General features: G+C 35.3%; 9 protein-coding genes across 14 annotated transcripts; 4 read left to right on the forward strand and 5 right to left on the reverse strand.

Moving 5' to 3' along the window:
* Positions 1-539: 539 nt before the first annotated feature.
* On the forward strand, positions 540-7,549 carry LOC18047201 (probable inactive leucine-rich repeat receptor-like protein kinase At3g03770). Its single transcript, XM_006443423.2, has 9 exons — positions 540-1,317; positions 1,402-2,877; positions 3,278-3,411; positions 3,582-3,822; positions 4,229-4,434; positions 4,530-4,582; positions 5,746-5,857; positions 6,192-6,477; positions 6,634-7,549. The coding sequence occupies exons 2-8, from the start codon at positions 1,536-1,538 to the stop codon at positions 6,462-6,464; spliced, it is 2,361 nt and encodes a 786-aa protein (XP_006443486.1). The 5' UTR covers positions 540-1,317; positions 1,402-1,535; the 3' UTR covers positions 6,465-6,477; positions 6,634-7,549.
* A 96-nt stretch (positions 7,550-7,645) lies between these two features.
* LOC18047202 (ubiquitin-conjugating enzyme E2 2) lies at positions 7,646-11,338 on the reverse strand. 3 transcript variants are annotated; one of them, XR_002906560.1, is made up of 6 exons: positions 11,010-11,338; positions 10,895-10,920; positions 10,102-10,191; positions 9,847-9,935; positions 7,860-8,128; positions 7,646-7,776 (listed from the first exon to the last, which is right to left on the reverse strand). XR_002906560.1 is itself a non-coding variant. In XM_006443426.2 (5 exons), the coding sequence occupies exons 1-5, from the start codon at positions 11,132-11,134 to the stop codon at positions 8,000-8,002; spliced, it is 459 nt and encodes a 152-aa protein (XP_006443489.1). In that variant the 5' UTR covers positions 11,135-11,338; the 3' UTR covers positions 7,649-7,999. The 3 variants fall into 3 exon arrangements, 1 of the variants encoding a protein (XP_006443489.1); XR_002906561.1 differs by having other exon boundaries at positions 7,649-7,776; positions 7,914-8,128; XM_006443426.2 differs by having other exon boundaries at positions 7,649-8,128.
* Positions 11,339-13,453: 2,115 nt separating this feature from the next.
* Positions 13,454-16,095, reverse strand: LOC18050182 (ubiquitin-conjugating enzyme E2 2). Its single transcript, XM_006443428.2, has 5 exons — positions 15,772-16,095; positions 15,651-15,676; positions 15,180-15,269; positions 14,918-15,006; positions 13,454-13,997 (listed from the first exon to the last, which is right to left on the reverse strand). Exons 1-5 carry the CDS (start codon positions 15,894-15,896, stop codon positions 13,869-13,871), a joined length of 459 nt encoding a protein of 152 aa, XP_006443491.1. The 5' UTR covers positions 15,897-16,095; the 3' UTR covers positions 13,454-13,868.
* Positions 16,096-18,056: 1,961 nt separating this feature from the next.
* LOC18050183 (LOB domain-containing protein 20) lies at positions 18,057-19,422 on the reverse strand. Its single transcript, XM_006443429.2, has 2 exons — positions 18,940-19,422; positions 18,057-18,588 (listed from the first exon to the last, which is right to left on the reverse strand). Exons 1-2 carry the CDS (start codon positions 19,315-19,317, stop codon positions 18,214-18,216), a joined length of 753 nt encoding a protein of 250 aa, XP_006443492.1. The 5' UTR covers positions 19,318-19,422; the 3' UTR covers positions 18,057-18,213.
* A 745-nt stretch (positions 19,423-20,167) lies between these two features.
* Positions 20,168-22,425, reverse strand: LOC18050184 (histone-lysine N-methyltransferase SUVR3). The gene is made up of 2 exons (XM_006443430.2): positions 21,686-22,425; positions 20,168-20,884 (listed from the first exon to the last, which is right to left on the reverse strand). Exons 1-2 carry the CDS (start codon positions 22,386-22,388, stop codon positions 20,496-20,498), a joined length of 1,092 nt encoding a protein of 363 aa, XP_006443493.1. The 5' UTR covers positions 22,389-22,425; the 3' UTR covers positions 20,168-20,495.
* Positions 22,426-23,927: 1,502 nt separating this feature from the next.
* Positions 23,928-29,253, reverse strand: LOC18050185 (probable zinc metalloprotease EGY1, chloroplastic). Its single transcript, XM_006443432.2, has 10 exons — positions 28,620-29,253; positions 26,959-27,423; positions 26,653-26,793; positions 25,642-25,743; positions 25,182-25,393; positions 24,936-24,986; positions 24,787-24,856; positions 24,601-24,669; positions 24,368-24,418; positions 23,928-24,272 (listed from the first exon to the last, which is right to left on the reverse strand). The coding sequence occupies exons 1-10, from the start codon at positions 29,028-29,030 to the stop codon at positions 24,114-24,116; spliced, it is 1,731 nt and encodes a 576-aa protein (XP_006443495.1). The 5' UTR covers positions 29,031-29,253; the 3' UTR covers positions 23,928-24,113.
* Positions 29,254-30,532: 1,279 nt separating this feature from the next.
* On the forward strand, positions 30,533-35,892 carry LOC18050186. The gene is made up of 9 exons (XM_006443433.2): positions 30,533-30,698; positions 31,090-31,312; positions 31,438-31,598; positions 31,703-31,848; positions 32,224-32,286; positions 32,371-32,463; positions 33,194-33,355; positions 34,476-34,713; positions 35,349-35,892. The coding sequence occupies exons 1-9, from the start codon at positions 30,617-30,619 to the stop codon at positions 35,654-35,656; spliced, it is 1,476 nt and encodes a 491-aa protein (XP_006443496.1). The 5' UTR covers positions 30,533-30,616; the 3' UTR covers positions 35,657-35,892.
* Positions 35,893-35,958: 66 nt separating this feature from the next.
* LOC18050187 (BTB/POZ and MATH domain-containing protein 4) lies at positions 35,959-51,281 on the forward strand. Of its 3 annotated transcripts, none has more exons than XM_024189850.1 (5): positions 35,959-36,562; positions 36,979-37,324; positions 37,466-37,745; positions 40,652-40,795; positions 50,821-51,281. In XM_024189850.1, the coding sequence occupies exons 1-5, from the start codon at positions 36,156-36,158 to the stop codon at positions 50,946-50,948; spliced, it is 1,305 nt and encodes a 434-aa protein (XP_024045618.1). In that variant the 5' UTR covers positions 35,959-36,155; the 3' UTR covers positions 50,949-51,281. The 3 variants fall into 3 exon arrangements, with proteins under 3 accessions (XP_024045618.1, XP_024045619.1, XP_006443499.1); XM_024189851.1 differs by lacking the exon at positions 50,821-51,281 and adding an exon at positions 40,521-40,568 and having other exon boundaries at positions 35,960-36,562; positions 40,652-40,732; XM_006443436.2 differs by lacking the exon at positions 50,821-51,281 and having other exon boundaries at positions 36,037-36,562; positions 40,652-41,212.
* On the forward strand, positions 41,777-50,888 carry LOC18050188 (anaphase-promoting complex subunit 6). 2 transcript variants are annotated; one of them, XR_002906756.1, is made up of 17 exons: positions 41,777-42,278; positions 42,651-42,785; positions 42,887-42,960; positions 44,149-44,188; positions 44,594-44,639; positions 44,909-44,988; positions 45,130-45,311; positions 45,409-45,534; positions 45,705-45,779; positions 47,051-47,176; positions 47,928-47,997; positions 48,404-48,486; positions 48,973-49,086; positions 49,722-49,821; positions 50,068-50,103; positions 50,248-50,477; positions 50,811-50,888. XR_002906756.1 is itself a non-coding variant. In XM_006443437.2 (16 exons), exons 1-16 carry the CDS (start codon positions 42,033-42,035, stop codon positions 50,350-50,352), a joined length of 1,638 nt encoding a protein of 545 aa, XP_006443500.1. In that variant the 5' UTR covers positions 41,777-42,032; the 3' UTR covers positions 50,353-50,592. The 2 variants fall into 2 exon arrangements, 1 of the variants encoding a protein (XP_006443500.1); XM_006443437.2 differs by lacking the exon at positions 50,811-50,888 and having other exon boundaries at positions 50,248-50,592.
* Positions 51,282-55,388: the final 4,107 nt, after the last annotated feature.

Below are 55,388 nucleotides of genomic sequence, written 5' to 3' on the forward strand. Positions count from 1 at the left end.
CATTCTTTTTTTCTTTTGTAATTTTTCATCTGTGAGGATTATTTGTCAATATAGAAATTTGATACTGTAATCAATATTAAAAAAAAAAAAAAAAGTACCCACACATACACACATATATCTAAGAAAATAAATGATGAATACTATGTAAGAGAAAATTTGGTAGTTACAGGGTGAACACTTTCTTATCAAAATAATAATAATATAATAAATTAGAGACCCTCCTGAATATTTCCAACATGCTTCTCAAATTGCATGAGTGTTGGATTCATCAACTTATTATTATTATTATTATTATTATTATTATTATTTTATCATCAATTGATGTGCAAAAGGGTGATGTTATCAGTTATCACGGCCTCCTGAGAAAAAAAAAAACTTTAAATTCAACGTGAAATGAAAAATGTAAGGAATCAAATCGAATTGTCAAAATGAAATGAGAGGCGAACAATTTAACTGTTCAGAAAAGAAGCAAAGGCGCCAAAAGCAACGGACGGAACATAAAAGTGGGTCCCACGTTTCAAAGGGACAAAACCAGAGAAAGCCAAAGCCCACCCCGCAACGAAAGTGATGCCAAAGCTTACAATTTGTATTACCTTAAAAATTCTGTTCGGTTCATTTAAATTTTATTATAAAATCATTTTCAAAATTCCAAATTTTATAACCAAAAAATTCGCTGCATGCAGCGAGAAAGCAGCAAGTGAAGAATAAAGGGTTCCCCCCGTCAGCAAGAATCTTTTCTTTTTTTTTTTCGCTTTTTTTTTTCCCTTTGTTTTTTAAGAAAGCAAAAATTAAGAGAGCATTAGTTTTGCTGTCATGATAAGTATGGTGTTCAAGAGAGTGTCGGCTAGTGGGAAGTGTTTTGTCATTCAGTCATTGTGTTTGCAATTTTCTTATGAACCCGTGTCAATAAAATGTCTTGGCTTGTGAACAGAAACTGAAATTGAGCTTCTTTGTGTGTCAGTGAGATTTACAGTGTCTGTGCATTGAATGTATGGTTGCTAAATTTTTGCTTTTTTCTTCTTCTTCTTTTCTTTTTTCCCCCCGAAGTGGATAGTCAAGAAATATGAAGAGATTATGACTTGAGATTTTTTTTTATTTTATTTGAAGTGATGATCTGAATTAACTGGGCTTTGGTTTCTATGGTAGAAGTTTTGTTCTATTTTGTGAGGGGATTTCTTCATGAGTTAGGCAAGGAATTAATTCGTTTTGAAGTTAGAATTTATGTGTTCAAAGTTAGTTTCAAGTGACCTTTCTAAAGTCTTTAAGGTATATTGTTGGAAATTAGCTGGCTTTTTTGTTCAATCAGTCTCTCAAGAGGTAAGCTCCTTATGATCCTTTAGAAGTTTTTAGTTATGATAATGTCGATTGATAAATTATCTGTAATTTGTATAATATTTGCAGAGTTTCTGTTGATCTTGGGAGCTGGCGCTTCTGTAATTGAGAAGCTAGAGGCATCACTCTGTTATCCCAGCGGATTTTTAAAAGCTCTAGAATCCCTTTGTGATTTTCTCTAGTGTTCCTTTTTGTATGCATTGATGGCAAGAGCATCCAGATTCAGTCAGTGTGCACTTCTGGTGCTTGCTTACATTTTGCTTCAGGTCAATCATTCGGAGCAACTGCAGTCTTCTCAGGCTCAGACCCTTTTGAGGATTCAAGGGCTTTTAAACAATCCAACTGTTTTAAGCAGCTGGAATATCACCACTGAGTTCTGCAATACAGAACCAACCTCGTCTTTAACTGTAGTATGCTACGAAGAGAGCATAACCCAGCTGCATATAGTCGGCAACAAGAGAGCTCCTACGTTGCCTCTAAGCTTTTCCATGGATTCCTTTGTGACGACTCTTGTTAAGCTTCCGGACTTGAAAGTCCTCAGGCTGGTTTCTCTAGGTCTATGGGGTCCCTTGTCTGGTAAAATTTCACGTTTATCGTCACTGGAAATACTTAATATGAGCTCAAATTTCCTGAATGGTTCTGTACCTCAGGAGCTTTCAATTTTAACTAGCCTTCAAACACTCATACTTGATGAAAACATGCTTGCTGGTCGGGTTCCAGATTGGTTGGGTTCATTACCGATTTTGGCTGTTTTGAGCTTGAGGAATAATATGTTCAATGGGACTTTGCCTGATTCGTTTAGTTACTTGGAGAATCTTAGAGTTCTTGCGCTTTCAAACAATCACTTTTACGGAGAAGTTCCTGACTTCAGTGGTTTGACTTACCTTCAAGTACTTGACTTGGAAAATAATGCTTTGGGACCTCAGTTTCCTAAAGTTGGCAAAAAGTTGGTTACAATGATACTGAGCAAAAACAAGTTCAGGTCTGCCATTCCTGCTGAAGTGAGTTCCTATTATCAGCTTCAGCGGCTAGATCTCTCATCTAATAGATTTGTTGGACCATTCCCTCAAGCACTTTTATCCTTACCTTCTATTACTTATTTGAATATTGCTGATAACAAACTCACGGGGAAGCTTTTCGATGATCTTTCTTGCAATCCCGAACTTGGATTTGTGGACTTGTCATCAAATCTGCTGACTGGACAGTTGCCGGATTGTCTACTTGCAGGTTCTAAAAACAGGGTTGTCCTGTATGCTAGAAATTGTCTAGCAGCTGGAAATGAAAATCAACACCCGCTTTCCTTTTGTCAGAATGAGGCTTTGGCAGTGGGAATTTTACCTCTGCAAAAGAAGCAGAAACAAGTTTCCAAAGCAGTTCTTGCGTTGAGTATAATAGGAGGAATTATTGGGGGAATCTCACTTTTTGTGATTGCTTTCTTGCTTGTTAGGAGAACTAAGTCCAAGCAAACAATGAAGAAGACTCCAACAAGAGTAATTCAAGAAAATGCTTCAACTGGGTACACCTCGAAGTTCCTCTCAGATGCAAGTAAGGCTTCATCTCCCCTTAATCCCCCTGCCAAGTAATTCCCATTCTGTGTTTCTGTTGAAATCAAGCATGAATCTGGGCACACCTCAAAGCTGCTACTGGAGTCATGCATTGTGCAAGCTTTAATGTATTTATGCATGTGTCCACACACAATGTAGTGTTGCATTTTTAGGACATAGGACCGTAAGTTTTAATTGAAAGGTTGTCTTTGAATACTCTATTTTGATCATCCAACTTGAAGCCCTCACATAGAAATTATTGACCAGTCAGTTGCAAGAAATCGAGTGATGATTGTGTTCTTGTCTTAAAGCCAGTTAATAATATTCTTGAACTGTTAAATTGTTGTCCAAGTTTTAAGCTATATTAAAATTGACCATATGATCGTTTGTGCCCCCTGAAGGGTATATTTCTCAAACAATGAAGTTGGGAGCACTTGGTCTTCCAGCTTATCGAACCTTTTCCTTGGAAGAGCTTGAGGAAGCTACAAACAACTTCGACACCTCTGCTTTCATGGGTGAAGGTTCTAAAGGGCAGGTATGCTACTCTGGTACAATATATATATGATGCCTACTTTCATGTCGCAATGATGCACAGTATGACAGTTCTGACAATTTGTATTTTCCCTTTGCGTGATCCGTTCAAAGAACGGAAAAGGAAAAGTTGGTCCAGCATTTCTCTACACCTCACATATTTCATGCTTGCAGATGTACAGGGGTCGCCTGAAGAATGGTACCTTCATTGCCATTAGGTGCCTTAAAATGAAAAAAAGCCACAGCACTCGAAACTTCATGCACCATATAGAGCTGATATCAAAACTCAGACATTGTCATTTAGTCAGTGCTCTTGGACACTGCTTTGAATGCTACTTTGATGATTCAAGTGTTAGCAGAATATTTCTCATCTTCGAATACGTTCCAAACGGCACACTAAGGAGCTGGATATCTGGTAATTCATGAAAATCTTTAATTCGTTTCTCAGGGTGGAGGATATAAAGTAATTAAAGCCACTCTTTTGTACTCCTCTGCTCTATAAGCCGGCTTTATGGGGTCTTCAAAAGTAGCTGTGAATTTTTTAACCTTGATCCTGCGTGTAGTCATTGAATAAAGTAATCAATCAGTCTAGATAGTTCAGTTTCCTGCAAGTAATTAATTTACTTAAAGAGAATAATTCGTGGTTTTTAAAATATATTGTTCAAAGTCATCAAGAAAAGACCGAATCGGAATCATGTTCCATAGTAATCACAAGAAATTACTATTTTATGTCCTCCATCCTGACTTGTTGTTATATCCAGTTAATCAAATTATGCCTTTATGTTCTGGCTGGTTTCAAAGTCTTAGATACTTTTATGCAGAAGGGCATGCCTGGCAATCACTTACTTGGACACAACGTATATCAGCTGCAATAGGGGTGGCAAGGGGCATACAATTTTTACATACAGGGATTGTGCCTGGTGTATTTTCAAATAATTTGAAAATAACAGACATTCTACTAGATCAGAACCTTGTTGCAAAAATTAGCAGTTATAACCTGCCTTTATTAGCAGAAAATGCCGAGAAGGTAAAAAGGAGAGAATCTTCCTTTTCATCATTCTGTCCATCTTTTCCAGTGCCATGCACTTTTCAGTTGATTTGTAGCTTGCTTCATCTGTGCAGGTTGGTCATGTAACCCCTTATTCTGGATCCATAAATCCTACAAATAGTGCAAGGTAGGTAATTGCTTCAATAGTCTGACAAATGTTGTTGCAGTTCATTAGAAATATTAAAAAATAGGGATATTATCATTTTTCCACCAAAGGTATTCTGACACATCATGTCAGTACCACGGTTTAGTAAAACTATCAATTTACCACCAAACATTTAAACTGTTAGCATTTTCTCACCATTCCGTTAAAACTCAGTTAATATGTAATGAAAATTTTCTAAAAGGTCAATTTTACCCCTGGAGCATAAAAGACCATGTAATTAACTTTTTATGAATTTTGTAATTAAATCATCATTTATTGTTCTTCCTTCTTAAAGGACAAAAATTACCCTTTATGAATTTTGTAAAATTGACCGTGTGGTGTTAGGTAATTCATAAATTGATTTAATTTATTTAATTTTTAAAGGGCAAATTTATTTATTTAATTTTTTGTGTAAAATTATTATCATCATATCAAAGATTAAATTGCTTCTTTTGCACTTTTTTTTTTTTTTGCCCTTTCATAAATTGAGTTTTAGTAGTATAATAAATTGTCTTTAGCTCGTCAATTTAATAAATAAATTTGCCCTTTAAAAATTAAATCAATTTATGAAGTACCTAGCACCACACGGTCAATTTTACAAAATTTATAAAGGGTAATTTTTGTCCTTTAAGAAGGAAGAACAACAAATGATGATTTAATTATAAAATTCATAAAAGGTTAATTACATAGTCTTTTACGCTCCAGGGTAAAATTGACATTTTATAAATTTTCTGTTACATATTAATTGAGTTTTAACGGAATGGTGGGAAAATGCTAACAGTTTAAACGTTTGATGGTAAATTGATAGTTTTACCAAACCATGGTACTGACATGATGTGTCAGAATACCTTTAGTGGGAAAATGATAATATCCCTAAAAAATAAAAGGAAAAACTAAAAAGGAAGCCTTAACGGGCAACTAAAATTGCTAAAAAGAATATGTTGGGTATAAACGTATAAGATCATGCACTAATAAATCATGCTGCATGAATATCTACTGCTATGAGAAAATAAGTGATGACAATCTTCAAATTTCCTCTAGTTTCTGCTCTTAGAATTTTCTAGTCATACAATTCTACCAAAACAAATTCATTCTGATTTAAATTGATGTAAGAACTGTTCTCTCTACACTCTCTTATTTGGCAGGGGGAAACTTGAAGATAAGATTGACATTTATGACTTTGGATTAATTTTACTAGAAATTATTGTTGGGAGGCCATTAAAATCCAGGAAAGAAGTGGATCTTCTGAAAAATCAGGTAATGGTTCTGCTTGTTTACATTACTTTCTTTCAAAAATCTTTCATATCCATTCTTCTTTCTCAGTCATCATGTGAAGAGTTCAGAATGCCGTGGAAATTTGATCACTCTTTGGTGCACAGCTAACACAGTAACACCCTAGGATTTGTGTTCTAAAATTGCATCTACTCGGGCTCTTCTAGATTTATGCCAACTCTACTGCTAAAACTTGAATGTTTCTCTTCTTTGCATCCTTAATCTGGTGGCTTACAACTATGTCATGTTAACATAGACCGAAACCTCTTCATGATTACTAGCTGGTTACTCATGACAGCATACCTTTGACTTTCTGTAGTTACAAGCTGTCATTACTGCTGATGAATCAGCACGACGGAGCATGGTTGATCCAGCAGTTAACAAGGCATGTTTGGATGAGTCACTGAAGACAATGATGGAAGTCTGTGTCAGGTGTCTGCTTAAGAACCCAGCAGAGAGACCTTCAGTTGAGGACGTGCTATGGAATTTGCAGTTTGCTGCTCAAGTTCAGGATGCATGGCATTCTCAGAGCAGTGAAGGGTCTCCAATCTCACCTCCATGGCCATCACACCAACACCTTTCCTTTCATTAGTTGCAACATTCAGGTCCTTACACTGCTAAATATAAACCTGTTAACAAATCTTTTGATATAAATACACATCTTATTTCCTACAAACTCTCCAGTAAATGTTGAGTTTCTGGTCTTCGATCTTCGCTTTACATTGTGCCTACTGATTTGAAACAAAAAATTTGAAATGCAGGACATGCTGTACGTGGCTTGATGACAATTGTGCCTGAACATTTTCTATCACTCCTACCTCTTTCCTTCCATGTAATTTTTGCGACAAACAACTCTAAAGTTACAGTTGAAGATGACATTTTTCAGAGAGACCAAAAGCTAGCTGTCTCTTGTTATGCTAAACATCTTGTTTCCAGTTCTCCATGGTTGGATCCTAGCACATATCCTGGATTATAGATCAATGGTTGCAGGTCCCGTATCCCAGTCAAATCATCTATGCATTTGTTTAATATTTTTCCACAATGATGATCAAAGGGGATATGTTGTCTGCGTCCATTACTCTTTCTTTACTATTGTAAGGTGCAGCTAAAAGTAATGATGTACAAGCTTTTTCTATGTTATTGTATACACATATCTAAGCCCAATGTTTTGGCAGGAGATGGTTGTTCACTTTCGAACGTTTTGCTTCTTTCTGGGATCCGGGTTGAATCTCAAATTTTTACAATTTACAACCTCAAAATCGTTTAGCCGTAGGTGTGGCCTGTCAAAATTCAAGTTTCAAGATCAGTCTCTATTTGAATAACATTCAGTAAAACCCTACAGGTTTAGTAAGATATCGTCAACCTAACGGAATTCAGAGATCCATCTTCAGCCATTAATATTCCATCCAACTTACAATGCAATGAGCGTATCAGATATTGCCAGAACAAGAAGTCTCCATTCACTAATTAGATTAAGACAGGATTTTATCCCAAGTCTTAATCGCATCTGTTCAATTTTTCTATGCAATCGCTTTCCTAGCTCATGGCCCCCATAATTCGTGGTCCTCTATGTCAGTTGTCATCCTCTTGATCACCTTTATATTTCATTTTTCCTCTTCAAATAATAATGTTTCGAGGTTTCATGTCCATGGATGTCGACATGCTCAAGCTCGAGGAAACTCCAAAAGGGAGGTAAAAGGAAAATGAGGTTGTAATGGAGAAAGGGAATTTGGTGAAAAAATAATCACCATAAAACACAATGCAAAATAAGAGTTACTAAAAGACGGCCATTCACAACATTCAAAAATCCCACAAAATAATTCCAGTGAGTAAGAGCTCCTCTGTTTTCCTCTTTTGAGAGTTGAAGATTGTCTTTAAGACATCATTGTACTCCTATACAAATGCTACAAATAAATTACAGTTAGATGAAAAATGTTTCAAAAGTATAATTTAAAAAAAAAATTGAGAAATTAGCAAGAGGTTCAACCAGAGCTGTCTACAAATCATCCAAAGAAATCCTCTAACTCTGATAACAATGCACCTGAAATCACATTTATGAAGGACACCACTATTGGACAAATCCAGGGAACATCGTCACTTCAGAACCAGAGTGCTTTTATTAGGCTTTTAGTCTGCTGTCCAGCTCTGCTCCACTATTTCCCGCACTCTTCGGTTGTACTCTCTCTTATTCTCACTGAACAGCCGAGCTGCTTCAGAGTTTGCAGGAGAGTTTGGATTTGGATCACAAAGCAGAGACTGATAAAGACATAAGTAGCATCGGGTTAGCATCATCTTGTACATCCACTGACAACCCCCCAAGCTCATTTATTTTAGGATCAACCATAACTCACATGAAATCTCATGCAAAAACCAAATTGTCAAGTGCAAACATAGCATATTTGAAAGCTATATTATTAACCAATTATTTTAAAGAACACATTATAACCAAACTATAAATGTTTGAAATATTGATGAAGAAGCTGATGCAAGATTCCATCATGTTGTGAGTGAGTGAGTGAGTCAGAGGGGGAGAGAGGGAGGGGGGGGGGGGGAGGGGAAAAAAAAACCAGCACAACCTGGTAACAAGGATAATTTCAGTTTGAATAAGCATGTATTCTGATTACCAGCTACCATCAACAAAGATCAAAAAGATAAAAGAAAATGCCAAAATCATAACAAATACTCCACAATGCCATCATTGTTATGAGAAAGACAAATTTGAAAACTTTTCATTTGCATTTTAAGTCAAAAGACAAATTTGAAAACTTTCCATTGCATTTTAAGTCAAGTTAAATATGGTAAGTACAATATCATGTCTTCTCCCACCAAAAACAAAAAAAAAAAAAAGATTCCAGATTAAGAGTGCCAACAGTAATACTACCTGGGATACTTGTCATTGTACGATTTTGACCCCATGCACATGAGTTTAGGAATGAGCATGAAATTTTACAGGTTCGTCTATGTACAGTAAAAAGTGCTCTATATCACAGTTTTATGTTAGCTTTCGCGTGGATTAAAAATTAGATAACTAGAATTCCAGCCTTGTTTTGTCTAGTCCATAGAAACACTTGAAAACAGCCGCATGTTTGATACTAAATCTCAAAAATCAGTTTGTTTACAGCATTTTTCAGATGAGACAACTGACTATAGATTCCTCAAATTTCTTTAATGGAAAATACTTAAAATCATTCATATCAATGCATCAAACAGTAATATTTATGTGTCGTATTTCAGACCATAAACTTAAACATCAAATAATAAAGTGACCAGGTCATAAAATCACAGATAAAAGAGAAGCAAGATATGTTGGGAAGAAAACAAAAGAGAAACACCGTGCAATTAGTCTTTCTTATGCACATAAAAGATACAAAGGAACACAGTAGGCAAACCAAATAATATGAAGTCATCATTTGATGAAACAGGGACTTTGGTCTATGCAAACCAGCAGATTTTCTATTTCGAAGATTGTCTTAAAACATGGAAGATTCACATTTATGTTCAGTTAATATATGAAAACATATATAATGATGCAAAAAAAATGCCTTCACAGTGCAGGCTTGTTGACCTCATAAGCACTTGGAATTGCGTCAGGGTAAGACAATCTGAAAAGCTTTTAGCCACTAATATCATGGGTGTGATTCAGTTGCCAATTCAAACTATCTCCACATTTCAATTAAGTAGAAGGACTTATAAAAAGAAGAAAGGGGGAAACAGGAAACATAACAAAAATACGGAAAAGGGGGAAACAGGAAACATTTAACAGGGGAAACCTTAAAAAATGTGTTAGTCATATTGTCTATTCTCTTTTCTTTTTCCCCCTTCAAAGCAAAAAAGCAATTTTCTTTCAATAACCAACATTAATTATAAGAAATTACGCAGGCAGAAAACATCCAATATCAATCAATGATTAACAAGAAATAGAATCCTTTTCCCACAATCAAGAAAAATGAAAGAAAAGTCAAACAAATTTGCACCTGAATAGAGGTCAGTATAGCTGCAACATCATATATAGGACTCCACTGATTTTGTAAAATATCCAAACAAATACTTCCATCTGCATAGACTGAACAAACCATAGGCACAAGTCAGAAATCAGAGTCAATCATTACGAAGACCATGTGCAATATAATAACAAGCAACATATCATTTATCACCAAAATTCAAAGAGAACAATAACAAGAAAAATATAATTAATAAATAAATAGAAAAATAATTTACAAATAACATACTATTTGGATGAAACATCCGTGAGACGAAACGAACTGTTGGGGGTTTATTTGGATAATCCTCTGTGAATTGTAGAGTCAACTTGAACGTACCTGAAGAAATTCAAGAAAATGCTTAGATGACAAATGCAAAAACCTAAATATTTCAACTGTAAAGACAAAGGATAAGGCATAAGCAATCATTTTTGTTAAGTAGGAGTATTTAGGCCTCAAATGCGACTGAAAGCAAGGATAGCACGATATAGAAACAGAGGTATAATTATTTACTAAAGCAGATTGTCCACCATCATGCAGCAATCGATCTAAAGCCACTTCGGCAATTAAAATTCCATCAAAAACACCATTTACATAATTGGAACGTGAAAGCATCGTTTACAAGATAGCTCATTCTGCTCATATTGACAGTCCTTCTGATCAAAGATGATGACAAAAAAAAAAGAAAAAAAAAAGAAAAAAAAAAGAGGTGATCGAATTTTCTCAACATCAAACCGGAAAAAAAAAAAAAAAAAAACCACTAACACAAACATGGACAAGGTAATTAAATTGTAACAATATATACAAGTTATGACCCACAACAGCAAATACAACACAAGCCAAGAACCATAGGAATTCAACCATGTTCTATACACAGAATCAGCTTAGTTACAGGCAAAATAAAAAAGTCAGCTCATCAAAGCTTTCGCTTAATTATACATTAAAACTAATGAACGAAACCTAACAAGCAAAAGCTGAGTGAAAAATGAAATCAAAAGCATAAAATTATTTCTATAAAGTAAAAAGACAATAAAATTCCCACCTCCGTCCCAGGGAGTATCATCGGGCCTGCAAAACACCACGAAAAAGGAAAAAAAAATCAAAACAAAAACCAAAAGAAGTACAAAAAAGAAGAAAAGGAAGAAAAGAAAGTGTACCCAAAAATAACGGCGTTCCACAACATGATGTTGTTGTCTTGAGGGGCACCGCTGATGCCGGCGGGTGGATCTTGCTGGAGGCGCTTGAAGTCCCGCATCAGCCGCTTCTTCGCCGGTGTTGACATGGCGACGTCGTGTTCTACAGAGAGAGAACGAGAGAGGAAAGTTCTAGAGAAAAGAGGGATCTGAGCAAAAATCTAATCTAAAGAAGACTTTGTTGCTGCATACGAGTTGCCATGACATAGCAATAGGCCCAGGCAATAGGCATAACCTGTGCAACACCGCCAGCTAGTTTTGGTTTGTGAATTGTGATTGTGATTTGTGAGTCCCACGCACACACTCTAGTCACAGCCGCCTTCTACTTTTTATTTATTACGCGTCGTGGGATCTGAGCTGTTCAAACTTCAAATTGTTTTATGTCATTTACCGCAAGGGCCACGTAATTTTGTTATGTATTTCGAAAGAAATTAACCGCCGCCACCACCACCAAATTACTTTATTTTTTAAGAATCATCCATTTTACCAGTAATTGTTTGTAATGCTGAAATATCTTGCATGGGAGTGGAGAGGATAAAGTATCTGAAACTCTTCAATTTAATTTAATCCGAATTGGGGTTCGCATCCAGTTCGGAAACTTTTCTCACCCTTCACTGGCCCCAACGTTCAGATTCTTATGCTACTAAATTTTAATTCTATAATATTATCCCTCTCCTCTCGACGACCCATAAATAAATACACACCTTATTTTGAAAATTTCTTTCCCATATTAACCCTCGAATAAATGCAGAATTTTCTGGTCTTTCATTTTGGCTTGACATCATCTATAATGGTCTGATGGGGGCAGTTACAGTACATGCATGTATCTCATACATGCATGCATAAAAAATTATCGTTAGATTAAATGGAGTAGATCCAATGGTTGAGATTCATCTTAGTGTTAAATAATAAAAAAATTTACAAGAAATGAAAACATGTAAAACTGGCAACTTGAAACTTTGAACTAATAAATATGAAACAACTACCATTAATATTGATATTATAACCATTAAACTTGAAACCAAAATAACTTGAAACTTTAGACAACGAATATGAAACTTGTGATCATAAACTTGCAATCTCAAGAATCATACAAATCATGTACCAATAATATATGAAACAACTACGATTAATCTTGATATTATGACCATTAAACTTAAAAATAAAGTAACTTGAAACATAGGGTAATGAACATAAAACTTGAGATCCTAAAAATCATACACATCATGAACCAATAAATATAAAACAACTACCATTAATATTGATATTAGGATCATTAAACTTGAAACTAAAGTAACTTGAAGCTGAGAGCAATGAACATGAAATTTGGGATCATTAACTTACAACCCTGAAAATCATGCAATTAATAGACCAATAAACATGAAACACCTACCGTTAACTTGATATTGTGACCATTAAACTTGAAACCACAAAGAATTTGAAACTGAGGGCAATACACATGAAACTCAAGATCATAAACTTGCAACCCTGAAAATCATGTAATTAATGAGTCAATAAACATGAAACACTATTATTAACTTGATATTAGAACCATTAAATTTGAAACTAAAAAAACTTGAAACTGAGGGTAATGAACATTAAATTAGGGATCATTAACTTGCAACACTGACAATTATACAATTAAATAGACCAATAAATATGAAACATCTATTGTTAACTTGTTATGGGAACCATTAAACTTGAAATCGAGGGTAATAAATATAAAATTTGAGATCATTAACAACCCTAAGAATCATATAATTAATGAATTAATAAATACAAAACACCTACCGTTAACATGATACCGATATTATTAAACTTAAAACTATTTTTTTATTGTTATCTGACCTATATTAGTAAAATAAGTATTATTTTATTTCATAATTTTTTAATCGTTTAAGGAGCTCCAAGTTCTTTTTCTTTTTTTCCAACTGTTTGGCTGCCAAGTGGCAATGTTTTTTAATTTTTTTATTCCTTGCATGTATGTATGCATGTATTAATTTATTATAGCACAGGCCTGATTGCAAGCAAAAACACTTTAGGGTCCTACGCTCATCCTGTTCGCTCATAGCCTAGCAACAACCGATTCGCGCCTCAAAACATTTTCTATCACTCTTCTCTTGCCCCGCCTACGTAAATTTGGTGACAATCATCACCACAAGGTTAACAGTTGAAGAGGAGAGACAAAAAGCTAGCTGCCTAACTGCCAATGCCTGTTAAGTTACGTCCTGCATCCCATCAAGTATGGTCCTGTAGCCACCTCCTAACTTAATTGCCTCCCTTCATCCCTATTTCAGAGAATATAATTACAAGGTTTCACCTCCAGCAATGCGGACATTGTCAAGCTCAAGCATATTGAAAAACATAGATAAAAAAGAGGGAGGTTATAATACATTCCAACAGTAATGGAGAAAAAAGGGCTTCAACAGAATAAGCAATCACCATAAAAATACAATGCAAGATGGCCGTTCACAACATCCAAAAATCCGACTAAATAATTCCAATGAAAAAGAGCTCCTCTGAGGTTGTCTTAAGACATACATCACTGATTCACTGCAGCAATAATACCCCTATACAAATGCTACAGATAAATTACAGTTACATGAAAGATGTTGAAAAGAAGAAGATGGAAATGTTGAGAAATTAACAAGAGGTTCAACCAGAGCTATCTGGGAGGAAGAATCTGAAGAGATTCTCTAATAACAATGCACCTGAAATCAGATTGATTACGGAGTACACGACTATTGAACAAACCAGCCACACCAGCCCCAGTTTTCATCTTTTATTTCTACAGCATAACCGGCCGGTGCTTTCATTGGACTTTTAGTCGGCTGTCCAGCTTTGCTCCACTATTTCACGCACTCTTCGGTTGTACTCTCGTTTATTCTCACTAAACAGCCGAGCTGCTTCAGAATTTGCAGGGGAGTTTGGATTTGGATCACAAAGCAGCGACTGGTAAAGACATATAAGTAGTGTCATGTTAGAATCATAAATACAACCACTGCGAATCTCACAAGCTCATTTGCTTCAAGATCAACCATCATTTGTACTAAATATCATTTGAAAACCAAGTTGGCAAGTGCATACATAACATATTTGAAAGCAATTGACTAACCAATTACACCAAAAAAAATAAAGTTTTGAAATAATGGGGAAGATAATACAGGGGGCCAACATATGGTGACAGAATCAATGAAACCTGGTACTAAGGAACATTTCAATTTAATGAAAACATGTGTACTAACTAACATCGACATAGCAAAACAGGATAAAATATCCTGAAAACCAAACAATGCAATCCTTGTCATCACAAGGCAAATATGGAAATGTTCCAATGCATTTTAGTAAGTATTAGATATGGTACGTACAACAACACTTTTTTGAAAATTGGATATTGATGATCGTCTCAAACATGGAAGATTCACTTTTTAACTTTGTTTAATATAACAAAAAAATATACATAATGATGCAAAAAGGCCTTCACGGTACAGAAATGTAAGCCGACAGATGCTTTCGGACGTCATGAGCACTAAGATCTTATTAGGTTCAGATACTCTTAGATATATTTAGCCAATAATATCATATGTTTGACTTAGTTGAGTATACCATTCAAACTATCTCCTCATTTCCTTAAAATGGGAGGAATTACATATACACGAAACAAAAGGACAAAACAAGTTACCAGTCATATCATTAGTATCTTCTTTCTTTGATGCAAAAGCACAATTTTCTTGCAAGTTCTCGATAATCAGGCATTAATTATAAGAAATTAAGCACAGTGAAAACATCCAATTTCAATCAATGATAAACAAGAAACAGAATCTCTTTCCAATAGACAGGAATGAACAAGAAAAGTCAAAACGAAGTTTCACCTGGATGGAGGTCAGTATAGCTGCAACATCATATATAGGACTCCACTGATTTTGTAATATATCCAGGCAGATACTTCCATCCGCATAGACTGATCAAACCATAGGTAAAGAGTCAGAAATCAAAATCAATCGTTATCAAGACCATGAGCCATAGAATCCCTATAGCACAATAATCAGCAAAATTCAAAGAAAGAATAATAGCAAGAAACTTATCATCAATAAAACATTAGCAACAAAATTTAAAAATAAGATAATGACGTACTATTTGGATGAAACATCCGTGAAACGAACCGAACTGTTGGAGGTTTATTCGGATAATCCTCTGTAAACTGAAGAGTCAACTTGAACGTACCTAGAAAAGTTCAAGAAATAGCTAAAACAACACTTGCAAAAACCTATAACTTTCAAGAAAAAGAGACGCTATAACGAAATATGATAAGTCATAGGCAATCATGTTACTTAATGGTGGTTCAGGTTTAGTGGGAGTCTTTATTTTAAGCCTACAATGTAAATCAAAGCAAGTATACCATAACATACAACCTAACATATAATTAATTACAGAAGCAGATTGTCCACGATTAGGTAACAAAAATTCAACAAAAATAAGCTACAATCAAATATTAGGCAAAACCAATAATTCAGCTTAACAAAAGTTTTACATTTTTACAGCTGAATGAAAGTAAAATTAAAAGCATAAATATTTTGTAAAAATCAAAGATAATCAAATACCCACCTCCGTCCCAGGGAGTATCATCAGGCCTACGAAACATCACCAAATGAAAAACAAACAAGAAAATCAAAACATAAACCAGAAAAGTTACAAGACAAAAACAAAGGTTAATTAAAACAAATACCCAAAAATAACGGCGTTCCATAACATGATGTTGTTGTCTTGAGGGGCCCCGCTGATTCCGGCGGGTGGATCTTGCTGGAGGCGCTTGAAGTCCCGCATCAGCCGCTTCTTCGCCGGTGTTGACATAGTGGCGTTTTAGAGAGCAAAACTGAGAAGCGGCTTTTGCAGAGGGGGGGAGGGGGGAGAATGAGAGAAGAAGCTTCTAGAGAAAGAAGAGATCTGGGCAAAACCTTGTGAGGATGCTGCATGCGAGTTAACATGACAATAATGGGCCGGGGCCGGGGTTGGCTGAGCAGTGAGCACCAATTTTTCTTTTTTTAATTTTAATGTTTAACGATAAAGTTACAAATTTTTCCACGCATTTTTATTTTATTTTATATTGATATTAATTCAATTCGTTTTAGTCAGTGGGCTGAGGAAAAATATACATATGGTCCCCACGCCACACACAAGTAGGACACCTATGTATTTATCGAAATTGACCTTGGCCAAAACTCCTTTCCAAAATCGTCTTGCATCCTTCACATGTTCTCTCATTGGAAAGCATGTAGTGCAGCAATATGTCAAACACCAGTACACCACCCGCAAAATTCTACAGAGAGTATGAGTATATTGAGGAATTTGATATTATGGATGCATTTTTGTCCATATTTGCAAATTCCTCATTTTCTCAAATGCTTAGCTCAGCACTCCTGTCATTTAATGAAAACCATCAGGGACGATAATGATATTCGCAAACCCGTAAATCCATTCACACCAGTCCGTTGCGGGTTGTGAGCGGGTTTGATATTAGGAATTGAAATTCGCACTATGTTGTAGGTGGATTTAGTATTAGGTACATATCCGATGGATACTCACATGAATATCTGCCAAATCTATAATTTTTTTAATACAATTTTAATTAAAAAAATAATTAAATCTAAAAGTATATAAATAAAATAAATATAGAGTGCAAACATGTCATGTGTGGTGTGTGCAAGTTGCAACTCATAACCTAACCTAAAGGAAACCTAACTTAAAGGAAACCCAAACTATTTCTTTTTCATCTGTGAGCAGCAGTCGCAAAATCTAACCTTCTAAACTATTTCTCTTTCACCCATGGGCAGTAGCCGCACACCCATTTTCCTTTCACCCGTGAGCCGCAGCCGCACACCCATGAAATTTTCATGGCATTTGTGGTTATTTTTTATGGATTTATATATTTCATACTTAAAATCGAGAATTTGTATAGAATTGATGTTGAAATTTTAATTTTATATTTACATTGATTAAATTTAAAATTCAGTATATTATGTGGAATTTTAGCTTAATAATATAAATTTACATATTGATTTTTATTAATATAACCTTTCGACAGTCAAATCAGTCACCAGACTTTTGGAAATATAAATTTAGAAGGAGAAAGATTAGAGAGAGAAAGTTAGACTTTTTACTTTTTGAGTCTATTTTTTTTCTTACATTTTAGTGAGAATGAAAGACATATTTGTCGACCAAACGGATTTGACTTAAGTCTTAGCTATTTTGATGACAAATGTCATTGCTCTTGTGACATTTGACAACACTTATTTTTTAGTACGCATGTTGATTGACATATGGATATACAAACTTATCTATAGATTAAAGGAAAAAAACGTTTTATCTTTAGGTTATTTTTACTAAGACCTTGAGATTATAGGAGCCTTTAAATTTAAGAGGTTTGTCCTACGATAAGAGCCTAGAACCTCAACATCTTTTGGGCTTTGAAGTCTTATTACTTAGGAGAATCATTCTAGGTGATTTGTCCACCACTTCGTGGGCTTAATTGAGAGAAAATTTATTAAATGGGCCTTATTGAGATTAAATTTCTTTGGGCTTTATTAAATCTATTTTATTTTTGATCCAACACCAACTTGGATTTAAGATTCAACACTGCCTCCTTTAGTTGGAAAGAGTTCAACTTCCCTTCTTAGTTTGTATAAAATGTAAATTTCTTCATAATTTATTATATCTAAATTCTTCACCTTTTGGGGTCAATTTAGCTACGCTAATCAGAGTTGACCCCGATAAATTTGTAATCTTTTTTGTTTCATTGTATGTTGTTGTGTGTTTAGTCCTCTATCTAATACATCCGTATCACAATTGCTTGTACGCTAATTTCCTACTGTGTAATTTTTTTATGTTATTTCGTTAATTTCCTCCAACATGACTCGGGGACAGGCTGCTGCGAGTGGGACTGTGAGGTCTTGCAATCCAATTAATTGGGCATAGTGATGGACCAGGACTGTATATAAAAGAACTGCTTAAAGATCGTACAATCTAGCATCGGCAAGGCCAGTGCTTTCTATGTATTTGATTACTATGACTCCATAAAAAGTATATAACATGTACTGTAAAATCACTTAAACTGTTAATTATTAAGAGAAAACTAAAGAAAAATCAAGAAACCCTGAACATAAAACGGAAGTTAATTTGTTCTCCTGTGATTGTGAAGTATCTGATGATGATCATTAGTAAACATGATTGGAATCTGACTCTCTTCTTCATCATCTTCGTCGTCGTGGGCAGGCCTTGAAAGTTCATGAAGAGGCTCCATGCTGTGGCAAGATAGCACTGTCTCAGCTGCAAAGTCGAAGTTGGAAGTAAGGTTGCTCATGTTGATGAAGTTTGTGGAGGCCGAGGAGCTGTTTGAGTAAGCAGGCTGCTGTTGCTGTTGATGCAGTAATGCAACATGTTGCGGCTGTTGCGGTTGCTGTGATGTTTGGAGAGCGTTTGCCATCGCAAACCTGCTGTTTAAAAGTTGATTTTGCACCATTGTTAGCTCTGCTTGCAGGGAGGCCACCTGCAATTTAATATTTATAATATCAATTGCTTTTCTTATTGCAGTTTTTGGTTCAATGGGGGCTAGAAGAATAAATTACAGACTTTAAAGGGCTAAAATAAAATAAAAGAAAATCTGTAATGCTAAAATGTAAAATGTTCAAAGTAATTGATCAAATTTCAATTAACGCCCTTATTTTTACCAGAATTTTGTCACCTTTTATGTGACATTTCTCATGAAGCGGTACGCGCAAGAATTGGTAGTTAATCTACTCTTATATAAATAAAATAATAGTAATAATTAATTAATTTTTGTAACTGAAACGAGCATTTGGCTTAGAAACAAAATTAATTACTATCGGCAAATTAAAACCTGTTGCTGCAGAGCAAGAATGGTGGAAACACAACCGTAAACCGGGTCGGAGAGGCGGGCCTGGGCCTCGTAAGATATAGTAACCACAGCATCTTGCCGCCGGTTCACCGGAATGTGTAGCAAGAGCTTGGATACATTGCTAGCACCAAAGACTTTGTGCACGGCAGCGAACCGGGCGGCTCCCTGGTCTGAGCCAAAGTGGGGTGCAAAGATGCACCCACTAACGCACTTTCTCCTCAAGAACTTGCATGCCCCACATGGAGCTGCTGGTGCAGGTGCTGACATGGGCTCGGCCTCTGGCGAGGGCGCGGTGGTGGCACGTTTTCCAGCGCCCCTTCGACGGGGTTCGGATATGGGGTCGGGCTGTTGCTCAGCCATTTTCTGGGGTGGGTTAGGCTCAGAGTTTGTTCAAAACGGAAAGGTGGTGGAGTTGTTACTTATATGTGAGAAATTATGACGCTGGGCACGTTAGTTTCGTGATGGGTAGCATGGTGAATGTGGTAAGCTTCTTTATCTTTTTCGTTTTTGTTTTAAAAAAAAAGAATATGTATGACCATTGCAACCCATTTTTGTAAATTCCATATAAATGTGGATATACACACACACACGAATAATGTAATGACCAATATTGCTAATGTTATAATCTATAACATCATCGTGTGATGTTAAGTTGATAAATACTTTGTGTGATGGTGTCATGTATGTTGATAATGCTCTATAAGGTGAGCAATCGTATCATGCCAGTGTAATTAAATTGAGGTATAGGCTAATACTATCATACCATCGATATTTAACAGTAATTTTGTATGGTATAAACTACATAAATGGCTATTTATGAATAAATCAAAGAACTTATATATCTTCGTATTGACGAGATTAAATCTTTGTGCTATTGTCCATGATATATATTAATTAATTATAGTTTGTTTTTATATATATTTTTTTTCCTCTACAAAACGTGTATCTAGCTAATTATCTTTAAAATGTAATTATGATATCAGAAACAAGAGAGGGACATTATGGTTGGTGAGGGAGGGAGAGATGGAAATGGGAAGAGCCTGAGAGTGTGATGGGCACGGGCAAAGGAGGTGTCGGTGGGTGGGTTATGGGTTTAATTAATTAATTAATTACAGGTTTAAGATGAGAAAATTTGAAAAATAAAATAATGATGTTAATATTTAAGGTTATTAGTTTGGAACATGAATCATGATACATGAAGAAGGCTGGGTTGTCTTGATGAGAAGGCACAATATTTGTGCTGCCCGTGGCGTGTGGGATGCTTCACCTCCAACTCCAAGCTTGCTAATGCTAACAGTAACAGAAGTTCCAGACACTTCCAGTAATGCATTTTGCACTCACCCTTTTTAACTTTCACTCCTCCTCGACATCCCTACGCAACTTCACTACACATCATTTTTAATTTGCAACATTGCATTCCAAAATTGGGTCTCAAAGATTAAGAAAAATATATACTGGTCCAAGAAGACACAAGATAATTCTTCTCGTTAAACATATAGAGTAGGGTGAACTTGGGGTAAATCTTGCAATAGATAGATTCAAGTATTCTCTGAAGGCAAGATTCCAAAACAAGAAGTGCTGCCACAGTAACATGGTAGGCCCTTTGGCCTGGCCCTAATTTCCCCGTAGCTAAAAGCAAGCTCTTCACCTTCTTTTATGTCTTTTGAAGCCAAGAAGCAGAGGCGAGGAAGTATAGATCCTGAGCTTCTCACCAGTGTTGTTGACAGGTCACCACCATCGCAAGAATGATTAATAAATCGGGCAATGTTTCCAATTATTGTGGCATCAATGTTCATCCTCAAACAAGCCTTTCCAGATGGAAGGTGCTCCCTTATGACCAAAAGAGCAGAGGAATTTCCGGGACTCGATGCAAGTCCATCATAGATTTGTTGCCGCCGCCTTGCTTCTTTTGTGGTCAAAAGTTCACCTATTCAAGCAAACATCAACTAAGACAATTTCTAACAAATGTCCACAGAAACAAACAATAATTATTTCTTAAATATCCAAGTAAATGAAAATGTTTTACACACTAGACCAATTCAAAGCAATCAGTTATTACCATAATGTTTCATAAACCCCGTGATGTGGGAAGAATGGAAAGAAAGATCAAAAACATCACCCAAAGTGCCCAACAATGGCTAGTTGAATGGAGAAAATACAATAGAGAGTCAAAGCTATAACTCAGGAAAAGTAAGCAGCTATATAATGGTAGTCATAAGAACTGGAAGATATGGCTAACGGCAAGCTAAACAGCCCTATGGTAGATGCAAAACATAGTGGTTATAGACTCTATTCTACCACGTAGCAGATGTAAAATATAAGCTGTATTAGACGAACAAAATTTGCCTACCAATTAGGCAAAATTAATCCAAATAATAAGGGATAAAAACTATAAGATTTGAAACATGGGATTCGATAATACTGCCATTGAACTAGAATTGTACGAACTGAAGGTGGTCTTCTTCTTGGTCAAAATAAATAAACAAATGTAATTCCTTCATCCGCACAATCCCATTCTAAAACTATGAACTTATGATTCCATACTACCGTAACACAGCAGAAATATAATTCCAACAACGGCACGCGCTAAATCTAATAATAAGTCTTACTGTATCAAATAATCATCAAGCAGATGCAACTAGGCATATGTATAATTAAAATCACAAGCATCAAAAACTCTAAACAAATATTACAAAAATGCCAACATACATTTCCATTTTGCCGATACCTGCGTACTCACAGATGAATTGCCCTTGCTTTATGAATTGATCGGCATATAAACCCCACCCTTTATTCACACTCCTCACAATCTTCAATCTCACCGATATTCCTCTCTGAGTCAACCGATTCCCGCACTCAGACCCGCACCCGCAACTCGGTCCGCACTCACTCACTATGCCCACATCCTCCAGACCCGAAAAACACGGACACCCAAATACCCCATCACCAAGTCCCACCTCAAAACACTCTTCACAGTCGCACCCAGATTCACTTTCGTCTGACTCGCAGACAAGACTCACTGAGTCAAACCCGAGTGGACTCAGAGAAGAGTTTGATTCAGCATCAGCAGCAGCATTGGTGGAGGCCCAAAATTGGCGTGGTGGGAATTGGGCAGGACAAGGAGGAGGGATTATCTGTGATGGGGTGTAAATGAAGTAGGCGTAGGGGGTTTTGTCGACGGCATTGTGAAATGGGATCGGGAAATTCTCGACGGACCTGGAGGCATCGAGAGAGCGGGAGAGAGTGATGGATTTGGAGATTTGGGAAAAGGTTCTGCATGTAAGAGATACGTTGGCGAGCTCCCCTGGGGTTAGCCATGGGAGTATTAAGCGAGCCCACTGAAGGAATTGATTCTGCTTTTGTTCTTCATCTACCTCGATGGTTCGTTTGTGACAGTTTATCAGCTCCGTCGGTGCATTGCTGAATGCCATCGAGTTTTCAATGCTGTGTCGTCTGGAACTCGCATAGTCGCATCTCGTTTGTTGTGGTTTTTAAGTTTTAGCATGAACAAAATGTACACACGGAAAATACGATGTCGTTTCGACCACTTGCTCTAAAAGTCTTAATTGTTATCATTATTAAGCAGAAGCGAAACAATTACATGGGGGTTTCGTAGGGGTGTTCAAAATCTAATTCGATCCGCTCAATTCATCCAATTCGCTGAATTTGATCCGTATAAATTCGATTCGTGGATTGAATATGGATTGAAAATTTAAAAATTCGTAGTCAATGGATTGGATATAGATTTACTTCTGTAAATCTGCAGAAATCGGTGAATCCATAAAAAAAAAAAAATTTAAAAAAAAAAAATATATATATATATATATAATTAAAAAATTATTATAAATTTAATTAAAAAATTATAAATGTGACATTACATAGTTACTAAGTACTATAACATATCTTAGCCATTACCCAATAATAATATAAAATATAAAATAATTAAATAATCAAATATACAAATATAACTTGTAAAAATTGTAAAACAAAATAAAAGCAAAGTCACACGCACTAGCAAAAGCAAAGTAACATAACGTCAAGTCACCAACAATTTGCAAACAAAAAACCCTAAGCTTCTCCGCCGTCACACACTAGCAACACTCAATACTGGTTGGATACACTCTCGACACGGATTTAAAGGACATCGGCCGCGCGATTCCGGCGAGAGCAAGCCATCTTCTTTCCCAAGTCCATCGAGCCACTTCACATTCACTGGTTCCAGTTGAACAATTTCACTATCACAACCTTCAAGATCGCCACCCGTACGGCTTCTCCTGGTTCCTATTGTAGATGGTTCCGTAATCACCACTTTTCGACAGGCGCAACAGCCCTGGTGAAGGATCAGACTGTGTTTGGTTTCCAAAACTTCGTCATTTCAATTAATTGTGGCTTTATTTGAACAATTAATTTCGGTGTTATATTAACGTATTATTGTAACTTTATTTGAACAATTAAGCTTGGTGTGTTATATTTTGAAACTTTGAACGTATTATTGTAGCTTTATTTGAATAATTAGTCTCGATGTGTTATATTTTGAAACTTTAAATGTATTATTTTAGCTTTATTTAAACAATTAATTTATTTAAATTTTATTCAATTTTAAATTTAATTGGTAGCAAAATTATTTTAATATTAGATTTTTTTATTTCATCAGTTGGAGAGAACTAAAAATTTTTAATTCGAAAACTAATGGGCAAAATGGTGGATTGCATATGGATTGAGTCAAATCCGCATCCGATCCACAGACGTATGGATTGGATATGGATTAAATCAAATCCGCATCCGATCCGCAGATGTATGGATTGGATTTAAATTGAATTTTATCAATCCGTGGATTGGATTGGATTGAAAAATTATAATCCGCAAAATCATGGATCAGATATGGATTGATGTCCAATCTATAAAATCCGATCCGTGAACACCCCTAGGGTTTCGTGACATAAAATGTGGCAAAAGAGAGATATGTGAGACTGCTTTTATAATTAATTTTTTGGTGACTTTTACAACCAAAGCATCCCTGGAAGGCTGGAAGTGAAAAAAATAGTGAGTTAATTACAAGATTGTATACAGGTTGAAAATGACTATTTCTCTAATGGCTCAATTTTATCATTTTGGTTTGAAGGCAAAAATTGGCTATACTCTCGTGTATTAACACTTCAAAATGTGGTTACAAGACCTATGCCTAGCTCTTCTGCAAGCTCATCCCATACTGGAAGGAGTGTGAACAGAACAAGGAATATGGCCACTGTAACAATGGCTTTCCTCCACGTTCCCACCTCAGTCACATCGTTTAGGCATGGTTTTTCTGGAGTTCTCTGAAAAACATATAGTTGAAGCCGAAATCAGAAAAGGATTTGAAAGCATGAAAAACATATAATTCACCCTTATTTAATTTTGCCTATCTGGGTACCTGGCATATTATCACATATAGTCCCCAAGGAAGGGATAAAGGCCCACCAAGCTGGAAGCAGAAAAAAAAAAATTAGTTGAGAATATAAATCACCTGTTCAATGATTTAAAAAACAAACTTATCTGAAACGTTAAAGATGCTATATCGAATCAAAGTAAATCAAATAAAATAGAATGGATGCAGCATTGTATTATGTGCCATCAGCACTAGAATGACCAAACAAAGAAGCATACCACTCCCAATCCAAGCATTGTGTAAGTTGTCAAGCCAAAACCAATCAGTGCATTTCTTCCAAAAGCACCCTATAAGCACATGCCATCAGTTTGTGCTAAGGGATTGAGATTGTTTCCAGTCCAAAACTATACCCCTTGATTTAACAAAATGGATATCCCAGTTCAAATAGAAGATAAAAAGGCTACCTGTACAGCTCTTCCACCATCAAGGCACCCCACTGGAAGCATATTAAAAGCTGTTGTGGTCAAGCCACACCTGCAATAGTAAATTTTATGCATCAGCATACCTCATAATGTTACAAGTAGAATAAGAGATTCAAGAAATTGTGGGCTACCAGCCAGCAATCACCAAAGGATGAATTGTAACTGTTGAAGCATGCATTGCTCTGCAAGTTAATAAGAGCAACGTGTCAATAAAAATTTCCATGATGCAAGCAAGAATTATTAAGTTCAGATTAGTCATCTGCTAGAGTAATCGAAATAGGAAACATAGCAGTGGCACCAGTGAATTCATAGTTTGCCAACTAATACAGTTTTTTTTTTTTTTTAAACTAAGTCCATGGAAGCAGAGAAGGGCTCACGTGTAACCAAGAGTGGCTCTGCTGATGAGACCAAGAAGCAATGAACCTTGAAACAATGTGCTGGGAACCTGCACCAAATCTCCAGCAGCATCTGGATTTGATGAGAGCAATAGGCCAACAACAAACATTGAGAAAGATAAAGCAGCACCAGCAATAGGACCCGCGAGTGAAATGTCGACTTTTGTACTCCGATCTGGAAGAATGGATTTAAACTACAAAAAGAAATATGTTTTAGTCATTCAACTTAGATGATTGATTCTAAGATGCATTAGACTTGACAACAGATAACTTGCAGAGTTGCAGTTATTTTCCAGAGTTCTTTATCTATTGAAGATCAAAATCTGAGAACAAGAACACCTGATAGGAACAATGCATTCAGACTTGAAAGTAAAAATAGGCATACGATTTTTCCAACTTGTTTCAAAGTCTACAGACTAGAGTCACTGTCAGATAGGTTTACCTGAGTGATTGCACCAAAGCTGCCAAGAGTAATGTTTGGAATGAAAAAGGGAATGCTTAGTTTTACTTTCTTCGGGAAAGCAGCTAAAAAGTGACCAACTTCCTGCAAACATTCATCCCACATTTAGCAAGACAAACCACAGCATCAGAATTTAATTAATACATATATGACCAACATTTGATCATGTCACATGGAGGAAAAACACTAACCAAGAAATAGTTAGAAACAAAATTAGACAATGCATAATAAAAATTCTGATTACTGTTATATTCCAATCACTAATATACATGCTGTGTGATTCTCTGACTGAAAATCCTGAGCGTTGAAAAACACCAACATTAATAGTACAGTAATCAATGAACAATATCCATGCATCTGCCAGAGGTTCGGAAGTGTTCAATACAGTGTCAAAAATGGCAGTCAAACTATCCATACACATGAAAATGAATTACCAAAACCAATTTATGCACACAATCACCATAAGATATTAAACTTCACTCCCCACTATGAGGTTTTCACATCATATATAAAATGCTTTAACAAGTTGACCAAGATAAAGAATGTCAAACCAAACGTGGTAGCATTAGCACAATCCCTGTGATTTATTTGAAGGAAGTTTGACTTCATGACAAAGAATGCTGAATTCAAACTATAAATTAGGATGCTAAGCAATTAACTATACCAGAAATTTTGGTACTTTAAAAAACAAATAGTTGATTGTCTACCTCAAAAAATTGTCATGTTGTAGTATCACATAGAGCAGTTTCAGGTCCCATCTGCTTAACTATCACCCTAAACATTGGCACCACTGAACAAACTAGAACTAACAGAAGTAGACTACAACGAGACGGACATATCAGAAATTTGAGCACTTCATAAAAACATATAAAAATAGAGTGCAGAAAGTAGATAAATTTCTGCATATAACACAGCCCAATATAATGTGGTAGGCAACCAAAATGTCCCATGTGCTTATCTAGCCAAAACCAAAACAAATGAAATGTTGCTTACATGAAATACCAGAACGCCCAAGACACCATATGCTAGGGGCAAAGCAGACTCTACAAAAGGGTACAGCAGCTCCACATCGGGGGGGTCAATGGCATTTGGATCTGTGAAGTATTTTACTATCTCAGGAGGCAGTCTATTTATCTGTTTAATTAACAGTATGCAATCAATATTACAAATTTTCAAATAAAAAAAAAAGTACAGATTGACAAACAGTAGATGATGTCAACAAATATAAAGGAAATGGGAATGAATAGAAATATCGACAGCTGCCATGGGTCTGCCAAAGTGTATTTGCAATTAGCTAACCTGAGATGCAATTCCTAACTCAACAGAGGAGCCAATGGTCAAAAGGAATAACAAAAAAGCAATCACATATTGCCAGAGTGTTGTTGGCCCCGGTTCAGAGACCTCTTTTCGCAGCAGACCAAAGCTAACACGTGGTCCACCACGGGGATCTGGTCCTTCGGAATTGGGTTCCTCAACCATGAAAAAATTGTATTTATCACCTGTGATCTCAACTAACCGACTCTGAAGTTTGGCATATACATCTTCTCTCTTTCCCCTTAGATTTCCAAGAAAAAGAATGCCCTCTCCCAAATCTCCAAAGGGCTCTTCTTTGGTCACCCAAAATGTTGAATAGCCAAATAGATTTTCCTTAATTAGCTTTACATCAGCAGGGTCAACTTTTTCGGGTCCAAGAAGCTCCATCAGTTTGAAAGAGTCAATTTGAAAATTATTATGGGCTGATCCAACCGGAGATATAGTTGGCGGCTGAAAACAGGCGAAAAACATCAGAACAAGAATAGTTATCTCAGGATATTACATAACACAAAAACACATTCATATCCTTTTCAGTCTTATACTCTCCCAGACTCTATCTTTATACATGTCATTAGTATACGTGTGTCTAGTTTTATATGTGAAAGAAGTGAACCAGCATGACTCATTGGTGGAAAGGGATGTTGAATAACACGACTACCAACCAGAAATCAAGTACTTGGATAAGGCAGGTTTTAGCAGAAGGCAACTAAATTTTCATTAAAATTCTAAGGCAGAAATGCTGGAGTTTGACAGAAAATATGTCGCTTGAACTGTATATTGTTTGCGAATAAATCAAGTTAAAAAACCATGCATTACCTTATCTTGCATCTGACTAGTTGTTAACATTTTCTATATGCAGAGCTTGATATAAAATAGAATTGAAACTCTATGGACTTAGAAAAACCTTGACCATACAACAACTTTGTGCAGACTTGGTCTAGAGCATCTTCATTGATTACTTATTGCCAATTCATTATATAGCAACCAAATCAAAGATTTTTGCTTGAGAGCTCCATTTCCAACTTGAAGACTCCAATTCCGTATAACCAAAGTAATCACAAAGATATTGTAAAAAACTCACAATGATCATTCTTGATTGAGATATCCCTCTTTTACATAGCAATCACACATCTCGTGCTTGAGCAAATTACCGACCACTTAAATAAGAATTACATGGTTTCATGCAAGACCTTTATACAAGAATACCCAATTCATCAACCATTTATGCCAAGCATATGCATAAAGCATGTGAAGGGATCACTCATAACTTCCACATTTTCAATCTACAAATTGCTTCCCAAGTTATGAAATATTATTATAACATCATTCAAGTAGCAAAACTTTGAAATGAATGCGTAGAGACGCTGTTTGTTATTGAGATATTGAGATTGTGTAGCTGTAACTTTTAAACTACAGAACTAAAGTGTGCTTTATAAATTAAGTTGATTTAATCAATTACTTTTATAATGAAAAATCTATAATCTGTTCATTATTTTTAGCATAATAATTAATTAAAAATCATGTTAACTTTTATACTACTAACTTTTATTTTATAATCACGGCAGCTACTGCTTAAAAACTACTGCACCTAAATAGCAAACAGGGCCAGAAGTACCCAGAAGAAAATGAAAAGGAGAAAAATGTACCGGTGAAGAAGCAGAAGTGGGGGTCTTGTCCGAAGTGAACTCATTTGCATTGCTACTGCTGCTGCTGCTGCTGCTGCTGCTGCTTTTCTCTTCTGTTTCGTCAAGCGCTGACGACGTCGTTGCGACACTCGAATCATTCGATGCATTATCTTCATTTTTCTCTGAATTATTGCTACTGTTATTAGCACTACAAAAACACCTAAAGCTATCAAAAGTTCTAAGACTCACGCGCCTATACGAAACTCCTCCTTTGCTTTGCAAACAACAAGAAAAAGAACCCTTCTTCTTCTTCTTCTTCGAGCTCTTGATTTTAAACACTTGAACTCTCTCATTGTGAAGAGGAACCGAATGGAGCCTGCCTCTGACGTTGACACAGCTAAAACTAAAAATACAGCTGGCTAGAGTTCCCATCCAATCAAGAACACGAGAGCTGAAAATGTTTGTTTCAGTCGAGCATTTGGGTATTTTTTTTATTGAATTTGAAATTTTGAAGAATGGATTTTCGCGGATTTGCTGTGGGGAGAGAGGTTGAGAAGAGGAACTATTGTATTATTGAATAAAGAAGAGGTCGTTTGGCTGAAACAACGTTACCAGCATATCTTCTTTTGCTCCGCCGGATTTTTTTTTTTCACAAAAAAATAATATCTTTTTTTTTTTAAATTGATTTTGTTGCCTTTTGATTTTCTATGGTCTCGCTAGGGTGACACGTGGCGAAGGGCCAAATTCCATTGTTCTTTTTACATGTTTGAGCAAATTAAACTATTTTAAATGATCACGAATTAGATGCTATAAAACTTTTCATAATGTTAAGATAAAATTATTTTTATTATATTTTAAAATCGTATTGTATCTTTTTTTTTTTTTTAAACTTCACCCACTAAACATTAGTTCTTGTACTCAATTATTAGTTAAATTGTGCAAAATATCTTTATAACCAGTTAAGCTGTATTATTCATGATTTGTACCACAGCTGAAATAATTTTATGACGACTCTCTGGTTAAGGAATTTATAATGAGTAATGATATAGCCGTAAACTCTTGTACAAACTTATTTTGTACAAACTGATGTGGCATGATAAGATTGGTTGAATTAAATATCACTTGGCCCACATGATTTGTTTTTATTATTTTATATTTTCATTCAATCAATGAATTAATACCACGTCAGTTTGTACAAAATAAGTTTATACAAGAGTTTGTGGCTGTATCATTACTCATTTATAATTGAGGAGTGAATAACTTGTATGTATTAGCGGGAAAAAGCAAACCTAAAAGCACTGAAATTCTAAGTCTTTTAAATGAGTTTAGTTAGAAGAGGGGTCATTTAAAAGACTTATTTAACGCTGATAACACTGAAATTCTCGGTAAAAAGAGAGTTTGTTCTTGAAAGGACTTGAGGATTTTGAAGGGTTAGCTGTGAAATAGGAGTTAGATAAATTATAAGCACTGAAATTCTAAGTCTTTTAACAAGGGGTAGTTATAAGAGGGGTTTCACAAGTGTTTTGGAGGGGTGTTAATAGCTCAAATCTTATAAAATCTGATTGCGGCCGACCTTTTCTTTTTAAACCCAAATCAAATTTGGGTGCACGGTACCAGTGGACCACGAGCCCACTGGCTTTTTAGGCAGTACAACCGACTTGAAATTTCAAATAACAAGAAGCAAATTGCAAGTTTCCTATTTTATATTCTGAAAAATTACCGCTTTGAACAAAATGACGCCAAATTAGTCGTTGCAAAATGCTTACCATCAACGCAACACGCACGACACTCGGCACGCAAGCGAAAATACTACCAACACAGTAAAACACACATTACAATATTAACATATTATAATAATAATAATAATCTTTTTTGATAAATTATAATAATAATAATATAAATAAGGGCCAAATCGCGCCTTTGGTTGTTTCATTCTCTCCCTTGTGTTTCTGTCTGTCTTCACAAACGCAGAGAGAGAGAGAGAGAGAGAGAGAGAGACGCGAGAGTGAGTGATAGTGATGAATGCGTCTTCGCTCCCTCTCTTCATTTCACTCTGGTTATTAATCGTTTCGCGTGCCCACTTTGTGGCCCCTCTCAAAGGTCTCTTCTTTGTTCCTTCTTTTTATTCATTCGCCAGCAGCGTCTTTTGGGGACGTCAGCAATGAAAATAATAAATTCGACTTACTTGTTAGGATTCGATTATGTTTAATCTCTACGTAGATAAATTAATTAATTTACATAATTTTTCTCTCGAGGAATCTCTGCTAGCCGTATGATTTAATGGATATTGGTTTATTCAATGCTTCAGTACGTTTTTGCCCGATAATACTGATCGAAGAAGGACTTACTGGATAATAACTGTGTTTTAGAAATGGTTAAGGTTTATGGATATTTTTGTTTGCTCAAATTCAGTTGTTTAACCCAAATTTTCTGATCCAGGTGATAAATTTTACTAAAATGACAATGATAGCGTAAACTTTTCGTTTTGCAGGTATCGACATTGGGAGTCCTTCTATAGATGTCACACCGTATCCCCTTTCTGAGAAATCCTCAGTTCATGGGTCCCACGATGTTTTATCATGTGAAAGAGTTCAAGTTTCTGGTTACTCAAGGATGAAACTTGGGAGTTATCCCAGTTCCTTCCGAGTCACTTTGGCTCCCTCTGTGGTGATCCCAGAGAGATTACATCATAAAATTCAGGTTTGCTTTCACCGGTAAGTGACATATCTTGTTGATGAATTCTGTTTTTGCTTCTCTCTGCCTCTCCCTCGGGCAATTTGGGAAATATTCAAATTTAATAGTTGTGGGTAGTTGTGTCTTACTGAAACTGTGTTTGCAGGAATGCTTCACTTGGATTATGTCAGTGTGAGAAGGATGAGTGGAAGGATATCCAGAAGGGGGGAATTTGGAGCACTGTCATGTCCCCATATGAGGATAGATATGTTGATGTCAAGTTTGTTGGCAGAGTATCTGGTTCTGTTTCAGTTGCAGTCGAGGAAGGTGTGGCATTCTCCTTTATCCACTGCCTGGTTATTTTGTTAATGTCCTACATGTTGTGATTGTGGATTTCTTAATGCATGTTACTTATCTTCGTGTTTGTGCAGATTTTCAGAGATGGCGGCTCCTTTGTCTAGCTTTTGGATTTTTTACGCTGCTGTTGGCACCAGTTGTCAGCAGTTGGGTTCCTTTTTACTATAGCAGTTCAATGGCTATAGGAGTTTTTCTTGTCATTCTAATTATTCTTTTTCAGGTATTTGATTCCTTTCTCTTCTTGTTTTTCAATTTTCCACTTTTCCCTTTTATGTCTGTTACTTTGGTCCCCACTGGGAATAGTTAGTTAGTTACTGGATGTTAAGCCGTACATGATCAGAAAGGAAGTTGGAGTTGCAATTAAAGAAACTGATCTACTGTTGTTTACACATTGTTTCCACTCCCTAAGAAACTTTTGTTGATTGGCTACTCTAGTATCAATTTTAGTGAAAGTTTACCCTTAGTTGCTGGATAACATGATATATGTTTTTCATATTAGCTCAGTGTTGTTTAAGTTTATGTTTCCCTATTTTGTTTTTAAGTTCTAATTTATTATTATTCCTTTTTTTTTTTTTTTAATTTCTTTTTGATGTAGGGAATGAAGTTGTTGCCAACTGGAAGGAAAAATGTCTTGTATCTTACCATATATGGTTCAGTGGTAAGTCTGCTTTTAATCTTTAGCCGATAAGCTGGATATATGTTTGTAATGCAATATGAATCTTACTATTAACTATACTTGCAGCTTGGTGCTGGATCTTTCCTTTTACATCAATTCTCAGTGCTGGTGAACTCAATTCTTATCAATTTTGGGTTCAGTGAGGAGATGCACAATCCAGTAAGTTTGTTTTTGTCTTTCTGCAATCTTTAACTGCCCTGGTTGGCTTCCGTAGGTTCTCTTTGACTTAATATTACTATTATTTAGATCTCTGCTCTAGTTGCTTTTCTATGTAGAGTGAATCACTACGGAAATGAAATAGAAGAAGTGACAAATACCTAAAAACCAATGAGGGGCTAAGGAATGGCGACCTGTGTGATGACTGAAACTGTTAACAGCGACCTTTATGAATCCTCGTGATCTATAAGTCATGCAATTGGACTTACTTTTTGAGCTGTCATCTGGAGGAGATATAGTTGGCCAAATGAGATTTTGAAACGCTGGATAAAATTTTCACAGATAGGATGAGAAGATGCATAGAAGGCATGTAAAATAGATAAGGGCAAAAGATTGTGCGATATGGTTTATTTTCCAGTCTAGATGATCTGAAATAGGTTGCTGTGATGGATGATTTTGGCCTCTTTGCATATGTATGTATCTTTTTCAGCTTTGCTTTTTGTTGGGACCTTCGGTTGTAAATTTTAGCTTGCATTTCCATCTTTGGGGATTATGGATTTTGCTTGATTGTTGCTGGCCATATTGGTCTTTTGGGAACATATCCATTAAATGTCTTCGTTTTATTTATTCATTTGTTAAATTTCTAATTATCATTGATATTTGTTTAGATGTTCTGCTTGCTCTTTCCAAGTGAAGTAACTTATTAACTACAAAACTGTCATTCTTCTTACAGGTCGCTATATTTGTACTAGTGGGCATTGTCCTTGCAGGAGCTGCTTTAGGGTACTGGATTGTGAGGAAATTTGTAATTTCAAAAGATGGAACTGTTGATGTTGGTGTTGCTCAATTTGTTAAATGGGCTATGCGCATCATTGCGAGTACATCTATATTCCAGGTATGTTGTTGCATTAATGTTGGTTGTGATGTTGACTAGGAAAGGTTTCTGTTCATTATCTTGCTTATATTGGCTTTTCTGAATTTTTCAATGATTGTAATAGAACTTTCCCTTTCTCATTGGTTGAAAGTTAATAATCAATGAATTTTCCTCTTTGGACATTTTAATTACTTTTTTCACTTTATGAGGGCGTAAATGGATGGGTTGAGTATGACCTGACATGAGCCCTTGTGCGGTTGGACTAGCTTCCTGTTGGTGTTTGGACTTGGATTAACATGGATCAACCTGTCTTCAGTTCGGGCTGAGTTCATTGACCATCTGAGCTAATCTACATTTGACCTCTTATATAAGCTTATAATGTCTGTGATTTATATTTATTAAAAATAACTTGATGGGTTAAAAAGTAGATTCAAGTCAGTATAAAGTAGATAAGTTAATATGTTAATGGCCCTTCTCAAACAGATCTTCCTACTCTACTTTCCAAGACACAGAATTGTAAACCGAAAGTTCTGACATGGAAGTTCTGCCCCATTCCTGTCAAGTGGTTGAAGCCCATGAAGCATGAAAATGATCATCCCCTCCAAGGTTGGCTGTGAGGTCTAACCAACTAGGCGGTGATGAAGACACCCTTTTAAGTTCAGCCTGATACGACCTAACGAAAGTGAGACGTGATTAAATAGCTTTAGTGAGCTTTTGAATTTGGATATGACCAGTGTGTTGCACCTTGTGATTTAAGCTTGACTTCAACCAAATCTGTCTCATCCTGCCCAAGTTTCATTTTTCATGGAAAAGCAATTACCTTACTGTGATTACTCTTGATTTTGTGTCCCGTGACTTTTGAGATAATCTGAACTGATATAGAATGTTGACCTGAAACCAGAATAGACTTTTGAGATGGACTAATTGGAATTTTTTTTTTTTTACTATTTGATGTAAAGGGATCTTTTTCCTGCCAAACGTCATATGCTAATTTAGATTCTAAGACTTTTGGTGCTGTATTACTTTTATATTCTGGCATGGGCTACTTTGCTGCACATTTACTCACTTACATCATCAGTTTATTTTGCTCTTATGATTTGACATTTTGTATTACTATATTTTCTGGTGTATTCTTCTGCAGAGCACCCTGGATGCTCCTTTAGCATTGGGGGCGTTGATCTCTTGCTGCATTGTCTGCTCTCTCATCACTTCTCCAAAGTGGGTTGCCAGTTGGCTGCAACATTCGAGTCAGACAACAAACAAGCATGGACGCGCTGAATTTCTGAGCAGGTCACCTGTAGTTGGATCCAGAGGAAAGTTGTGGTCGACCCCTAAGAGTACCAAGAGCCCGCCTTTGTGGTCAAACTCTCCTGTTAGAGGTATTTATTATTTATTTTTTGCGGTTTTGCCTTTGTATGCACATGTTAATTGCCATGTTGCGCATTACTGAATGCAGATGAAATTAAAATTTTCTTGTTAACCCTGAAAGATACACTAAATTGGATACACGATCAAGTGAAGGTGTAATTATCATTTTGTTTGAGGGAACAAATTGCAGTAATCTGTTTAGCACCATGTTCATATAATTTCATAATCATCAAATGGGGGATTTTCCTAGTAAAAAGTAGAACCTATTGACACACCATCCTTCATTGTTGATGTTATGAGCATTTTTAATTGGTTTTACAAATAGCCTTTTGGAGTTGTTGCCTGATTGACTGCCAAGCGTCCTTTCTATTTTCCAACAAATATTTTCCTGGGTGAAAGCTAAATTTGTAAAGATTTGGTAATTTTGCATCTTTCTTTCTTTACAAGATTCTTCACCCGCCTTTTATCTGGAAAGCTATTTATTTCAGGAGTGCGGATGATTTCCTATGCATTTTCCCTTTCTATGCTTGCATTGTTGTTGCTTGAAGCATACATATTTTGTCTTGCTTAAATTATTGTTACTGACATCAACCTACTTCCACAGAGTCGGTAGGTGATTAATTAATTGTCTTATGATTTGTCGCAGGTGTGGTTTCACCATATTCTGGTGAGAGGGTAATAAATCAGCGAGACTACTACTCAACCTTTCACGAGACAGGAAAACGAAAGAGGTTTACAGAGCAAGAGTGGGAGGATTTCACCCGGGATTCCACCCGGCAAGCAGTTGCAGAATTGGCTGCATCTCCAGAGTTTGCCGATTGGATCATTGAGCATGCTGACAGGATTAAACTCCTTCCAAGTGAGAGTTCGGAAGAAGCACTGGGCAGTGAATCTGATTCTACAGATGAGAATGTTGCGGCCAGCTGCAGCGGGTTTAGGTTTTTCGGTTGGTAGATTGATGAATTGTATACAGAACATGATATAATGAAGACTCGCACCATTCATTATTAACATGTAAATAGTGGTAGGAAATTTTCCGGATTTGATTCAGGAGTAGCTTTAGCACGGCAGTTTTTCAGAAGTTAGCCAACCATGTGGTAATTGAAGTGCGTAATTCTTTCTAATCTAATGTCTATGCACACATTATAGTCTGGTATTGACAGATCAAATGAGTAGATTTATTTTATTGATTTTATTGACTTTTGTTGATTTTTTTATTTTAATTTTAAAAATTCAAGGTTTGCCAAGAAAGATAAGTGGGTACATACAGTACCGTCACAGTATGACGAATAATACATCACAAGGTGTCCAGTCCACCAATAAAAATAAAAGAAAAGAAAATAAATCATAAGGGGGAAAAAAATAACACAATACAAGCTTTGAAGAAGAAAAGGTAGAATGGATGATCAAAAAGGGCCTTCCTCCAAACTGTAGAGTCTAAACAGGAAAGAAAATGCAAAACGCACCATCTCCCTCCCCATCGCCCACAACAACACCCCTGTCTTCGCCGACATCATCCCTCTCCCTGACCCAGACCATCAACGGGTCCCATCACTTCACCATAAAGGGCTACTCCCTCTCCAAGGGCATTGGCATCGGCAAGCACATCGCCAGCGATAACTTCTCCGTCGGCGGCTACCAGTGGGCCATCTATTTCTACCCCGACGGCAAGAATCCCGAAGACAACTCCACCTATGTCTCCGTGTTCATTGCCCTAGCCAGCGAGGGCACCGACGTAAGGGCGCTCTTCGAGCTCACCCTTGTTGATCAGAGTGGCAAAGGGAAGCACAAGGTCCATTCCCATTTCGATCGTTCCTTGGAGAGTGGGCCCTATACCCTTAAATACCGCGGCAGCATGTGGTCAGTAGTCACAACATTAATTTTTTCCCTTCTTTTTTTTCCCGTCTTTTCTTTAGATTTTGTCTGCTTTTCTTCAAGTGAAAAAAAAAAAAAATTCATAATACGATGACCAAAGTCTTTCTCTTTTAATACAACTTATGTGTTGACTTAATAATGTATGTGCCACCACGGGACATTTTGAAGAAATTTGGATTCTGTATGTATAATCTTCTTTACATGTTTTTTTTTTTCTTTCTTGTTTTGAAATTTAGGAGATAGGTGTAACCTAACATTGGGAATTTTTCAGTTTTGATCTGGCTTTGTATAAGTAGTACACGCTGCAGTTTCTTTTTTTACTTTATTGAGGATTGTTTTGTGTGGATTTAGTGAACTAAGTTGGTATTTCTTTTCTTTTTTCTTTTTTCTTTTTTGGTTAGGGGCTACAAGCGTTTTTTTAGGCGGGCTATGCTTGAAACATCGGATTTTCTCAAGGATGATTGCTTGAAAATTAATTGCACAGTTGGTGTCGTGGTTTCTGCAATAGATTGCTCGAGATTGCACTCCATACAGGTTCCTGAATCTGATATAGGAGATCATTTTGGTATGTTATTGGAAAATGAGGAGAGTTCAGATATTACTTTTAATGTTGCTGGTGAAAAGTTCCATGCTCATAAGTTGGTATTGGCTGCTCGGTCTCCTGTATTCGAAACTGAATTTTTGGATGCAATGGAGGAAGATAATCACGAAATAGTTGTTACAGATATGGAACCTAAGGTTTTTAAGGTAGTAACATGCTTTCTTTTTCCTTTAAAGCAAATAAGCAATGTTTGAATTTTGTGGCTTTATATGTTTTTTAAGGCAGTGGAGCATAGTTACGGCTTTCGCCCTTGTTTTTCTAATATGTTATAGCATGTGAATCGGCAGGCTTTGTTACACTTCATATACAAAGATACTCTTATTGAGGATGGGGAGTGCTCCGCATCAAGTTCATCTTGTGTGCCATCTGTATCTGATACATTAGAAGCAAAATTGTTAGCTGCAGCAGAAAAATATGTCTTGCCTAGACTTAGACTGATGTGTGAGTCTGTGCTCTGCAAGGTTATATCAGTGAATTCAGTTGCCCATACGCTGGCACTGGCTGATCGTCATTGTGCTATGGATCTTAAATCTGTTTGCCTCAAATTTGCTGCTGAAAACCTCGTAGGTATGTCCTTTCAGTTTGTTCTTTTCATTCTCAGTTTTCTATTTCACTTTTATTGTAGATTGGGGTTTACATAACAATTTGGACAATGCTGGAATGTGGTATGCAGAATAAGATATTATTATTTGCACCCCTTAATGAATTGCTCTTTGTTTATTGCCCAATTTTGTATGGCCCCACACATGCAATGTATAGTATATATTAGTTGCAATATTTGAGTGAATGTAATAGGAGGCGGTTATATTCTCCTGGTCGAGCAGAGATTGTTTTGCAGGTGATACTTTTTATTCTTGTCTTGTCTATTGGGGCCAAAGTGAGTGATCTATGGATGAGTATCCAATCATTTGTTTCATGCTTGTTTGAGTAGAAGTAAGTAGATATCCCATATTTTGCTAAGAGTGGCTAGTATTTGCCAAACTAATCACCTTCAGGGGTGGTCAGATGTGAACTGCAATCATGAAAAGAGACTTGGCCCTTATAATGTCAAATTTTTGGTGCATAAAAGAGATAGTTCTGAAGAAGTTTAAATGTGTGATGGCAGAAGTGTAAATTAGTTATGTCAATAGATTGTGAGGAGATGCGGGTAGTTTTGTATATGACTGGACAGTGATAGAATCAGTGTAGTTCAAGAGTTATTGTGGCAATAATGTATTTCACAGTGTAAATAGATTGTTTATTTAAGAAAAGGAGGAAGGAAATGCTGATGGTACTGTATAGAATGGGCCAAGGTTAAAATTACTCTAATTCTGGATATATAATATATATATATATATAGGGTGCTGTTCCAATTCGGGACTCCCGGATTGGAACAGTGTGCGGAACAAAGGCTGGTGACCTTTGGATTTAAATCCAAAGGCACCAGGCCCCACCATGTGCAGCCAACCAAAAAAAATAAAAAAGAAGCCACCGCTGGCGGCTTCCCGGACAGTGATACAATCCGGGAGCCCCGGATTGGATCAATGTCCTATATATATATAGATATAGATATAGATGATTGCACTTGTGCCAATTTATGTTCAAAATGGTGATGGAGCAGGAGGGTATAAAGTTTGAATGAGTCCACTGGCAGTCTTTTGCAAGAGTCAGATTTGTTGATGAGATTAACCTTTAAGAAAAGCAATGTGATCGAAAGTCTATCGGAAGACTGAGGATGAATTCATAGGGGCAACATGGCACTGATGAAGGTGAGAGGGGGCGGCAACAAGAGCATTAGTTTATTTGGTTTTGAAAGGATGTGAAGTTCATAGTGTTTCTACGATGCCTTCCAAAATATGTATGTGACGCAAATGGGAGTTCTGTTGATTTTTGTTAATTCATCAAACTGTTTCTGTGGCTTGTGACTTCAATTAGGGTCAGAATTCGATTAGACAAATTTCCTCTTGAGCAGTTGAGTTCTGAAGCAAATTGTGATTTCTTGTTAGTTTGTTACTTGGTTATATTTTCGTTCAGGCCCTATTTCCCTCCTTCCTATATCCTATCTGGTATTTTCATGTGGTTCTGAACCAATTTAGTCAATTTTCATCACCATTGGAAATATGAGAACATCATTGCTGTTTACCATATGCGTACCTCTTGAGACACCATGGATCAAGGAACGTTGACCAACATAAAGGTCTATTCAAAGCAGTCCGTTTGTTCTTGAACTGAATTGGATGAATTGCTTCAATTTGGGACCTTTTCTATGTTGATAGCTTGAAGGATTTTTTTTTCTTCTTTTTTTTTGGGGGGGGGGGGGGGGGGGGGAATAAGATGTAGCTTGTGCACCCGTGGCACTTAACAGAAATGAAATCTAGAAATACAATGAACTCTTCTTGTTCTATTCCCGCCCTTTGAAGGAAACAAAACAGACAGTTATAAAAGGTAAGGTAACATAGGTCGTCCATTCCCTCTTAAAATCATGAATGACAGGACATTGAAGAGCTACTAAAAGGATATATCATTTGGTGTGTTTCTATATCTTCCTTTTTTGTCTAAATGATTTTTGCCTATTTACTTGGGCAAAGTACTTCTGATGAAATTGTCTAGCTCAATTGTGTGCTTAACCCTTCTTCATCAACAACTTGAAACCAAGAAAAACAAGTTTGAAGGAAAAATTAAAAAAATTATTGAGTTTGTGTTCCTGGTTAATGTTGCTTTGGTGTAGTGGATACTTGTTGTATGAACTGAAATGACACAAATATTAAAGTAGCCATTGTAGGGCCAGTTTGGGATTGCAAATAAGCTGCTTTTGTTGTGTGGATGGAAAAAGCTATCGACTAACAAGCAGCTCAGTGTTTGGTAAATTGTGTTTGTGTTGTTGCGGTTACTGTGAGTTTGAAAGTAGAGTATATGTGTTTTGGTGAACTTTGTGATGTTAGTGTTGTTTTATTATACAACAACCAAAATGGACATAAGTTTGATATATATGTTTTTTCATTTGTATATTAGAGTTTTGGAAAAGTAAGACATGTCCTTTTGTTAGAATATTAAGATTATATTAAGAACTTTAAAAATATATGGTGGCCTATTTAATAAGTTGTTTATAAAAAGTAACTCTCTAACTGCTTTTAAAAGCTACTGTCAAAATGGAGAAACTTATGAAATCAACAGCTTTTAAAGGATTTACTAAACACCAATTTTGTCAAAACTTATGTAAAAGGCTTACTTATGGCATTTCAACCGCAATCCCAAACGGGACCTTTAACATGAAAAACTTCTAAGTTGGGCATGAATGAAGTTGAGGATTTCATGTTTAAACAACTGCAGAGCCTTCTGTTTACGAAGTGTTTTGCTCTGCAGGAGGTCTGGGCAGTATTGAAAACCTGGGAATCAAGGCTGCAGCCTGAGGTTTTCGTTATTTGTGATGAGATTTATTCTTCCCACTCTAACTTGTAATTTCTGAATTCTCTGATTGTCTTCATTTGATGCAGCTGTTATGCGCTCAGATGGTTTTCAATATCTCAAGGAAAACTGCCCGTTGCTGCAGTCTGAGCTACTAAAAACAGTAGCAGGATGTGATGAGGAAGTCAGCGGGTGGGGGAAAAGCCGAAGTGTGTGGGCACAGTTTTCAGATGGTGATGATACGAATGACCGGAGTGTGAGGCAACAAACGTGGGAAAACGGAGGAGAGAGAAATGGAAGCTTGTGGGTACAGCTTGATGGTGGCGACGCTGTTGGGAGTCCTAGGGAAGAAGAAGATTGAATACTGCTAACAGGGCCGAACTAGTTTCTCTATTGCCAATTTTGTTGGCATCAAATGGGAAGAAAAAAAATGTGGATTAAAAAAGGATGAGAAGGGCATAAAAGATTTGCAGAGAACAGTGAGAAAATATGGCCTCCTTTCCTTTTTGCATCCACATTTAAACTGTTCTAGTGTTGTTGTATGTTCAATTAATAACAGATGCTAGTGGTGGCAATAAACTGAAGGGTGTAACTTGGTGTTGTATCAAATATGCTGTCAATGGAAATAATGATTCTTTATGATTCAAGCACATTGGTCTGGTAGGTAGGAAAATCATTCAACTAAGGATTGTGATCGTACCCAATTTGGTCTCTTTTTGGAATTATTGACAAAATAGAGAGCTTTGAAATGATCCTTTAGCATGTGGAATTTGATTGCAGGCTTGCGGCAAAGAAGAAATAATGGCCGAGGCTGAGGCATAATTATGGTTGCCCATACATACATTGGATAATTGTCTTGACAGTTGGCTTCCAACTTCTGAGATATCCTTTCTCTCATATTACATATTTAATGTATTTGATCGTTCTCCCGTAATGAATTGCATCTAAATCCAATTTGACCAAAGTTTTACTGAATCAAATCAATTTTTTTTCTTTTTTCCAGCTTGTATGATTAATTTTGTGGATGTCACTGCTAGTTGATTTAATTGATGTTGTAATATTGTCTGTTTGCAATGAAATCCAATTTATGTTAAAAAAATCTAGATTTATTATGGCGAAAGATTAGCACAGATCTAAATCTATGTAAAATCTACTCCATATAAAGAAATGGTAGAATACAACTAAAAAAAAAAAATTCTAAGTAATTGCTGAAGAGCAAATTAATGTACATTTCTCTGTCAGCTCAAAATATTGTCCAGAGTCAAAAATTTATACTGGGCACAAAACGCACCGTTCTGTGTTCATTGTGGTTCTCACCTTGGTGAGAATCTCATTCTCCCGAACCAAACCCTCATTTTTCCCTCTTAAAAAAGAAACCAAACTGTATTCAAAAAAAAAAAAAAACAAAGAAACAAAACTAAAAGCCACTTTCCTGAGAACCAAACATACCCTTAGATCTCCAATTTCATAATGAGAGAAGAAGAAATAGAGAAGCTTCGAGGAGTGGTTCGCGACTGTGTGAGCAAGCATTTGTACTCGTCGGCCATATTTTTCGCCGATAAGGTCGCCGCTTTGACCAGTGACCCTGCTGACGTGTACATGCAGGCTCAGGCTCTGTTCCTTGGTCGCCACTACCGCCGTGCATTTCACCTCCTTAACGCCTCGAAAATTGTGCTCCGTGACCTCCGATTTCGTTACTTGGCTGCTAAGTGTCTGGTAAACTTCTGTTTTTTGATTGCATTAGAAAATTTGAATTTCGGATTTTGGGGTTCATGCTTTTTGCGTTTTTGGGTTTTATTGTGTTATGAAAAAGGGAAATTTTGAAAATTTCAGCTTGAAATTTGTGTTCTTTATATTACATGACAAAAGAATTTCAATGAGAAATATGTGGAAATTGAATTGCTCCAGCAAATTTGCGTGTCTTGTGTGTTTTAAGAAAATGAAAACTAGATTTTAGGCAATTAAGATGAAATTATCCACTTTGAGCTGAATAACTTTGTTCAATTTTTTCTTGAATGTCTATTTGTTATACAGCTGGGCAGTTTTTCTTTTACTTATTTATTTCTGGCCTGTCCTTTGTATAATTAGGAGGAACTGAAGGAGTGGGACCAGTGTTTGTCGATGCTCGGTGATGCTAAGGTTGATGAAGATGGGAATGTTTATGACACAAAGGATAGCAATGTCATGTACTTAGATAAAGATGGGGAAGACAGAGAAATCAATGTAAGTTTTTGTTTGCAATCTCATTTTATTTGGCCTATTATTTTTTAATTTGTTGCACATTTGTTGTATTCTTCGCCCAATATTTCTTTTTTCTATTACAGATCTCTTCAGCTATATGCTTTTTGAGAGGCAAAGCATATGAAGCCTTGGAAAATCGTGCCCAAGCTCGGCTGTGGTTAGTTTTTTGCGATCAATTTACTGAAAATCGTTCTGCTTAATTGTATAACGCTTTATGTTATTTTCCCTTAGTTTTTCAGTCAAAATGATACTAGCTTATACTGTCTTATGTTATAGTAAATTAGGTGCAGTAATTTAACGTACTGTTAAAGAAAGGAAATGACTTTATTGATTTAATGAAAAAATTTGAACATTGTTATAAACTTGTGTAAGTTGGGCATAAGTAAATTTATCTTTGATTTCATTAGAGCAGATTTTTTCTGAATGCATGAATGTTTTATATATGTGGTTAATAACCAAGGAGTTTGTTTAGATACTACTTGAAGAAATATCTATATATAGATTGGTTAGTCTAGACAACTTTCCTTGATATAAATCAATGCAAAAGTTTGATAAGACAGTTTAAAATGTTAACATCCCATGTCTTCTGGAGTCCATTTGGTGACAGAGGAATAGTAGTATATGCTGGGATGATTTAGTTCAATAAGGCTATTGGTTCTGTTCTGCTGTCTCAAAGAGGTTGATTGCCAAATTTACTTTTTCAAAGAGGTTGATTGCCAAATTTACTTTTTCAAAGAGGTTGATTGCCAAATTAACTGCCACATGAATAAGATTTTCTACATTTTTTTTTTTTGGTATCCTGAATGGTTTTTGCTTCCAACCACAATTCTGGTCTTCTATTGGTTCACTCTTTCCTAGTCCTGAACTCGGATGAACTTTTGGCTGCAATACCTCATTATTTGCTTCCTCTTTCATCTTGTTTCATTACCAACTTTCATATGCAGCATTTTTAGAACGTTAAGGAGTAATAGTATAGAAAGGTGGTTTTAAATCAAATGTAACAAGATTCAATTGGCAGATCAGCTATGCTTCACTCCATGTGGTTACTTACACCTGGATGTTTTGTTTTAGAGTTTTATGCTGTCTGAATTAGAGGCCTCATTTTATTATCTGATTGAAAGCTTGCATGAATTTCGGTAAGTTGGGTGCTTTCCTCAACTCTTTTTCTTTAGTAACTATTATGGTATCGTTTTATAGCCTTAATTAGCTTTTCTTTGGTGTTTCGTTTGTCAGTATATCTGCTCTATTCTGTTCAATTCATTTTGCTCTATTCTCTCAGTTTTGTTGAATTAAAACACTATGGTTCATACAAAGGCTTACTATATTTTTTTCATAATGATTTAAGGTATAAAGCAGCAATCAAAGCTGATCCTTTGTGTTATGAGGTATGCATGACATGTTATCAATGTTATTGTTTTTTTTTCCCTGGAGATAAGTTGGTGGGGGAAGCTTCCTCTTCTCAAAACTCCTTCCCTTGAATTTTATGGCTGCATAAAGCTCAGAAATGACTTTCTAAGCAAAATATTACAACCTCTGGAAACTATTTTGCCTTCTCAAGGATTAGAAAATTACTCAAAAGAGGGCCTAGATTTTGAGCTAGGCTTGTCCTTTTTCTTTTTCTTTTTTTTAATAAAATTTTAATCCGTTTCTTATTAAAATTTTAATCCTTTTCTTTAATTTGACCTCTGCTGATCACATAGATTTCTCATTTGGATGTTCCGTATAAGATACACCGTTTCTCATTCTTTATGATTTTTTTCTTTATGGCTGTACCTTGATTTCTTTTGCAGGCTTTGGAATGCCTTATTGAAAATCACATGCTCACATGCGAGCAAGGTAATGATTTAGTTTTCTCCTAGTCATCTGTTTATTTCATCTGAGAGAAGTGGATTGTGACAATGTTTACAGTTTGAATTCTAGTTCTTACATGCGCACGTGCGCTTGCGCACACACATAAAGAAAATTATAATCACACACGAACATGTTGATATAAATTTAATTTGGTAAAACTTTCTTTGGCTGTGTTCTACTAGCATTTGATTTTTCATGGAACATGTTACAACAGGCTAATGCTTTAAATTATTGGATTTACTGTTGAATTTCAGAAACAAGTTTACTTTCATCATTGGAATTTGGCTCTGAAGATGGATGGCTTTCTTCATTTTACTCATGTTTGATAAAAAAGGTGAACTGTATGCAAGTTCATTATATGCTCTTCCAAATGTAAACATCCCTTCTGTTTTCTGATATTGATTCTTTTTGCTGTGTTTGAGTGCACTGAACAATTTCTTTCTTTCTTCTTTCCTGTCTCCCTTTGTTTTATCAGTATGACAAGGAGAACGTTGTAGAAGCCAAATTTAGAGAAATTGAGAAAGAAAAATGTGATAGTGTCCATTCGAGCCTGTCCTTCTCACACAGTCTAAAAAACAATACTGATCTTTTAGCCTGCAAAGCTGAGTACTATCATCAGTGTGGAGAATACCAAAAATGCTTTGAACTAACTTCTGTGTAAGTTGGTGAAGAAATGAAGAAAAAAAAAATATGGCTGCATTGTTCTTGAGATGCTGTATGACCTTTTTCCTTCCTTTTGTCTTTGTTTCCCCAGATTACTTGAGAAAGACCCTTTCCATCTGAAATGTACCTTGGTGCACTTAGCTGCTGCTATGGAACTTGGACATTCAAATGAACTATATCTGATGGCATGCAATTTAGTGAAGGATTATCCTCAAAAGTAAGCATTTCCTCTTTTCTTTCTTCTCTTTCTAGAAAACTTTGGAAGTGTGAAATAATGAAAGCATTTTTGCTATTAGATTGACTGTTTTTTATATTAATTTGAACTTCTAATTTAAAGTACTCTTTGAGTATTATATTGTTAGCTTATGAAGACTTTTCATTTTTTAGGGCTTTGTCATGGTTTGCAGTTGGTTGCTACTACTATTGTATAAAAAAATATGATCAATCGCGCCGTTATTTCAGGTAAGGATTATGCATTATTGAGTAAACTGAGGCCCTATAATTAATCTATCCATCTTTTATTGCCTCCGCTGATTTCAATATTGAAGCTTGTAGGTATATGTTTTTTTCATATACCGAGAGATCCTTATATTATGAGATTCTATTATGTCTTTTTTTCTTTGCATTTTAGGGGCCTTGTTATTCTGTCAACCTGCGATGCTAGATTTCAGAAATCTTCTCTTCACACAGTGTTCTTGGCTCTGTAATTGTCAAAATGTTGAAAAGCCTCTTTTTGTGTGATGCATTATATATGCAGTTTAATATTTGTGGAGTTCAGTAATATGGATTACCTTTATTATAATATTTTCAATTGTATAGTTTTTGGGTTTCTTCTTGGTAGGGAAGATTTTTGTCTTTTTTTTTTTTTGGGTTTGATTCTTCTTCTTCTTCTTCATCTTCATTATTATTATTATTGTTACAGTTTCCAATTAACCAAAAAAAAATTTTTTTTGAGCTTGCTCCACCTTGCAAAAGTTTTAGGGTGCATTTAATTCTCGAATTGGGGAATCATAATGGGGAATGGGGATGATTGATAGTGTTTACTTGCTAAAAACATGAAGGAATTAGAATTGATTTTGGGTGGGGCCTAAAAATTTGGGACTGGGGTATTGGAATCCCATTGCCATGGGAGAGGTGGGAATGAGAATGGGAAATGAATTGACACTTTTATCCTTAAAGAAAATTAAATATTCTTTTTTTATCAATAAATAATATTAATAATAGTAGTAATATTAATAATAATTAATAATAATAAAAATAAATGTAATAATAACAGGAGTAGTAATAATAAAAATAACAACAACAACTAATTTATTCTGAAAGTTATAGTATTATGCTCAATATTATAATAAACATGTATATATTTTTCCTAGAAATGTTTATTTATTTGTTTTGTTAGTGAAAAATATACAATTTTAACTAAGGGCATTATGGTAACTTGCAATAATGCATTCCGATTACAAGGTAAAGTAAATAATAAATGGGAATGCAGCTCATTCCGATTCCGATTCCGATTTCGATTCATATAGCTCAAGTAAACAACATATTCTAATTCTCATTCCCTATTCAGATTCCACATTCCAGCCTATTTCGATTTCTGTCCATTTAATTCATGGGAAGTAAATGCACCATTTGTCTGTTGCTCTTATTAAATATATCTTTTATGGATTTGATACAAGATTTGAAATGTTATTTAGAGATATGTAATTACTTGTTGGCTCCATTCACTACAGCAAGGCTACAAATCTTGATGGGACATTCGCCCCTGCTTGGATAGGTTATGGAAATGCTTTTGCTGCTCAAGAAGAGGGTGATCAAGCAATGTTGGGTTATCGCACAGCTGCTCGTTTGTTTCCAGGGTAATTTTTAGCATTATATATTCATTTCTGTACCTTTCTAATTTTTCTTTCCTTGGATCAGCATATTCATGCAATGAGGACAAGGACAAAGCCACTAACTTGCTTTTGAGCAAGTTCCAGAACACTTTTGGAATTTAATTTTTGGCTTTCTTTTTCCTTTTTGGGTATCTGAAAGATATCCTAAGGGTTGGGTTTGGTTAATTGTGCTTATCTTGATATCACTCAATTCTCGTTCAATTGAAGAACAGTGTGCTTTGGGTGTATAATCATGTGGATAAAATATTTTTTTGGTCCCCCACATTTCTATTAGGTTTCATGTAATCCTTGAAATTTCAACTGCTTCATCTTAATCTGTTTCAAGAGCACTGTCGCTAAAAAAATTGGGTTTCATGGGTCGTCAACCAAGATATTTTTTTTTTTTCCCCTTTTGATTTAGTAAAAGTTTTTTACTCAGATTATGCCCTACATGTTTAATAAACTGTTTTACCAATATGAACTTTTTATGAATGATTCATATTTGAATTCCATATTTCTTCCTGAGAAACATTGTAAGTTGATTAAAATTAGTCTTAAATGTAATGTCTTTCTATTTTGGTGATAAACCACACTGTCATGAGTAGTTATATGGTCGTAAAGATCAACGAATTTCATTGTTTATTGTTTAGTGATGGTATGCACTGTGTTGTGGGAGTACTCTTATCACTATGAATTGTCTTTTTACAGGTTGAATCTTGACGTTCTCTTATTCCAGGTGCCATTTACCAACTTTGTACATTGGAATGGAGTACATGCGAACTCACAGCTTTAAGCTTGCCGAACAGGTGTATTGCCTTCTCCTAAATATAGGCTGCTTTTCATTTTTTTCTTTAGATTTCAGTGAGAACTCTTAAGAGGTTGTTTGTTTTGCAATATGGAGTCTGATTGTTGGATATTCAGATGTTGGTCTATGTGATTTGCTAGTTGATGTGATCTCGCCGGTTTCATTTTTCTCTCTGGATCTTTGGATTTAATGTGAATACAACTTCTTTCCTCTTTGTTTAATTGTGACAACTTTTAACTGATGCTAATCACAATATTTATTCATGATTCTGAGACCTGTGTAATTATAATTTTGGTCATATCGTCCATTTTCCTTCGTTGTCAAAACAGGGTCTTCTTCATCTGAATCTCTTAGTGATAATTCTTTGAATATCTTGTTAAACTTCTGACTAGCTGTCCTTTCTCCAGTTTTTCATGCAGGCAAAGACCATATGCCCGTCAGATCCACTTGTGTACAATGAACTCGGGGTTGTTGCTTACCACATGAAGGAGTAAGGATGTTTGGTTCACTTGAGTTGCTTTTTTCCAGTGATATGTTTACCTTATTAGTTTTTCTTTTTTAATAATATTATTACTTGGGGATATGAAATTTTATCCGAGTTAAACTTGGGTGCTGTTTGGTATTGAGATGCTGTAGCTTTTAGGCTACAGCAGCTGTGGAAAAAAAGCCGTAACTTTTAAATAAAAGTTAATAGTATGTAGTAAATATAATTTTTAAATAATAATTTTAACAAAATTAGTAATGATATAATAGATTTTTCATCATATAAGTGTAAAATCAAATCAAATCAACTTTCAAGCTACTTCAACTAGTGTTTATCAAACATTTTAGTGCTTTAACTTTTAAGATACAGTTGTCCAACACAATCCCAAACCATGCCTTACAAGAATTGTGCTCTTTTTATTGTTATATGTTATGGCTTTTGTATGAATTTCCATTCACTGGTTTGACCAGCAAGTATTTGAAACACTTGTAGGTATAACAAAGCTGTGTGGTGGTTTGAGAAGACCTTGGCACACATTCCTTCCTCTTTAAGTGAAATGTCGGAACCAACTGTGGTGAATCTTGCACATGCTTACAGGAAATTAAAGTATGTTTAAATTTGTTGGAATAGGCTGTCTCACTTGCGTCTTCTTGTTCTATTGCCTATTCAAGATATTTTTCCTTTATTTTATTGTGTTTTTGTTGAATTGTACATAAAATATCATTCAGCTATCTAGATTTTTTTTTTTTGGGCTAAATTTTCAAATGGAAGATCACCTTTATCTTGATAAATGCATTTTATTTTAGGGATTCGAGCGTAGTTTAATAATGTAAGATTTTTCAGTTTGCATCGTATGAGATCATGAGCAGCATGAAGATATAAGACAGAAGTATAACCTTCCTTATACTATCATGGCTGCTTATGATCAGCTTTGCCTAATAAGCTCGAGAGACTACTAGGAGCCCTAGTAGTTGTATCTATAGCACTTCCTAAAAGGACTTGATGCAAATAGTTAAATAAGGATATGCCAGATTATGGATTGGTCTACTCTCTACTGGGTAGTTCATATGCTATTAGTTTATATATTATTCTCTTGATGGAATAGTAATTTTTTTAATGTTTGTGCTTTTTTCCTTCTTAGTAGGTGGTGGATTTATGTTCACTTCTGGTATTACTAATCTATAAACATACATTTGACTTACTGTTTATTGAACCTGATTTTAGAATCTATCATGTTTCAGGATGTATCACGAGGCAATATCCTGTTATGAGCGAGCGCTGACGTTGTCGAATAGAAGCTTGAGCACCTATGCAGGTCTTGCTTACACTTACCATTTGCAGGTATGGTGAATTTGTTATTAATTCATTTTTCAATGAAAACTTGTGTACCTATGAATATTCTGCTGTTGTGAGGAGTAGTTAGCTAATTAATCTAAGTGGTATTTGTTACCAAATACTAGTTTATTGGATGCATCTAGTGTCTACTGTTTAGAGTTTAAAAAACTATTGTCGGATCTTCACCCTTGCATTTAGAAAACTGCTAGAGTCTACGATAATGAATTTGTTTCTTTTGGCTCTCTCGTGCAGGATAACTTTTCTGCTGCCATTACATATTATCACAAGGTAAACTAAAAAGTACTCTTGCTGTTTCCTTCATGTGCAATAAGCTTACTGTCTATCGTAGTCATCCACTGTTGAAAGGACAACTCTAACCTGCTGCATTTTACGAATCACTGATTTGCTTTTTCATTCTAATCTGCAAATCAGGCACTGTGGCTGAAGCCAGATGATCAGTTTTGTACCGAAATGTTAAGTTTGGCTCTTGTTGATGAAGGTCGCCATGGCATTGACCCCAAGATCGAATTTCACTGATAATATCCTTTTCCTCACCGTTGTCATGTATATGTAATTTGTTATTCGTGCCTATAACAGTTTTAATTATTTTGGTTTCTGATTCACCCATGGTACTGGCGAAGGGCTTTATTGTATAAGCATAGGTGCGACATCTTCATCTATATTCTACGTTTTACATTATTAATTTATATCCTCATTTGTTGAATCTACTTGGCTTAGAAGTGATTTAAACTGCTTTCTTTCGCGGAACCATTTTATTGTAGGAAGGGATATTCATATTATCATTTGATACATCTCTTTATCATCGAAGTTTTATAATAATTATATTTTTTTTTACTTAATGTTTCAATTTTTATTATTTTATCACTAAACAGTTAAGTCCATTAAGAAATTATTGATTTCACATGAATATTGCAGGAATTTTAGTTTATTAAGCTAAGAGTTTTATAATTACGTTAAAAAAATTATAATTACAGTTTTCGGATGGTGATGATACGAATGACCGGAGTGTGAGGCAACAAACGTGGGAAAATGGAGGAGAGAGAAATGGAAGCTTGTGGGTACAGCTTGATGGTGGTAACGCTGTTGGGAGTCCTAGGGAAGAAGAAGATTGAATACTGCTGACGGTCGAACTAGTTTCTCTATTGCCATTTTTGTTGGCATCAAATAGGAAGAAAAAAAAAATGTGGATTAAAAAAGGATGAGGAAGGGCATAAAAGATTTGCAGAGAACAGTGAGAAAATATGGCCTCCTTTCCTTTGTGCATCCACATTTTAACTGTTCTCTGTTGTATGCTCCAATTAATAACAGATGCTATTGGGGGCAATAAACTGAAGGGTGTAACTTGGTGTTGTATCAAATATGCTGTCAATGGAAATAATGATTCTTTATGATTCAAGCACATTGGTCTGGTAGGTAGGAAAATCATTCAACTAAGGATTGTGATCGTACCCACTTTGGTCTCTTTTTGGAATTATTGACCAAATAAAGAGCTTTGAAACGATCCTTTAGCACGTGGAATTTGATTGCAGGCTTGCGGCAAATAAAAAAATAATGGCCGAGGTCCAGGCCGAGGCATCATTATGGTTGCCCATACATACATTGGATAATTTGATTGCGGGATCCGGTCTAGAACTCGGATTTTATTAATAAAATATATGTTATTTTAAATTTTTATTTTTATTTGACTCATAAAATTTTAAACACTTAAAATTTATATTTTTATTTAAAATTTCATTGAAATAAATTTAAAACTTATAAAATTTAAAAAAGAAATACATATATAATATTAAAAATATAAAATCTTAGTACAAAAACCCGGATCCGTGTCGGGCTTTTTAAGCCCGGCCGGGATGTAAATCAACTAGCAGTAGCATCCGCAAAATTAATCATATAAGCTGGAAAAATGAAGAAAAAAAATATTGATTTGATTTAGTAAAACTTTGGTCAAATTGGATTTAGATGGAAGTCATTAGAACTAGGGTTGGCAAAACACACAAGGGTTGGAAAAGGGGTTTGGTTTCCATATATTTAATATTTTATTCTTAAAAATATATTATATATCAGTATATTTATTAGAATTAAATACAACATTTTATGAATCTAAAAATTTGTGGAAATGGTCGAATATATGCATGGGGGACCATTCATATAAATTTAGATAACTTTTTTTTCACTTCTCATCTCTCTTAATTAAGTTTCAAACATATGCGAAATGATTGTTGTAGCGAAGACGATGAACTAGAGGAACAAAAATGATGACCCAAAAAAAAACAAAAAAACTAGATATTTGCTTATATATTGCAATGATTTTTGACGCGCTCGTTGTAGGATTATTTTAAACAAATTTATTAACCACTTATTTATTGTAATAAATGCCCGGTATGAGCTTGATGTTGTAATATTATCTATTTGCAATGAAATGCAATTTATGTAATAATAAAAAATCTAGATTTATTATGGCGAAAGATTAGCACAAATCGAAATCTATGTAAAATCTATTCCATATAAAGAAATGGGTAGAATACAACTAACAAAAAAAAAAAAATCTAAGTAATTGCTTAAGAGCAAATTAATGTACATTTCTATGTCAACTCAAAATATTGTCCAATTCAAAAATTGATTGCTTTCACGTAATTATCATATCATCATCTAATATTTACGTGACAAAACAATTAACTAACTATTTTATTCGATTGAATTGGAGATTTCTCAATTCAACAATAGATTTTATTTTATTTTTAAATATTAAAAGATGTTAATAATGTTACTTGTTGATTACGTATGTAATTTATGGTTATAATATTGGTGGGAGTTGTGTCGTAAATAATAAAAGAGAAACGAAAAAGTCAAATGTGAATCTATCATAGAGTTAACATAGCAAATGATATTAAAACAAATTTGCCCTTATCAATTGAATCATGCATGCGTTTGTTTAATATTTGTTATAATGATCATCAATCGGCATTAGAATCTTCTCCCCCCATCAAAGAATCTCGACCACTGAATTCAACTGATGGGAGGACACTTTTTCAGAATTTCATTTTCACAGAATCAATAATAAAGGTCGGCTGGTGGGGGCTCTACAATTATTAGTGGCCTTTCATTTTCAGATGGGCCTTTTAAACTTCAAGATTTGATCTTCTTTTGCCCTCTTTACAAACGAATGGCCGTTATGCGGCGCGCAACGAATACTTCATGTCAATTTTTGCCCATTTAGGTGGCTATCATGTTACTGTTTATACTTGACAAATTCAAGCTTATTTATTATTAATTAGTATTAGAGTCATTATAACACATGCTTTTCGCATTTTTGCCAAAATTAATAATATCTCAGTCTATGTCCTCCTACTATTTGGGTGCCACTTGCCTGACCAACGCGTGGTTTCGTTTTCATGGGGCCGGCGGCCCGAAGAGGATACTTCTTGGCATTTTCCATATACGGTGACCCAAGATTTACTTCTTTTAGGCAACATGTCAAATTGTTGCATTTGTATAGACCATAATTCACAGTTCTTTTTTTTTTAAATCCAAATGTGGAAGCTGAGTGGCTACTTTTTTCTGTTGTGAAGGTGACCAAATCCAGAAAGGTAGATGCATTGGTGAATACTGAATACAACAAGTAAAAAGATGTTGACGAGCCCAAGTTTGATGTCAACGCATTTACAATTGTTCTCGACTTGTTTTCAATTTTTTTAAAGTTACATACTATAATAAATTCATTGTCAACTTGATCAATAATTTGAAGTTTGAACAGTAGATCGTTCTTTGTTGTTTTCAGGTAATGACTTAAATTAATATAATTATTTGACGCAAAGATAAAAACCTACCATAAATAGTGAAGAATTTTGGTTGATCAAATAACTATAACTCAACTGAATCTATTCAATTCATTTGAGAAAATCTTAATAGTTTCTTTGTTCTTGATTTGAATGTGAAAAGAGAGCGTGCAAAATTTATTTTTGAAAAGGTGTTAAAATCAGTTAAGAGCCGGTGACTTTTGGCTTGAATTTTTGAAAATTTAAGACTATGAGATAAATAATTATGTCAATTAATTAAATCATGACTTGGGCACCACTTTTAATTCTAAAATACGTATAACAAACAAAAAAAGAAAGAAAAATGCCAAACATATAACATATAACGTATTTAAAAAAAGAAAATTTATAAGACTAGAAGGGACTTTAAATTTTTAAATAAACTAAATAAATATATTATTTTCAAATAAAATTTAAAGCGAATGAGGCCGAGCGCATGGCAAGGCAGTTCAGCCCATGCTCAGGTCACAGTCATTCATTCAGACAGCATAACAAACGAAACATGCTATAAATACCCAACGGAAATCTAATTAAAAGCAATAAAAGAAGATTGTTAATGTTGCGAGAGAGTATCAAACTCCTCTTAATAAGCGTAAACTATACCTCCTCGTGATATTAAATTATGGGTTTAGCCATTTGACTTACGGAAACTAAATAAAACAAATAAATAAATAAATAAATAAAACCACCATGAACGAATTTAGAGCGGAGATCAATAAAGAATCATAAAATAATAATAAAGAAATATATTAACATAAAATAATTCTTCGGATTGCGAATGAGATTCAACACCGTGGGCATTTGCAGTTTTGATAATCCAAGATCTCCGCCGCCCATCATCCGAATCAAGATAAGAAATTCCACAACACCCCACCCAATTCTAGGGATGCAACTGCCAAGTATACTGTGCAGGACACGCACCCCCCTTTCAAAGATTCTGGGCCACCCTGAATTTTTGGGACCCATCACACATACCCACTACGGCTAATAGTAACACTTTTGTGGGTCCCACTGGAATCCCTTACCCAGATTCATATCATCACTATCATTATTATCTCATTGCTGTCTGCCGTCTGCTGACCATTGATTTTTTTTAAAAAAAATAAAAAAACACAACCCCGGAAGCTTTTACCTTACCATTTGGAGCTCGGGTCGAGCAGCGGGCAACGGGCAACGGGCAACGGGCTGATCAACTGTACTTTAGAAGCTAACGAACAGAGTTTTATCATTCTTGCTCCTTGGATTCTTTCTTATTAATAAATTAAAAGGCTATTATTTTTATTTCCATAAAATGGTCCCTACTTTTTCATTTTGTTACATTTTAAAGAGCAATTATCATGCACAGCTGAAGATAATTTCTACCCTTGAATTCTTGCTTTTATTAGATGAGATCAAACCAAGCAACCTGTCCTTTACAAACATTCGTTATTCTAATAATTGATTGAGTGGTGAATATTTCAATAAGTGTGAGACAATATATATTTTTTTAACAAATTCTTACAAGATATTAATTGTTAAATATGTGAGTTGGACCAAATATAACATTAACATGGTATTTAAAAAGTTCAAATATTAAGAAAAGTCTTGATTAGATTATTTTAATGAGATATTATAACATAATCCATCAAATTCAAATTCTATGTGTGTGTCAAATAATTATTATATAGTAATATTTATTGAAGTCAAATTTATTTAGTCATCTGAGACAACATTACGATGGTTCAAACCTAATAAAAG

This window comes from Citrus clementina, unplaced genomic scaffold (assembly GCF_000493195.1).
Source record: "Citrus clementina cultivar Clemenules unplaced genomic scaffold, Citrus_clementina_v1.0 scaffold_3, whole genome shotgun sequence".
NCBI lineage: Eukaryota > Viridiplantae > Streptophyta > Magnoliopsida > Sapindales > Rutaceae > Citrus > Citrus x clementina.

What these genes read in the sequence shown, in the direction of transcription:
- LOC18047201 (XM_006443423.2), top strand. Translation starts at nt 1,536, where the DNA reads ATGGCAAGAGCATCCAGATTCAGTCAGTGTGCACTTCTGGTGCTTGCT. An exon ending in GAAGTTCCTCTCAGATGCAA is followed by an intron (nt 2,878 to 3,277) that starts GTAAGGCTTCAT and finishes TGCCCCCTGAAG; the next exon opens with GGTATATTTCTCAAACAATG. An exon ending in TGGATCTTCTGAAAAATCAG is followed by an intron (nt 5,858 to 6,191) that starts GTAATGGTTCTG and finishes GACTTTCTGTAG; the next exon opens with TTACAAGCTGTCATTACTGC.
- LOC18047202 (XM_006443426.2), bottom strand. Translation starts at nt 11,134, where the DNA reads ATGTCAACACCGGCGAAGAAGCGGCTGATGCGGGACTTCAAGCGCCTC. An exon ending in TGATACTCCCTGGGACGGAG is followed by an intron (nt 10,192 to 10,894) that starts GTGGGAATTTTA and finishes GAATTTCTTCAG; the next exon opens with GTACGTTCAAGTTGACTCTA. An exon ending in CTATACTGACCTCTATTCAG is followed by an intron (nt 8,129 to 9,846) that starts GTGCAAATTTGT and finishes TGTCTTTATCAG; the next exon opens with TCTCTGCTTTGTGATCCAAA.
- LOC18050182 (XM_006443428.2), bottom strand. Translation starts at nt 15,896, where the DNA reads ATGTCAACACCGGCGAAGAAGCGGCTGATGCGGGACTTCAAGCGCCTC. An exon ending in TGGAACGCCGTTATTTTTGG is followed by an intron (nt 15,677 to 15,771) that starts GTATTTGTTTTA and finishes GATGTTTCGTAG; the next exon opens with GCCTGATGATACTCCCTGGG. An exon ending in TGATACTCCCTGGGACGGAG is followed by an intron (nt 15,270 to 15,650) that starts GTGGGTATTTGA and finishes GAACTTTTCTAG; the next exon opens with GTACGTTCAAGTTGACTCTT.
- LOC18050183 (XM_006443429.2), bottom strand. Translation starts at nt 19,317, where the DNA reads ATGGCTGAGCAACAGCCCGACCCCATATCCGAACCCCGTCGAAGGGGC. An exon ending in TTCTTGCTCTGCAGCAACAG is followed by an intron (nt 18,589 to 18,939) that starts GTTTTAATTTGC and finishes ATTAAATTGCAG; the next exon opens with GTGGCCTCCCTGCAAGCAGA.
- LOC18050184 (XM_006443430.2), bottom strand. Translation starts at nt 22,388, where the DNA reads ATGGCATTCAGCAATGCACCGACGGAGCTGATAAACTGTCACAAACGA. An exon ending in ATTCATCTGTGAGTACGCAG is followed by an intron (nt 20,885 to 21,685) that starts GTATCGGCAAAA and finishes TTGCTTGAATAG; the next exon opens with GTGAACTTTTGACCACAAAA.
- LOC18050185 (XM_006443432.2), bottom strand. Translation starts at nt 29,030, where the DNA reads ATGGGAACTCTAGCCAGCTGTATTTTTAGTTTTAGCTGTGTCAACGTC. An exon ending in AGTTAGGAATTGCATCTCAG is followed by an intron (nt 26,794 to 26,958) that starts GTTAGCTAATTG and finishes TTAATTAAACAG; the next exon opens with ATAAATAGACTGCCTCCTGA. An exon ending in AGAGCCACTCTTGGTTACAC is followed by an intron (nt 24,987 to 25,181) that starts GTGAGCCCTTCT and finishes ATTAACTTGCAG; the next exon opens with AGCAATGCATGCTTCAACAG.
- LOC18050186 (XM_006443433.2), top strand. Translation starts at nt 30,617, where the DNA reads ATGAATGCGTCTTCGCTCCCTCTCTTCATTTCACTCTGGTTATTAATC. An exon ending in CTTTGTGGCCCCTCTCAAAG is followed by an intron (nt 30,699 to 31,089) that starts GTCTCTTCTTTG and finishes TTCGTTTTGCAG; the next exon opens with GTATCGACATTGGGAGTCCT. An exon ending in TTCAGTTGCAGTCGAGGAAG is followed by an intron (nt 31,599 to 31,702) that starts GTGTGGCATTCT and finishes GTGTTTGTGCAG; the next exon opens with ATTTTCAGAGATGGCGGCTC.
- LOC18050187 (XM_024189850.1), top strand. Translation starts at nt 36,156, where the DNA reads ATGCAAAACGCACCATCTCCCTCCCCATCGCCCACAACAACACCCCTG. An exon ending in TGGAACCTAAGGTTTTTAAG is followed by an intron (nt 37,325 to 37,465) that starts GTAGTAACATGC and finishes GTGAATCGGCAG; the next exon opens with GCTTTGTTACACTTCATATA. An exon ending in TGCTGCTGAAAACCTCGTAG is followed by an intron (nt 37,746 to 40,651) that starts GTATGTCCTTTC and finishes CATTTGATGCAG; the next exon opens with CTGTTATGCGCTCAGATGGT.
- LOC18050188 (XM_006443437.2), top strand. Translation starts at nt 42,033, where the DNA reads ATGAGAGAAGAAGAAATAGAGAAGCTTCGAGGAGTGGTTCGCGACTGT. An exon ending in GGGAAGACAGAGAAATCAAT is followed by an intron (nt 42,786 to 42,886) that starts GTAAGTTTTTGT and finishes TTTCTATTACAG; the next exon opens with ATCTCTTCAGCTATATGCTT. An exon ending in GTGAAGGATTATCCTCAAAA is followed by an intron (nt 45,535 to 45,704) that starts GTAAGCATTTCC and finishes TTCATTTTTTAG; the next exon opens with GGCTTTGTCATGGTTTGCAG.